The sequence below is a fragment of the Bufo gargarizans genome, unplaced genomic scaffold (assembly GCF_014858855.1).
Source record: "Bufo gargarizans isolate SCDJY-AF-19 unplaced genomic scaffold, ASM1485885v1 fragScaff_scaffold_726_pilon:::fragment_2:::debris, whole genome shotgun sequence".
In the NCBI taxonomy this organism is placed as follows: Eukaryota; Metazoa; Chordata; class Amphibia; order Anura; family Bufonidae; genus Bufo; species Bufo gargarizans.
In genome coordinates, this window is record NW_025334173.1 from 77009 (window position 1) to 149097 (window position 72089).

General features: G+C 42.6%; 1 protein-coding gene across 1 annotated transcript; it reads left to right on the top strand.

Moving 5' to 3' along the window:
* Positions 1-5411: 5411 nt before the first annotated feature.
* LOC122922801 (probable protein S-acyltransferase 23) lies at positions 5412-59052 on the top strand. The gene is made up of 10 exons (XM_044273537.1): positions 5412-5566; positions 17988-18394; positions 28824-28894; positions 49723-49785; positions 49927-50069; positions 51092-51188; positions 54058-54210; positions 57805-57977; positions 58301-58466; positions 58825-59052. Exons 1-10 carry the CDS (start codon positions 5520-5522, stop codon positions 59017-59019), a joined length of 1515 nt encoding a protein of 504 aa, XP_044129472.1. The 5' UTR covers positions 5412-5519; the 3' UTR covers positions 59020-59052.
* The last annotated feature ends 13037 nt before the right edge of the window (positions 59053-72089 follow it).

Consider the following 72089-nt stretch of genomic DNA (forward strand, 5'->3'; position numbering starts at 1 on the left):
GGTCCACAAAATGCGGAACGCACATTGCCGGTGTCCGTGTTTTGCAGATCCGCAAAACACTTACAGACGTGTGAATGGACCCTTACTGTGAGCCAAAACTAGTAGTGAAGCCTACTCAGAGATCAGGTATAATGAAAAGATCTGCACCTCTTCTTTGTTTTCGACCCGCACCTGGTTTTGGCTCACAATAACTGATCGAAATATCTGACCAAATAACTGAAGTGTGAATTCAGCCTTACACCCAGTGCAGTGGCGTACCGCCAATAGAGGCAGGGTACGCCACTGCTATGGGGCCCGCGGCACCGGGGGGCCCGGAGCGCTCGGAAGGCCCCGCCCCCTGCAACTGCGCTCACTGCAGGGCCGGTTTGCACACTTATAATTGTCTCCCAGCGCCGCCGATAATAATACACGCCCCCCCGTCTGACTTCTCATTGACTCACTGTGCGCTCCCTAGGACCCAGCCGCGCTCCCTCGCTCCTGCACTGCTTCACATACTGGGCCAATCAGCATTAGCAGTGTGTTAAGATCCTGCTGCTGATTGGCCCAGCCAGTGCAGGCAGCAGGCGCGCACCCAGCATGGAAGAACTTTAGAGTGAGTTGTGCTGCCCGGCCGCGACAGACGCCAGTGCCACCGAAAAGCCAAAACCATCATCTCACAGCCAGTCCGGACCTGTGCCACTGCCAGCTGTCGTCCACACAGTAGGACTATCTTTACAACCGGGATCATTAATGAAAAAAATGTCTGTAGTGTACTAATAACAGTCTGTACTAATAACAGTCTCCTAGCACTGGCGTAACTAGAAATGACTGGGCAGTGGGCCCCACAGAAAATTTTTGAAGGGCCCCCCCCAGCTGTTTGACACCTCTGACCGGCAGAGACACTTGACTTCTTCCCTAATACAGTCCAAATTCTAATTATCGTCCAAAAGACAAGTCATGGAAATATATGTATACTGTAGTAGGATATTTTGACAGTAAAGGTAAGAATAAAGGTCTTCTGGTTAGTACAGTATACTTTCTATATTTCCATGACTTGTCTATTGGACGATAATTGGACTGTATTAGGGAAGTCAAGTGTCTCTGCTGGTCAGAGGTGCCGGACAGCTGGGAGGGGAGCAATTCAAAAATTTCCTGTGGGGCCCAGTCATTTCTAATTACGCTAGTGCTAATAGAGACTGTATAAAACGTTCCAGTTCCAGAACTTCATGTATAGGACTTTCTGAGGGCAGCAGCAAGCAGAGTTCCTGTGGGGGTGGGCGGTACTGTAGGCTCATAGAGGACTCAGAAATGTGCCCCCCCCCCTCGCCCCCCCATGAACTCTGCTTGCTGTTAAAGGGAACCTGTCACCTCAAAAACACAAATAAAACCGCCAGCATTAGTCGTCCCCAGTCTGTTCATAATTAGAGATGAGCAAATTTCATATTTTAAAATTCGTTCACGCTTCGTTTGGTGGTAAATAGTGAATTGCATTATGGATTCCGTTACCACGGACCATAATGCAATTCCATGACGGAATGCATAACTGAATGCCTTTATAGGCAGCTTTATAGGCATTCCATTATTCATTCTGTCATAATAGAAGTCTAGGGCCTGCATAACGGATCCGTCCGGTTTGCGTTATGCTGGAGTCCTCAGTAGGTCATGTATACATTTCTTTATTGGCAAATGGGGGTGTGGCAGGGGAGGAGCCAGGGCAGGAGGTGGGATGGGCCAAGGTAGTGGGCGGGGTTAAGGGGCCCAATTCAGATTCTTGCTATGGGGCCCAATGATTTCTATGTACGCCCCTGACCCAGTGATGTCTCCTCTGATGTAGATGTTCTTTTTCCTCATCTTCTTTCAGACCAGACCACCATGATGATTCCTTTCAGCCATCTCTTGTGTCTGTAGAGTTTAACAGACATCTTAGCTTTTTACTTTTCCATCCTCCTCCCATCTTCTGAACACCCTATCCTACCACCCCCAATACTGTGCCCACTGTGCTCCCCAATACCATACTACAGAAAGAGTTTCCCAAACTACCCCAGGGCCCTCCCAAGGTGTTATAACGCAAGTCCCAGATTAGGAATGCCAGACGGGTAAAATGGCCGATAATGTCTCTATAGGGTGGTGATAATTGTGTCAACGGTGTCTCCTACCTGGGTACGGCTGGATTTCTGGCTCCTGCTCACTTGCAATAAATTTGAGTGCAGTGATAGTAGGAGTAATGGAGGAATTTTGCAGCAGAAATGATGTCCAGACCTTTAGATGAAGTTCAAACGTTTCTTTACTGAAGATAACTTGTATCCAAGCAGTATACAGCCTTGGTCTCTTGGTCCCAGCAGGTTTTAGCAATCATTGGCAGGAATAAATACTTCTGCTTTAAATGTGAGCTTGCAGGATCAGTCGTCTGCTTGGCAGCTCTGTAATTGTGGCAGGAACTAATCTTCTGCACTTTTCTGTAACTTCTGCTGTATGGGGACAGACTAGCTGAGGAGGAATGGCTTCTCCTAGGTCTCTGGACTTATCTCTCAGATGGTTTCTCGGGGGATGCTTTCTTCCTGGAACTCTGGAGGTTGTCTGTGGTTTCTGCTTCTTCATCCAGCTGAGGCTGAAGGAGCTCAGACTGGGAATATGATCAAGTCTCAGCCGAGACAAGATCCTTGCTGTCTTCCCTATGCAGGGGGATCTCCTGAATTCTATCACACAGCCTTCCCCAAGCGGGGGGAAGGCTACACTAACTCTAACTTCCTTCTCCACCCATGCTGCAGGATGTGCGAACAGCCCACTTCTCTCACAGAGGGGGAGCTAAGCTGAAATAATCCATTCCAGCCTAGATGCACTAAACTGGACTTGCTGCCATCTGCTGGTGAACCTGGAAAATTACAAGAACAATGGAATTTAACATGGTTTTATATGCACATTTGTGAAGATATAATATAAATTACATCAGATGACAATGTAAAGGTTCTTAGGAGATAGTAGCAGGGTAGAGGCGTGTAGTAACACAACTCTGGGGTGTTACATATACATTTACACTGCTCTAATGACGTACAAACATCGTGGTCCGTGTAAGAGTTAAAAAGCCATTGCTTCTACTGATACTGTTATGTGTACATAAACAGCTGGATGGCATCTGTCCCCAAAAAGCGATCATTTTTGGACCTTTTTTTTTTTATTTCAAAAAGCATAAAATAACCAAGACTACAGTGTGTTATTAAACAGGCTATTTGTTACTACCGGCTACCATCCACTTACCCATGGCCATATGTCACTGTCACTTTGATCCCAAAGTGTCATACATCACTTTTCACGGCCACAGGGGCACAGTATCAGAACTGAAATTAATTTTAGGAATTTCCTTCATCTCTACATGGGACATTTTGTATTCACAAATAATGGCATAGGGTAAAAAAATAAAATGGAAATAACGCTTAAAGTAGTTCCCCAGTAGTAAAAATTCTCCTTATAATGTGTGCCAGTTGAAAAATAGCCTTATAATGTGTGCCAGTACAAAGAATACCCCCTAATCCTTCAGATCAGAACCCCATATCACACCTTAGATGAGACCACCATATCAGACCTCAGATCAGACATCAAATCAGACCTCCATATCAGATCCTCAGATAAGACTCCGATATCAGACCTCAGATCAGACCTCCATATCAGATCCTCAGATAAGACTCCGATATCAGATCTCAGATCAGATCCCCATATCAGATCAGACCTCCATATCAGACCACCATATCAAATGTCAGATCAGTCCCCTATGTCAGACCGCAATATCAGATGTCAGATCAGACCTCCATATCAGATCCACAGATTAATAAAATATCCAAAACTGCAGTGTTATTAAACAGGCTATTTGTTACTACCGGCTACCATCCACTTACCCATAGCCTTATGTCACTGTCACTTTGACACCAGAGTGTAATACACCACTTTTCAGGGCAATTGGGGCACACAATCGAACTGAAAGGAGTTTTAGGAATTTTCCTCATCTCTACATAGGACATTTTGTATTCACAAACAATGGCATAGGGTACAAAAATAAAGTGGAAATAACATTCACAGCACCAAATTTAGGCTATGTTCATGCCTGGACATGCTCCTTGCATGTATCCAAAACAAAGACATAGCCATTAATGGGTCAGACTTATGCCAAGAGTAGGTATAAATTGACCCGGGTGGTATCTGTAGGCATACACTTTGTTCCTAACTTAACTGGCATAGTTCACTACTGTCTACTACTTTCACACTTGTGGCAGAGTGCTCCGGCAAGCAGTTCCGTCGCCGGATCAGGCAATCTGCATGCAAAGAGACAGCATTTGTAGATGGATCCGGATGTGGATCCGTCTCACAAATACATTGCAAGAACGGATCCGTCTCTCCATTTGTCATACGGACAAACGGATCCATTTAAAAAAAAAAATCACATTTTTACTGGTCTACACATGCGCATGAAGGACGGATCCGTTTCTTTTTTTTTTCACATTTTTACCGGTCTGCGCATGCGCATGAAGGACTGATCCGGCATTCCGGTATTTTTAATGCACTATCACATTTCAATGTAAAGTAATGCCGGCATTCCGCCTGAACGGAGAGAATACTGCAGCATGCTGCGGTATTTCCTCCGTCCAAAACGCTGTTCAGTGACTGAACTGAAGACATCCTGAACGAATTTCTGTCCATTCAGAATGCATGGGGATAAAACTGATCAGTTCTTTTCCGGTATTGAGCCCCTGTGACGGAAAAGAAAAACGCTAGTGTGAAAGTACCCTAAACTTTCCAGTGTAAGCCCCACAAATACAGAGGGGGTTATTTATCAAACTGGTGTAAAGCAGAACTGGCTTAGTTGTCTATAGCAACCAATCAGATTTCACCTTTTTTTTCACAGCTCCTTTGGAAAATGAAAGGTGGAATCTGATTGGTTGCTATGGACAACTAAGACAGTTCTACTTTACACCAGTTTGATAAATCTCCCCCAGAGAATATATACTTTAGGGTCATTTCAAATGGGAGTCAAGGGCTGCTGTGTTCATCACTATGGTTGTCAACCATTTTCACTGAAAAAAACAAACCCTAAACTTTAGGTTTTCTGCTTTCATTCTATTCAGCAGTCACTACTGAATCAACCAGTTTTCCCAGAACACTGAATGCTCGGCAGTGTAGCCACACCTGTCCCCTCCCCTAGCTGGACTGTATGTATAGCTGTATACAGGAGGAGCGCTGCTCTATACAATGAGTGCCGTGATACATGAACCTGTAATTACAGGCAACGACCTCGCTGTTGTGTCCTCCTCCTATACAACATACATGCTACAGTGCTTGTGGTGACTGTTGAGCCGCACGTTGTTGCTATGTGACCCTCTCTCTGGAGATAACACAGGGACACTGTCCTGACAGGAAACTTCTCTACACAGCTGCCACCGGGACCCCCACCAGAAGTTCCTGCTGGAAGAGGGGGGCTCCTCACCTCACAGCGGAGACCCTGGACTACGCCGACTACGGAGACTTGTGGTGTCCCAGGGGAAGGAGACAGCATGGACGGCAGCTGTGCGCCAGATATATTCAAAGCAGTCAAGGAATGGTAAATTCCCGCAGCTCTGCATACTGTAGGATGGGTGACAGTGCTTTACAGCTGTCTGTGCATGCTGGGAGTAGTAGTCTTTAGGCAGCTGGAGTTGCTTACCACTGCATTATAGAAAAGATATGCCTGTTATTCCATAGATAATTTTAGTAGTGGATGTGGCGGCATATGATACATCCGGACAGATAGACCCTATAGAAGTTATCAGAGTGGTTGGAAAGAAATGTGGGGGTTCACTATGGTCCTTCTGTATATAGACACGCACAGGGGTGCACCTAGCCTTTCTGCTGCCTGAGGTGAAAACTGAAACAGCAGCCCCCCTTCCCTTTAACCCATGGCCCTTCAGCTGCCCCCTCTTGCTCCTACCTGGTGCTGCCTGAGGCAATCGCCTCACCTGGCCTCATTGGTGGTGCACCCCTGGGCACGCAGTGACCCCCTGCACTCCTCCAGAAGGCAGCAGCCTTTGCCACATGATTGATGGCAGACAGGAGCAGATTGGGAACTCAGGGTGGCCCTGGGAAATTATATGCAAATGGCCTCATGTTGTAGGTAGAAGGCGGGGTCAGGCCATGTAGGTCGCTTCAGCAAACTGGCCTAATGCTCGTTGGCGGGTCCAATACAAACAATGATCCTGATGAGTGAAGGGAGCTTTGGATGCTACATCCGAAGTCGCTTCCCTCAAAACTTCGGATTAATACTGTACGGAGAGCCGTCTCTGTAATTGTACGGGCTCCGCTGAGCTGAAGTTAGTTATTCGCGGTTGCGGAAGACTTTGTTGAATAACTTCGGTAGTTCATTTTTAAAGTGGAAAACCACTTTAAAACTTGGAACCGAACTCAAGGTACGAGTTAGAACCGAACGTCTTATTCCGAAGTTTTAAACGAAGCGACTTCGGATGTAGCGTGCGAAGCTCGCTTCGCTCAGCACTAATCCTTTTCATTAGCAGGTATAGTTTACAAGTAAGGTCAGGTTCACATCATGTTTCGTTCTTCTCTTCTGATCTGTCAGAAAAACTGAAAAGAAAAAAGAAAAAAAAATCCTTTATTTTGAGCACCTATTGTGCTTATTTTGCATCCATTTTGGCCATTTCCATTTAAGATCCTTTTTTTTTTTATTGGCAGGTGGAAAAGTCCTGTGCAGAGAACTTTCCCTTCTGTCTTAAAAAAAGGATCTCAGATGAAAATAGCTACAACAGATACAAACTGAGCCCAACAGATGCTCAAAATAAAGGATTGTTTCCTGACAGATCAGAGGAGAACAAAACATGATGTGAACCTAAGTGATGTCAACACAGCAGTAGGGAGTGGGATTTAACTTTATTGTCACTACCCCCCCCCCCCCCCCAAAGTCACATATACACAATATAGATTATGCAGTCACACACACACTGTCATATATACACAACATACACTGTGCAGTCACTGCCCCCCCTACACATAGACTCAATATACACTATGCAGGCACTAACCCCCCACTGTCACATATATACAATATATACTATGCAGTCACTACTCCCCCCACTGTCACATATATACAATATACACTATGCAGTCACTAGCACCCCCCGACTGCCACATGTACCCAATATAGACTACGCAGTCACTATCCTCCCACTGTCACATATACACAATATAGACTACGCAGTCACTAACCTCCCCCCACACACACACTGTCACATATACACAACATACACTGTGCAGTCACTGCCCTCCCTACACATAGACTCAATATACACTATGCAGGCACTAACCCCCCACTGTCACATATATACAATATAGTCACTACCCCCCCCCCCATGTCACATATACACAATATAGACTATGCAGTCACTACTCCCCCACACTGTCACATATACACAATATAGACTATGCAGTCACTACCCCCCCCCCCCCCCCCCCCACTGTCACATATATACAATATACACTATGCAGTCACTAGCACCCCCCCCCCCCCGACTGCCACATGTACCCAATATAGACTACGCAGTCACTATCCTCCCACTGTCACATATACACAATATAGACTACGCAGTCACTAACCTCCCCCCACACACACACTGTCACATATACACAACATACACTGTGCAGACACTGCCCCCCCCCCCCCCCCCACTGTCCCATATACATAATATAGACTATGCAGTTACTAACCTCCCCCCACACACACACACACACTGTCACATATACACAACATACACTGTGCAGTCACTACCCCCTCCCCTCCATACACAGAATATACACTATGCAGTGCACCCCACTCTGCAAAGCTAAGAGCCCAGGCAGAAGCACATGTCTTTACTCTCTGATATAAGACAGGGAGGGTCTTCCATCTGATTGGCTGCCCTGACTTGCCTCCTCTTTTTTATTGGCTGGGCTGCCCATCCTTCATCCCTGCTGCCCTGCATCACAACATTACAGCCAGCAGTGCCTGGGTAACTCTTTCCTTTCTGGTTCAGAGCTGTCCTATTAACTCTTTCAGTGTAACACAGGAGTTTCTAGTAACCTGCTTTGCACAGTATAGTAATAACAGTCCTGGCCTGCTGTGCTATTATTATGATAATGAGGGGTAGCAGCCAGCCATGTGTATTACAGACTGCAGCACACAGGCCATGGCTGTCATTATCATGCATAGTTTAGATTTCCCCACAGATAAAAAATCACATGTGGACAAGTCTGGGGAATGTGGTGGCCATAACCCCTTGCTCACAGTTTGCTCCTCCGTAAACAGACCATGAACCCGTACCAGTGAGTTCTGTGAGGTGCGGCATGTTGCCCCATCTTGTTGGAAAAAGCAGGACATTTTTTCTTCTGCAGCATCATAAGCAGTATCAGCCAACATAATCTGACATGCCCAAAGATGCACAGACAGGCTCAGACTGGCCCACCGGGGAGGCTGGGGATTCCTCGGTAGGCCCCCAGTCTCCTGTGCCCGGAGATAAGATGGAGGAGTAATTATTTCTCTTGTTTCTCAGGAGAGATAATTATTGTAGCCACTAGCTGGCAGTATCGCACAGTGATGCAGCCTCCTACTGGTGTAAATTGTACAGGATGCCCCTCAATATCTTCTAGACTTCTGAGGCTGCTGGCTATAAAGGATGAGAGTACATGTCTGGCCATCCTCCTCCCCTCCCTGCTGTCAGAAAAACTGTGGTTGCTGGAGAGAAAGACTCCTCTGCGGTGCTGGGCTGATTTATCAGGTGGGTGACAGTAGTGAGCTGTCAAGAAGGGGGATCAGTGGGGGCTCCAGCGTTCAGACCCCCTCTGATCACTTAGTTATCCCCGATCCTGTGGATAGAGGATAACTAGAAAAGTGGACACAGGCCCTTTAACAGGCAAGCATTTCTATTTTAGTTTGACACATATTTTGGGCCAGATTTTTTTGCACCCAAAGAAAACCATTAAGGATAGAGAATGTGAAAAGGTGAAACAGCTATGACACAACAGGTGATAAGTGTCTGATTGGTGGGGTCTGACTGCTGGGACCCCCTTGATCAAGGGAACGTGGTCTTAAGACCCTTGTGTACATAGATTAGCGGTAATGTAATTGAATGTCTCAGGACCCCTTTTTTCATGATCAGTGGGTGTTCCAGCAGTCAGACCCCAGCAATCTGATATTTATCACCTATCCTGTACATAGGAAATAGGTCCTTATGGTAGGCCAACCCTTTTAATTATAATGTAGATTATGTCCAATATGAGGAGGTTAAGATTTGGTAAATTTCATGCCAGACATTTATGCTTAAAGGGTTTAAAGGGTTTGTCTCACTTCAGTAAATGGCATTTATCATGCAGTTAATATAAGGCACTTACTAATGTATTGTGATTGTCCATATTGACTCCTTTCCATCACATTATACACAGCACGTATCCGTGGTTATTAACACCGTGTAATCCAGCAGTGGTGGCCGTGTTTACACACTATATGGAAAGGCTGTAAGTGCTTATAGGCCAACACCTTTCCCTATAGTGTGCAAGCACGGCCACCGCTGCTGGATTGCAAAGTGGCCAAAACCATGGATACGAGCAGTGAATAATGTGATGGAAAGGAAGCAATATGGACAATCACAATATATTAGTAAGTGCCTTGTATTAACTTTCTCTACATGATAAATGCCTATTGCTGAAGTGAGAAAACCCCTTTAACCCCTTTAAGTGTACTACATATAGACACGGAATGCATTATTTTTTTTTTTTTTGGCGGCCCCATTGAAGTGAAGGGAACAGTCCGGACATGGAAAAAAATATAAGTTATTGTGGAGGAGACCTAAGGTGGGCCCCCAGAATCAGTTATACTGGTGGGCCCTAAGTACCCCAGTCGGACACAGACATGAACGGGGACCACTTTCAGCATCTTTTGTGACTTGTGAGTAATAAAAAAATATATATATACACTTGATTGTTCATCTTCTCATACTATCGCAGGAGGCGGGCTACTTTTTCATGCCCCCCCCCCCCCCCACGTCCTTTTTATTTTACTTTTTCTAGCGATATAGGCGCTTGTTCATGTGTTTATAGCGCATTGGAATCCGTATGCTCATACATCGCTGACATGTCAGCGCTGTACTGGTGTATGAGTTCCACTGGGACGGCAGTGAGTGATGTTCAGGCAGGAGCACACATCACCATCTCCGCTCACTCTGCCTAGCATATAGCCAATGTGGTATGCCAGGCTTTAGCGGAGCAGGCATAGGGCTAGAGCAGCAATGTGCTATGTGACTGTGCCCGCTCACTCTGCTCTGCTAAAAGCCTGTACCAGTGTGATATGCACGGCGGAGCTAGCAGAGGAAGGAGCTCACACAGCACGTCGCTGCTCCTGCGCAATTAAAGTGTGCCCAAACTTTCACCTAAACTTTATGAAAACCTATTGTAAATGTGATAAAATGTAATATAGTTTAATTATAATTTTTTATTTTTTTTCCCTAGCGAAATAGGCACCTGAGCATCAAGTGCCTGTTTTGCTAGGAAAACTAAAAGAAAAAATAAATGGGCACATTTATTTTAGAAGCCAGTCTTAAAGAATCTCCATAACTGGGGGATGATCCGCCAGACTTATGAAGAGGCGCAGGCCTCTCCATAACTTCGGCGGATCCTCCACCAGGTCTAAATGTAAAACAGCTTCCTAGCAACTAATTTAGGCGTATTTCAGCTTAGTAAATGACCTCCAAAGTATATTACAAATATTCTTTATATCACATTTTAATAGGTTTTAATAAAGTTTAGGTACACTTTAAGAAAAGGTGAACAATCCCTACACGGAAAGTAAAATACGGTGCAAAAGTCTATGGTTTTGACAGGAAAAGGACGGAATTGCTCTCCTTGCATGTGAGCATATTAAGAAAACAACCATATGCCTTAGGATTAGGGCTTGTTCACACAAACGTTTTCTGTGTTCCGCATTCATTTCAATGGGTCCGCAAAAGATGAGGACAGCAGTCCTGTTCTATTCTTGTCCGTTTTGTGGACAAGAATAGGCATTTCTATAATAGGCCTCCTGTTCTGTTCTGACAATTGTGGAAGGCACACGGGCGGCATCCGTGTTTTGCGGATCCGTAATTTGCGGACTGCAAAAAACGGCACGGTCGTGTGAACAAGCCCTCAAGTGGAGATGTGACTGATCAAATCCTCCTCATATATTATAGATACTTTTTATGGCAGCCAGTACTCTGCAAGCTGTTGTGTGGTCTGTATTCAGTTGGTGACACATGTAGGAAAGCAACTTGGAATCTGATACCCATGCAGCCCTGCGGCCGTAATCGGTTGTCTCCCACCACTCTATAGTTCCTGCTACCTCTCGATGCAAACACAAGCCAATCACAGGCTGCAGCAGTGCCCCACCACAGCCCGTGATTGTCTGCAGCAGTGGCCCACCATAGCTCGTGATTGTCTGCAGCAGTGCCCCACCACAGCCCGTGATTGTCTGCAGCAGTGGCCCACCATAGCTCGTGATTGTCTGCAGCAGTGCCCCACCGCAGCCCGTGATTGTCTGCAGCAGTGCCCCACCGCAGACCGTGATTGTCTGCAGCAGTGCCCGACCACAGCCTGTGATTGTCTGCAGCAGTCACAGGTCTGTGGTAGCAGTAAGTAGAGACCGGTGGGAGGTCTGTGAAAGGTCGGAACGAGGGAGACAGGGGATCATAGAGGTGAATATGACTTATTTTGTTATTTTTTAACATTCAAAGGGTCCATTCACACGTCCGTAGCTTGTTTTGGGGATCCACGGATCCACTATACAAGGACACCAACAATGTGCGTTCCGCATTTTGCGGACCGCACATCGCCGGCACTAATAGAATATGCCTATTCATGTCCGCAATTGCACATCGTGCGGCCCCCTTAGAAATGAATGGGTCCGCAATTCCGTTCAGCAAAATGCGAAACAAAATTGCGGACATGTAAATGGGGCCTTAGGCCTCTTGCACATGACCGTATGGCTTTTTTAGTATCCGCAAAAAATATGGATGACGTTCATGTGCAATCCATTTTTGCGAAACGGAACAGCTGGCCCCTGATAGAACAGTACTATCCTTGTCCGTTATGCGGACAATAATAGGACATGTTCTATCTTTGAACTGAATGGAAAAACGGAAATACTGAAGCGGAAGGCATACCGAGTCCCTTCCATTTTTTGTGTGGACCCATTGAAATGAATGGTTCCATATACGGTCCATATACGGAGCGCAAAAAAACTGAAAAAAAAAATGTTTGTGTGCAAGAGGCCTTAGGCTACATGCACACGAACATTGTTTGTTTCCGTGTCCGTTCCGTTTTTTTTCTTTTTTTTGCGGATAGGATGCGGACCAATTCATTTCAATGGTCTGCAAAAAACGCGGACAGCACACCGTCCCTCAGGCTAAGCCGCCACCTTTTCTGTCCAGACAACACATTACTGCTGAAGCCAGTGGTTAGCTGCAGCGGGGCACAAGACTATGTCCGTACCAGGCAGGAAAAAAAACAAGCTGGGGACCAGAAGATGAAGGTACAGGAGCCAGTGCACAGGACCGGAGCAGTGTGGAGCAGGTAATAGTTAAAATGACCCTCTGGTTCCAGAATCGTGCCCCCATTTCAGTGAGTGAGCTGCAGATCTGCTGATTCTCAAGATGGCTGCATGGCATCCCAGACTACTCAGTGTACACTGTCCATCAGTAGTCCAAGTTACTTTCTGCTCCTGTCAGATTGGCCAGCCCTGGTCACATGTGCAGCGCTGGCCGGAAGGGTCTTGGACTACTGATGCAGTGTACATTGAGTAGTCTGGGATGCGTTCCGCCATCTGGGAATCAGCAGATCCGTAGATCAGTCACTGAAATGGAAGGCACAATGTAAGTGTTCAATCCATGAGGAAGTGTCCTCCTACCCATACACAGTGTGCACCAAGTAGTCTGAGAAGTGATGCGGCCACTTTGGGTGGCAGATCCACAGGAATCGGAGGATTGCTTTAAATATTATCAAATATAAATGGTGTATGTATCCTAAGGACAGGTCATCAATATCCAAGCTTCGAAAAACCACTTTAACCCCTTAGTCCCTCAGGCTAAGCCGCCACCTTTTTATGGCGGACTAGTCTAAGCGCTGCACAGGTCTCCACGCAGCAGATAGTGGGGGTTTAGCTGTCACATGAGAGGAGGGCTCCTGCTCAACTAGCCCTGATCTGCAGAAATGCCGATCCAGACCATTTAACCCCTTAGATACCGTGGTCAATAGCATCTAAGTGACATAAAGAAAAGCCAGAATTGCTATTTCTTAGCTTATTCGACAACAAAAACAGGATAAAAAGCAATCAAAAAGTGTTATGTAGCCCAATATGGTAACAATGAAAACTGCAAGAATTTATTTTCTAAAGGTAGGGTCTTTACTGTGCTAAGGTAGTGAAATGTAATAACCTATACGTATTTAGTATCGCTGTAATTGTACCCACCCAGAGAATAAAGTTATCATGTCATTTATGCTCAAAAATGCAACATTTTTTACATAAAAACTCTGTGACCATATTGCTGTTTTTACCTCTCCCCCCAAAAAAAGAGTTAATAAAAATGAATCAGTAAATTATGTGTACCCCAAGATGGTGCCATTAAAAACTGCAACTTGTCCCGCAAAAAACAAGTCCCCATGTGGCCACATGGATAGAAAAATAACTCAAGTTGTAGCTCTGGGAATTTGCCGATGGAAAAAATCACTTGGTCACTAACGCCCAAAACGGGCGGGTCACTAAGGGGTTAAAGTAGCTGTTGGTACATCGTACATATAAACTCTCTAGCTGTGGCTTTATGACTGCATTAATCGCTCTGTGAATAGCTTAATGACCTGTATGCACATATGTACAGTGGATCTGTAGGTGTTGCAGCAGGGACTAATGGATTTTAAAAATAGGCCCTGAGATCAATTCACACCATTCCAATCACAGGATAGGGGTTTTAGCCAATTAGCTGGAATAGAAGCATAAGAAGCTTACTGGGAATAGAAATATGGCTAGTCAAAATCACTCTCTCAGGCGCGCCATCCACTTCCTAAATGTATATTCTCTCATGTCACTGTATGTAGCTTCATAGAAACTAGTCTCTGTAATCCCGTAAAAATGTCCCAACTCCCAGGTCGGGAAAAAAAGACTCATCTGTCATTGGCACTCTGGATCCAGCACCGAGCTGGACTGGAAGTGTGACGTGCCGTCCAGTGATGGTCAGTTTGCAGTGTTCGCCAGCGAACACATGCGGGCTGCCATCTTTAGTAAGGTAGACTCACCCATCCGGCGATGCACAGGTAAGCCCTTACCTGTGCCTGTACCGGGAGCCGGTCTGAAATCAAATAAAGTCACCGGGAGCAGGCAGTTCCGAGAACAGCCTTCATCGGGCTGTTCTCGGAACTGCATGCTCCCGGTGACCGCATTTGATTTCAGACCGGCTCCCGGCACAGGTAAGCGCTTACCTGTGCATCGCCGGAACGGGTGAGTCTACCTTACTAAAGATGGCAGCCCGCATGTGTTCGCTGGCGAACACTGCAAACTTACCATCACTGTTGCCGTGTACATGCATATCACTGCTCCTGGCCAGTCAGCGGGGACGTGTGCAGACAGGGTCAGCAGCAGTGACATGCACGTAGCCATCACGTTGCGGTTCTGGTCCAATGGGGATTAAAAGCAGAGGAGATGGTGCTGGAAAAAGAGCACTGGCAACAGATCAGTCTTTTTTTTTTTTAACTATTTAACCCTGCCTGTATAAATGAAAAAGGGTTCCTAGTCTAAGAGAATAAACGGCTTGAGAACCCCTTTAAAGGGAACCTGTCACCAGTTTTATGGTGTCCTAACTAAGGGCAACATAAATAAGTCATTTTCTTTATTTGTTCCAGTCAATCTGCCAACATCTTGTATTGAAAGGCTCCAGCTGATAATGAGGAGTCCTGAATATTCATGAGCTCCTGATTCTTCCCGCCCACCTGCTGCAGATTGACTGTTATTTTCCATATGAATCAGCAGCAGGTGGGCAGGGGGAGTGGCTATAGCTCTGAATTAAAAAAACACTGGACTCACTGACATCACGCTGGACTCAAATCAGCTCATTGGCATGTGGCATCTCTGTGTGTATATTATGAGGTAACCATCTGTCACACCAGTAAGTGAATACATCTAAGGTTTTAGATGCTTTTTAGCAGTTAATGATTGTATATAATTAGTTAGATTGTAATCAAATATCCACATGACAGGTTCCCTTTAAGGCAATATTTTCGGTGGAAATGCTCTTACGTGTCTTACTGTGACCAGTCCCATTAACCGTTGGCCAGCAGATGATGGGGGGTCACCGCACAGGCACTGGAACGTAGAGGATGTCCATTTATGTAACTATGGGTCAGGGGCGTAGCTATAGGGGGTGCAGAGGTAGCAGTCGCTACCAGGCCCAGGAGCCTGAGGGGGCCCAAAAACCCTTGTGCCACATAAGACACTGGCATTATAGAAAGTGCATGCTGGTCAATTTACACCTCTGGCTGGAGGGAAGGAGTTAGGTCAAGAATTTAGATTGAGGGGGTTCCCTTTCAATGTTTGCTTCTGGCAGCAGGAAGGCTATGTGCTCCCCTGCCCTTTGCCAACAAGGGAAGGGGGGCCCAAGCTGAACTTTTGCACCAGGGCCCATGAGCCTTTAGCTACGCCCCTACTATGGGTTCTTCCATGAATAATGCAAAAAAGGAAAATCATCCATAATCTAGTACATGACAATCTTTCTAACAAAACTAGAACTAGCCCTGTACCTTACATGCATCTAGCAATCTTCCCATTCATTACTCCAATTGTTCTGCTAGACATATGCAGTGACCAGAATGTGGGTATTAAAGTTCTGTATTTGTTGTGACGCCAATTGCAGCGTGCGCAGGGCACTACCCCAGGGCCCTTCCAAGGTGTTATAACACACGTCCCAGGTTAGGAATGCCAGAGTGGTGTGATGGCCTTTAATGTCTCTATAGGTGGTGATAATTGTGTTAACGGTGTCTCCTACCTGGATATGGGTGGACTCCTGGCTCACTTGCAATGAATTTGAGTGTAGTGATAGTAGGAGTAATAGAGGAATTTTGCAGCAGAAATGATGTCCAGACCTTTAGATGAAGTTCAAACGTTTTTTTTTACTGAAGTAACTTGTAGCCAAGCAGTATACAGCTTTGGTCTCTGGTCCCAGCAGGTTTTGGCAATCATTGGCAGAAATTCTGCTTTAAATGTGAGCTTGCAGGATAATTTGTCTGCTTGTTAGCTCTGTAACTGTGGCAGGAACTAATCTTCTGCTTTGAACTGTACCTTCTGCTTTGTTGGGACAGACTAGCTGAGGAGAAATGGCTTCTCCTAGGTCTCTGGACTTGACTCACAGATATATTCTTAGGGGATGCAACTTTCTGCTTTCTTTTCATCCAGTTGAGCTGCAGGGCTCTGACTGGGAATTTTATCAAGTCTCGGACCGAGACTTGGTCCTTGCTGTCTTCCCTATACAGGGGGCAAACTAGATCTGGTTCTAACTGTTTTTTTTCCTCCCTTTCTGCACCTCCACTTCTCCTCAGCAGGGAGGCAGAATAGAACAGGATCGTTCTACTCTGAACGGCCATAACATTAAAACTATCTCTACCAATGATGCTGCCACCTGCTGATGGACTTGTAAAATTACAAGGAAAAAATTACATTTAACATGGTTTTACATGCACATTTGTGGAGACATAATACAAATTATATCAGATGACAATATAAAAGCTGTCAAAGGGCAGTTGCGGAGTAGAGGAGTGTAGTAACACAACTCTGGGGTGTTACACATATTTCAAGCTGGCAGATTAGGGAGCGTGTCCTTTCTCAGAGGGCATGTCCTGTCTGCTGCACTGGTGGCAGGTGAAGGATGGAACTCAGCATGCGCTTCTGTCTCAGTGAGCAGAGAAATTAGAAAAAGAGCAAACAGCAGGTGGCGCTATACAGACAGATATCATTGAATAACTCAGTGGGTATAATACATTTTTAGGGGGGGGAAAATAGAACATGTCCTATTATTGTCTGCATTACGGACAAGGATAGTACTGTTCTATTAGGGGCCAGCTGTTCCATTTCGCAAAATACGGAGAGTAAGCAGCACGGATAAAATTCAGGAGGCTTACAATGTAAGCTATTAAAGTGACATATTGCCTAATAATAGCCATTCCAAAATTAGTTGTTATGTTCATAGAAACATGTATGGACACCTTAAAGGGGTTGTGTCACTTCAGCAAATGGCATTTGTGGTCAAGGCTGCAGGGAATAAGGAACCTGACTGAAGGCCAGGTGCCTATCTGACTTACTAACCGAAGCCTAGCTAAGATGGCTGGTGGAGTGCCCTTAGCCATGAGCGAGGGTATGCCTATAAGGGGGACGTATAGAAAAATGGGGAAGGGTGGGTGGGGCACCTGAAATGCACATGCACAGGTGACTGGTAGGCGGGGAATATAAAGACCTTATGCCCCTCCCACAATTGCAGGCTGAATACTCAGCCTTCTCTATTTATTGTGTAGAGAAAGTTACTACTAAGCACTTACTAATGTATTGTGATTGTCCATATTGCCTCCTTTGCTGGCTTCATTCATTTTTATCACATCATACACTGTTCGTTTCCGTGGTTACGAACACCCTGTAATCCATTCGGGGCGGCCGTGCTTGTCAAAGCTAGCCGAGAGGTAGTGCCCTGTCATTGAGGCGGTAAGGGAGACGCCCTCAGTTTCGGGGACACCCTGTCACAGTTGCAGAAGTCACCTTGATGAGACAAATCAATTTGATTTGATTGGCTGAGCTCGAATTGGCGCGCTGGACCTGGACTGAGGTGATAGCCTCAAACCCCGCAGTAAAATTATATACCTCGTCCTTACTGACAGATTTGGCAAATGTGGCTTTAACTTTTCTTGTCACTGAAATGAAATTCATACATTCTACCCTTTTTTTACAGCGACTTAAAGAAGTGCCAGCAAATAATTGATGAAGAAGGCCCTTTAATTCTGGGAAATTATGATGAAAAGGGACACACGCCGCTTCACTGGGCAGCCCTGGCGGGATCTATAGAGCTGATGGGGCTCCTTGTGGACTGTAAAGGACCTGTGAATCTGCCAAGCCAGTCCGAGGCAGGGCAGCACCCTATTCATTGGGCTGCAGTCAGTGGCTTCATCCCTGTGGTTGACCTGCTTTTGAAAGCAGGAGTCTCCATAGATGTAGAAGATCAGAAAGGATGTACGCCGTTAATCACCGCAGCACAGTATGGGCACACAGCCCTGTGTTGTTATCTCATTGGAAAAGGTGCCAAGGTACATCTGAGTGACTTGGAAGGAGACACAGCATTGCACTGGGCAGCCATCAAAGGTTAGTAGATCAGACACTATTATACTGCATTTACTGTTTGATGGACTTTTATATAGATTTCTATCTAAATATGTACATTCACAACCAAAAGTGTATTTTATTCTACAATCCATTATAATGGAAAGGCATATCAATCTGTATTATGATTTGCTTGAGGAATTATGCGCCAGTCAAAGGGTATTTAAAAAATTACCTTATAGAGTACAATGCATTTATTCAGTGTGAAAATTAAACAAAAAATGTTGAAAATTAATTTTCCTAATATTTGCGTTGCAAAACAAAACAAAAATTATATAAATGACTCATTCTTTTATTTCTATCTCCAAACAGAACCGAACAATAATACAACTTCTCCTGCCTTGCTGAAATGCAGAGAGCTGGTTATTAACCCCTTTGCGGCCGCCATCCTATATGTACGGCGAAAGGCGCATCTTTAAACATGCCATAGCCACAGGGTTTCTGCTGTATGGAACACCAGAGACCCGTGAAGCATGTATGAGATCAGTCATAAGGCTGATCGCATACATTTAAACCCTCAGATGCCATGGTCAAATGTGACCACGGCATCCTAGTGGTCCTGAGGCGGCAGCTGCAGGCTCCCACTCCCATAACAGTGTTTCCTGGCTGAGATTGGGGAATCTGTTGCGCTGTACTAATAGACCGAAGCCTCAAGCAGACTTCGGCAGCTATTATTAAAATATACCAAAACGGGCCACCAGATGGCAGCACTGTATTGGTATATTGAAAAATGAAGTGTTCAATGATGGCTCTATAGCCATGAAAGAATACATGTCACCCAGTGTGACTTAAAAAAAAAAAAAGTTTTAAAATAATTAAATAAAAAATATATAAAAGTTTAAATCACCCTCCTTTCCCCGAAATCAAAATACATATGTGTATTGCTGTGTGCGTGCGCCCGTAATTAAATATAACAATATTTATCCCATACGGCCAATTCGCCATTTTTTGTCACTTAAACTCCCCCCATTTTTTAAAATAAAAGCAGATAACCCCTTTAATGCTTCAGCATACCAAGCCATTTTAGACATTTATATGCTTCCAGGTTTGGGAACTACTACATTGGAACGTAGAATCTCATCCAACATCAGTGTCTGACCTCACAAATGCTCTTCTGGATGAATAGGCAAATATTCCCCCAGACACACTCCTAAACCTTGTAGAAAGCCTTCCTAGAAGAGTGGAAGCTGTTTTAACCTCAAGAGGGGGGAGTCCACCTCCATGCCTATGGACTTAGAATGGGGTGTCCCCGATACTGTACTTTTGTCCATATACTGTAATTTAGGTAGAATGGAGCAGCAGGTCGAGGGTGTGCACTGCCGCCCCTTTCATTCTCAGTGGGACTGCTGGAGATAGCCGAGCAGAGGAGTATAGCTATCTGAGAAAATGAAGTATAGCAGGAAAAGCGTGACTAGTAGCAGAATGTAAATGAATGCTGTCATCCTGCGGCACCACAAGTTTTCATGCTGTAAAATCCACGTACATATGTAATTAAAACTTGTACCTAAGTCTAGGTATGGTTTCTTACTAAACAGGAAGCCATTTGTGAGGATTTACCGTAATTCAGAAAATCAATGCCAGCTTCTTAGTCTCAGTCCGTCACTTCTCTGGCTTCTAGCTATCGATTGTTAATACGACAGTAATTCCCGATGTCTGTATACGGCTCGGTTCATACCGCTGTTTTGCTGTACAGTACGTTATTCTGTACTGTTGTCATTACAGAAAACATTAAAAACTTCATCCGTTAATGGTCCCATTAATAGTTACATAGGTTGACACAAGTTCAACCATTCTCAATGAATTAATTGTTAGATTAATTATAACCCTCTATGCCATTTGCTATTAGTTAAAAGGGTTTTCCAAGATTTTTATACTGATGACCTATTCAACCTGACACCTGGGATTCCGATGATCAGCTGGTTGAGAAGGCACCGGTGCTCCTGTGAGCACCGCGGCCTTCTCGCAGCTTACCAAGCTCAGCGCCATACACTGTACAGCAGCTGTGCTTGGTATTGTGCTTAGCCCCATTCACTTGCTCCTATGCCACTTGACACATGAACGTGTTGTCCGCCTAAGAAAAGCAGAGAGAAGGTCGCGGCACTCACAGGTGGTCCAATACCCAGGACGCCCGCAGATAAAATCTCGGAAAACCCCTTTAAGCGTCTAGTCTTTTTTAATCTGCCATTACTTCCACTTGGGGTAGGGATACCCATTTTCTTCTACTTTAACTGTAAAGAACCCTTTCCTGTATTGATGACAAAATTGCCTTTCCCCCCACACATAAAGCATGTCCCCTGGTCCTTTGTACAGTCCCTGGAATGAATAAATCCTGTCCCAGCTTTTTGTATGGACCACTAATGTATTTACACATGTATAATCAGATGATTTTCCTATTTCATGACGTAAAGTCATGATTTTATTAAAGACACGGAGGCGAGTATTGCTATTCTCCTTCTTTACTTCTGACCAATAGCAGCAAAGAAAATAGAAAAATATTGAAACATGTCATCAGCCCCTCCCCATAGTCTCTCTATAACAGGCCACACCGCCTGCAAAACCTCCTCTTTCTTTGTAAGTCCAAACCGAAAAGTCCAACAGAACCGCCAACCAGGAACCGGAACAGCCTGGGAACAAAAGCGCCATCCATCCGGAAGCGAACAGGAACAACCGGAACAACTCTGAAGCAGCTCCTGAAACTGTCCACATCACACGATCGGCTGGAACCAAACTGACGACCCTCCGAACCAAGATGTAGACCACAGGATATCGCCTATTAGGCCGATCTCAACCTGAAAAAAGGTGAAAACAGAACCATGATAGAAGCAAATTGTGACATGTATTCACAAAATAAATGGTTGCGACAAACCTACTCAGGAAAAAACTCATAGAGTTAAAGCAATATGCAAATGATATACAGTCAAAAACATGTCAAATTTTAAAAACCCCAACAAAATCATGACTTTACGTCATGAAATAGGAAAATCATCTGATTTTATTACAAGACCCGGAGGCTCATATTGCAAGTTCAAAGTTAAGACAAATTCTCAATAATTGCTGAGAAAACGTGAGGACCTGGCCGAAAATAAAATTCCCTGAACGTGGATACTCTGGACCAGTCCGCCAATTTCAAAATGTCTTCCAGTCTGGCACCAGAAACCGCCAAAGAGGTAGCAGATGCCCCCCTAGCGGAATGCGCCGAAAATATAGAAGTGTCCACGCCCGCCAGCTCCATGATCCACTTCATCCACCTAGCCAGCGTGGGAGTGGACACCGGGGCAAACGGACGAATGGTAGAAAGGAAAAGCTGGGGACACTCACGTGACCGATGAAGAGAAGTACGCGCTTCATATTCTTTGAGGCACACTACGGGACAAAGAGAAGGCGATGCCGGGAAAGCAGGATAAGCGACCGAACGTATGTGGGTCTTAGTCCTCCTAGAGATATCAAAGGAGACCCCCTCCGGGGTGTACGAGCGTGCATCATAGTCCAAAGCCCGGACGTCTGAAACCCGCTTGCAGGATATAAGACAAAAAAGAGTGACCAGTTTCGCCGACAGTTGCCGTAGGGAAAGGTCCGCATTCTGAGACCAAGAAGATAAAAAGGAAAGGACACAAGACACATCCCAAGTGGCAGAAAATCTAGGCCTAGGAGGACGAGACATCCGAGAACCGCGCAGGAGGCGACATACTAAAGGATGTTGCCCCGCAGGAGTACCATCACAACCTTGATGGAAGGCAGAAATAGCCGATCTGAACAGGCTGATTGTGCGATAAGCCTTGCCCTGGTCAAACAAAGAAGATAGGAAATGTAAGACCTCCATTACAGGTGCCGATACGGGATCCAAGTCCCTAGCCATGCACCAGCGAGCCCAAGATCCCCAGGCTGATCTGTAAGATCTTCTGGTGCCTGGGGCCCATGCATTTTCCAAAAGGACTCTAGCTGTGCCCGAAACTCCAGGGACCTCCCAGGGTCCCCTGAAATCCGACACGCCAACAGGCGCAGGGATCCGTCCAGGAGAAGAGGGTGTAGTCGGTGATTCGGACCTCGGAGGAGAGTCTGAGATGTCGGGAGCAGGTACGGGATCTCTATCAACATCTCCAGAAGGTGGGGAAACACGACTGGGAGTTCCAAAACGGAACCAGTAGTACCAGATCCGCCGAATATCGTCGTACTTGAATCAGGGTTCTGGGAATCAGCTGGAATGGAGGAAATGCGTAGAGCAGATCTCTGGACCAATCCTGCAGGAACGCGTCCACCGCTTCGGCTTCCGGGTCCAGGCGCCAGCTGGGAAGCAAAGAGGTCGATGCAGAAAGGACCCCAAACTGACATTAAGGAACGGAACACCGTTGGATCTAACTGCCAGTCGCTGGAATCGGAAAGATACCGAGAACTCCAATCCGCATGAATGTTCTGGACGCCAGGGAGATATTCCGCCAAAACAATCAACTCCTTGTCTAGACAGTAGTCCCAGAAATCCTTCGCCAAACGAGACAAGATGGTGGAGCGGGTTCCGCCCATGCCGTTGATATACCTCACCGCTGACACATTGTCCATGCGTAATTGGATGCAGGATCTGGCCGTGTCCCTCGTGAAGCTCTTGATCGCGAACGATCCAGCCAACAGTTCCAGCGCGTTGATATGGAAACCTGCCTCGGCCTCTGACCAACCGCCTCCAGTTGTAATCCCTTCGCAATGAGCACCCCAGCCTGACAGGCTGGCATCCGAATCCACCACGAAATCCGGACGATGGCCGAAGATAGCCTTGCCATTCCAAGCCTGCAGATTGTGGATCCACCAGGAAAACTCCTCCTTGGTCTCCTCGTCCAGAGAGATCCAATCCGCGTAGGAAACCCCCGCCCGTAGGTGGGAAATCTTCAGGCGCTGGAGGGCCCGATAGTGAAGTGGAGCCGGAAAAACCGCCTGGATAGAAGAGGCTAGCAGACCTATGATCCTGGCTAGTTGGCGTAAAGGGATCTGGGCAGATGACCTGGCTTTGCACAATTCCTTCCGAATTGATCGAACCTTGGCCGGAGGTAGGCTGAGTGTTCCCGCCGTGGAATCCACCAGAAAACCCAAGAACTCCATCTCGCGCGACGGGATGAGGCAAGATTTCTCCTGATTGATGAGGAAGCCCAGATCCGCCAGAAGATCCATGGTCCAATGCAGAGGATTCAGCAGTACCGATCGATCCTGGGCCATGACCAGAATGTCGTCCAGATATACGATGAGACGAACTCCTCGACTGCGTAACCATGCCATAGCCGGGCGCATCAGCTTGGTGAAGCACCAGGGAGCTGACGAGAGGCCGAATGGGAGGCACGTGAACCGCCAAATCCTGTCCTGCCAAGAAAAACAGAGAAGATTTCTGGACGCGTCCTCCACCGGGACAGTAAGATAAGCGTCCTTCAAGTCCAACTTGACCATCCAATCGCCCATCTGTAGAAGGTCACGCTGGAGATGGATGCCCTCCATTTTGAAATGTCGGTATCTGACAAACGCGTTGAGGGCGCGTAGATTGATAACAGGCCGAAGTTGGCCTCCCTTCTTTGCCACCAGAAAAATATTACCACGCAAGGGGATACAGGAGCCAGTTCTATGGCTCCTTTGCGGACAAGATCTGACAGTTCTGAGTCGACCAGTATGCGGCTTTCCGCTGACAGCACCACAGGATGTGGATGTGGGATGGACAGCGGGGAGGACGTCAGCTCGATGTGGAAACCCCTGACCGTGGATAGGACCCATTGGTCTGAGGTGATACGGGACCAAGCCGGAGAAAAAAAGGCGTGATCTGCCCCCTACACAAACATTTAAAAAATTTGAATGAGTTGGTAGACTCACCGTAGGGACGTCTGGAATTAGGATTTCCTCTATATCCTCTTGGACGCCAGGAACTTCCTCGTGAAGGGAAGAAGGATGACGAGTCCCGTCTATGCTCCTGGAAGGTAGCTCTCTGAGAAAAGGAGCCTCGGCCCGAACCACGGGACTGAAACTGGGCACGGCCGGACAGGCGGCCCCTAAAGCTGCCGGCCCTGGTAGAGACACTACCGTGAAATACTCTTTTCATAGAGCTTTGGGCCTTGTCTAGGGCCGTGAAAGCCCCCACAAATCTCCCAAGGTCCTTAATAAAAGGTTCTCCAAATAATAGGCCCTGGGCCTCTTTACCGGCCTCCGTAAGAACTAAGTTGGATAGCTTGGGCTCTATTTTGAAAAGTATGGCTTTACGCCTTTCTGTAGCCAGGGACGTATTTACGTTACCTGCTATGCAAATGGCACGTTGTACCCATTCACGCAATTCAACAGGGTCAACCTGTTTATTGCCTGCATTAGCTACCTCCGCTAAGTCCAAATTTTTTGCTAATGGTCCAAAGATGTCCAGGAGTTTATCCTGACAGGACCTTAATGCCGACTCCAGACCCCTACGCGGGTTCCAGCCGGATTTTGCGAGGAACTGCGTCATCTTGGGATCGACAGTAGGAGTCTCGCATACCCTGTTAGGGATGACAGGTCTGGGGCATTCTGCCCTAAGCTTATTGCGAGCCTCTTTGGAAAGAGGACAGCGCACTCTAGCCTCCAAATATTTGGAGACGTGCTCCAACGGTAACCACTCAGCCGAGCGGGGGTGGTGGAGCGAATCTGGGTCGAACAAGGGTTCCCCAGAGGGGTCCGTTAAAGATGCAGGCATACCTTCTGCAGCGGACATAAGGGAGCTACACCCGGGTAGGGGGTTATCATCCATGACCCCTGATGGGTCCTCCTCTGCCTCCTCAAAGGCGTCATCCATAGCCACCTCCTCGGATCCAACTTCAGAGTCGGAATCCAAATCCTGTAGTGCTCTAGCACTTTTCCAATTGCGCGTGCGTTCTGCCTGACGCGTACAGGCTCTCTTGCGCGGACCAAGCGCGCCAACATTGGTGGAAACATCATCACCATTATTAGCTCTTTTTCTGGAGGCAGAAATCCCTGGCCCGGTGGGTGAGGACACCATGACGGGCTGCGGGGTTTGTGAGGTAGCCGGATGGGCAGCAAGGGCCTGGGCAATAGTTTGGGATATGACCGAAGTCATAGATCCCATGGCTGCAGCTATGGCGTTAGATATGGACGCCTGAAAATCCGATCCCTGATCACCAGGGATCGGGGCATGATCAACCTCCCCCGAAGGGGTTAATTCCACAAGAGGAAAATCCTCCTCTGCAGGGCCCTGGCCACTGAGTACTTTATTGGGCATGTTGTGAGTTTTTATTATAACTGGCCGAACTGCTGAAGTGGAAAAACTAAGATATATATATTGTGGGGCTGAGAAGCTGGCAAGGGGATTTGCCCCAGGCCAGAAAAGAGAAAAAAGCGCTGTGGAAAAAACCTGTAGGAGAGATTGAGAGAGAGCCGAGGACGGGCCGATGCTGCCGGAGCTCCGAGATGCGATGACGTCACAGGCGGAAGCGCCCGAGATCTCGCGAGATCTCGGGCGCACTAGCAAGGAAGGCAGGGAGAGCTGCTGCAGCCGCACTGAGGTAAGCGGCGGGAAAAGGAGCCGTCCGATAAGGGAGGGGGAGCAGAAAGGAAGGCACAGGAAGGTGGGCTAAGCGTACATGGGGAATGAGACGGGATACATGAAAAAAGGCGTAAATTGAACCTTCTGAACGCCAAGCAGTAGAGGAGCTATGAAAATAGCCCCAGACTAAGCAAAAACAGTATAAATAAATCAATAAACCCCCCCAACTTGCCCCAAAAAAGGGGGGAAAAAACCAAGGCACAGATAAAGCAAACAAAATCTATATACATATATATATATATATATATATGTGAATCACAATGACAAGAAAAAGCAAATCACACTACTTATCTCTGCGGTCAGCAGCAAAGAAAGAGGAGGTTTTGCAGGCGGTGTGGCCTGTTATAGAGAGACTATGGGGAGGGGCTGATGACATGTTTCAATATTTTTCTATTTTCTTTGCTGCTATTGGTCAGAAGTAAAGAAGGAGAATAGCAATATGAGCCTCCGGGTCTTGTAATAAAATCCATTTGAAAAGTCAAGCACGAAACAGAACTTGTGAAATTCAAGTGATATTTATTAGGAGGCGGCTGCACGAATCACGACGTTTCAGCCGATAGGCCTTTTTAAAACTGGTGCCGCTTAGAGATGTAGATAGTGTGCATATGCACTAGAGCTAACCATTTCTACTCCATGTTACAACCCAGCCATGGCTTTAGTCATGTAATGGTCTTAGGGGCCATGGAACACGTAGTAGTCTTGTGAAACTAGAGTCTTGCAGAACGACCGTTATGGAAAGAGCTGTGTGCACTGTGCACTATAGGCAGAGCCCAGATTATGTGGATGCTGTATCTGGAGTTACGGATGTGGTCCTAGACACCTCTTCTTTCCTTCTTTCTTAAAAACTGTGACCACAAGTGCAGTTATAATTTTAGCTTTTCTGTCTTTTTATTCCATTAGAGCTCCCAAATTAGAAAAACTATGTAAAAGGTCAAGATGCCAGGTCAAAAATTGTATAAAGAGGCAAAAAAATAGACTAGATAGAACCTTAACAAAACTCACATATCCTAGCTATAAGATTCAGTCCTTTATTTCTCCATAATGTTACCTTGTTCAGGCAGAAAGAGCAAGTTTCTCCATTTATTTTGGCTATGGCATTGATAAGGTAACCTTTAGATATCGTAGTTTTTATATGTGTGGAGTGATTATTTTGTAAGTTATTTTTTCTTTTATAGACACCATATTTATTTAATTCTCTTCCCTAGATTCAGGGAATGTGGGACTATTATTGATGTTGGCCTGGAGGAGGTTAGAAGTCTAACTGGCACTTATAGCCTCCGAAGTTCATTATTATTTCCACTATACTAGCAGAACACCATATTTAAAACATGTATTTTTAATGAAAGCACAGAGAACGAATTGAAGGGCAAATACCATACGAAGTTGTCCTTTGTCATCACTGTCCATATAGTATTTTTTTATTCATATATGGAGTAGTATACAGTTACATCAGTAGAAAGTAGAAAGCTTCATGGTTTCCATGTATTTATAGTAGTTATTGCATTCTATGGAAACCAGTCCCTGGAGAGTTAAAAAGTAAATCAAGCAAGTTTTCAGTGGTTTAAAGTTCCTGGAGCAAATGTGTAATACCATGCATCATTCATTTGGCAGAAGACCAAACTGTACAGAAGAATATGGAAAAGCTTAGTGTACCATGATTTTCCATTCTGCAAAGTCCAGCAAAAAAACGCATGCGTTAACATATACTTTTTTTTTTTTTTACAATGGAGCTCTATGGTGACGAATGCCAATGTATGGAATCTGTCTGAGGTACCCATTAACGTACACCTTTATATATTTAATGTATTACAAAAACGTGATGTGAACCCAGCATAACAGTGACTGGTATAAAGACTGAACATGGGGTGCTTAAATATTGAGTAGATCATAGGATTACATAAATAGCCCAAATTCCCCAAATACAGTATGTTATCATTGGAAAAACTTGCTTTTCGGCAGGACTTTTCCAATAAGATCCTTGTGGCTATCCTTTAGGTCTGCTAGCAGGCACGACTGGTTTAATAACACTTGTGTGAAGTCCATTGTCAGTCTACATGGTGTCACAAATGGCACCTGGGCTTTGCCTAATTCTACTTTAAATGTGGGCATTATTGGGATGTATAGCAGTCTCTATTGTAACAGTCAAGTTTGGCCACATATTGCAAGTTGTACGGTAGCAGTATTTGCCCAAACTTGATTAAACATGAATGCCGTTGGATAGCATGTTTAACCACTTAATGACCGTCGTGTTTTTACAACAGACATTAATGGGGTGTATTCTAGGCTGCTAGGAGCCCGGTTCTCACATGGAAGCCAGGCTCCTGCTCTAACTGCCTGGAGTGGCAGAAGTGCCAGTCTGGACGTTTAAACCCCTTACATGCCTCAGTCAATAGCAAACATGACATCTAAGAAGTTTAGAGAAAGGGGGCTCCCCTCTGTCAGGCATCACCACCTCGCGCGATCACGGGATGCTGATGTCTGTACACTGCAGCCAGGCCTAATGAGGCTCCCAGGTCTGCTTTACTGACCTCTTTCTCCGGTGCCGTTCTCTGTGCCATCAGTCCGCTCCTTCTGCCTCTGCTTGTTTACACCGCTGCAGTCTGTGAACTGGAACTCGGGACCATGGCTCCAGTGTGCATCAATGCAGTATGTATCTAGAGATCTTAGCATGAAATATGCTCATATACACTGCACGTTTCTCTGTTCTTTCTGGCTGCATCTACCAGCAATCTGGTGGATTTTTTTTGTTGGTTAACAGGCCACTTAATATTGTAGTCAATACTCCTGTCTAAAAATATTACATCTTTTTACAACTATATAGGTTGTTACGGTAATTCTAATTGTATGTTCCATTTTATACAGGTCACTGTGAATTATCACACCTGCTTATATACTCAGGTTCCAACCCAAGGCATACAGACAATTTTGGTCAGGTAAGCCACAGAGTACTCTAAACATCAATGTTTTTTTTCCATTATAGGAACAGAACAAGAAAAATGATGGCAGTGTCAGATCTGTTGCATGACAGACACTAAGAACGCTGATGGACACCATTGACTATAATTTGGTCTGCCCAGTTTCCATCCTGGTGGCCTGCATTTAACTGGACAAAGCAAACCAGGCCTATTACTAGTATTAAACGCCTTCCCTGACCCCAGCCAAGGGAAGGCAGCCCAGACCAGTAAGCGTGCAGCTTTTGACCACAGTATCTGAGGGGTTAATTGTCTGCGATCGGTACTATTGACATTAGCCCCAGTTCTCTGCTGTTTAAAACAGCAGAATCCCAGCAGCTATGGCGCCCGCTGTGCTTGCGAGTGGGCGCCATCTTTAAAGACTGGACTTCCACTGTACATGTTCGGCAGAGGTCCAGAAATGGTTAAAACACAAGAATATATATAAATGTGGTATCGCTGTTATCGTACTAACCCGGAGAAGGAAGGGCACAGGTCAGTTTTACTGCATAAAGAATGTCGTAAAAATTAAACCCATATATTTTTGCATAATTGTGCTTTTTTTTTTATTCTACCCCATTCGGATTTTTTCCAGCTTCTCACTACATCGTATGCAATATTAAATGGTGACATTAGAAAGTACAACTTGTCCGGCAAAAAAAAAGCCCTTATAATGCTATGTGAATGTAAAAATAAAAAAGTTATGGCTCCGAGAAAGCAGAGAGTGAAAATGGAAACTTAGTAACTGAAAATTGCCATATCCGGAAGGGTGTAATATTGAAGGCCTACCTCTAGGATCGATCATTAACATTGGAACAGTGGTAGATGACTCACCCCACAATCAGCTGATTAAAAGCCCCCTTCAGTGTTTACCACAGCACTGTATATACATTGGTGACTGTGCCTTGCACTGCTGCTCAGTACTAAGATGATAGGGGAGGGTTCCTTGGTCAAATATTGATGACATGACCTAAGGATAGGACATCCGTAATTAAAGTCACAGAAAACCCCTTTAACCCAGTCCATTTTCACTTGCATAGGACTGAGCTGCAGCAACAGGCACAGACACAACCATATGTACTGGTCTGGGTGAACAATAATAATACAGGCCTTATCCCATAATGATTCCCCATTGAAATGACACGTGCAGTTTTCACACCACAGAAAAGGATGGCATAGCTCTAGGACATGTCATCACTTTCTGGTCGTAGGGGTCCAACTGCTGAGAATCATACTTGTCAGCAGTGCTGAATTTGCCAGGACAGTCCCACGAACAGTGCACTGAAAGGGACTTGGCTTATGCAAGCCCTTCCCCATAGTTGCCAGTTTAATGGTGTTCCAGGGCATTTTGGGGACATTCCAGATAGACCAAGGGGTAGGGCGTAAATGTCCTGAGTTTTCCCTTTTCAGTGTTGGTAAGTATGTGAGGATGAAGGTGCTGCAGTGTTAGTTTTTCTGATTTTCAGCGGATGGAGAGGAGTGCCAGTATGTAGGCAAAAATTGTGACGGGGCCATATCACTAAACCAGTGCTGCATTCTCAGATAAGTTGATGGCATATTCTAGCGATAAGTCATCGCTTGATGGGAAAGCCTCTTTAGCACAGAAACCTTAGTGTCCATTGGCTTCTTTGATACACATCCTTTGTATGTACCATATTTGATTCCTCTAATTAGAAAATGAATGGTCTTATTGTTACTTGTACATTGCTTGGTAAAAGGAGAAACATTTTTCTGCAGAAATAGACATACCTTAATGTGATTTATCTCTGAGAGTAATGACCGTGAAACATGCATTTATGGAAAGGGTTCCGCATCAGGAATATGAAAAATGTATTATCATGGGAGTCTGCTGTGCCAAGAAAACAGAAAGAAAAGTTCGCACTAGTTTCCAACCACAGGAATGTCGATTAGTTTTTGGGGTTTATTTTTCGTTCAAAATGCTTAAGAAAACAGCAAAAAGTAAGAACTGCACTAAATTTCTTATCATCAATTTAAAGCTCCAGCATTGAGCCACTTTTGCTGTTCTAGGATTGCATTTTAGCAATTTCCTAAAAGAATAATATTATTGTATTTGATCCCCTTACCAGCTCCTCAGGATACAGATACTGCATTCTGCAGATGTCAGCATTATACCAGGGCGTTCCCTACAGCGTCTATTGGAGCATGCCACAATTTTTTCTTCAGAAGGTCCGTAGCACTCCTTCGATCAGCTGTTTTGGCGGGGTTCCAGGAGTTGAACCCCCAAAGATCTGATATTGATGGCCTATCCTCTATTATCAGTATTAAAGTCCCAGGAACCCCTTTAGTCATTACAGTTCTAAGATGCGGTGTAATTGTAGATAACATTAGTGAACACACACGAAGGATACAAAAATGAATAAGCAATGACCAGACAATTTCTGGTTTACTTCAGACAGAAAAAGAGCGCAAATTACAGAGGAAAATCCAAAATCTTTTCAATATTATTTCCCCCTGGTAAGGGGGATTGAGCCGTGCTCATAGATGTAACACTCCAAGAACACAGCCAGGTTATTGCTTCATTTGCAAGACATATATAGCCAAAGATGGGGGCCTCATTTTCTCATGTAAAATCAGGAATCCCTTCCCTAAAGCCAGGGGTGGACTGGGAACTTAAAATGGCCCTGGAAAGAAAAAACTAAAAGTGGCCCCATTTTGTAGGCAGATCCAAAGTAACAGAAGGTGGGGCAAGACAAGTAGGCAGGATCAACAATTCTATAGTGCAAAATACGATCCCAGCAGAACCATTTACCACAGTGTAGCACAATATACTGCCTCAAAAGCTGGCCCTCAATAGCTCCCATGTTCTGCCCTCCTCCTCCAGTTGTCTATGGAGCAGGGGGCTTAGGAGGTGAGGTGCGGGCCACAGCAGTTGAATTCAGGAGGGCATATGCGGTAGCCGGATACCTGTTTCTCACAGCATTAATTACTGTTGAGAGCTCATTATGTACTAAGTCAGCAGCAGAGAGGAGGACTTGGGTGGCCCCCTGGGGTATTGGCCCACCAGGAAATTTCCCTGTAGGGTCTGTGGCAAATCCGCCCCTGCCTAAAGCAAGCAGGGTTTCCTGATATCACAGGACAGGTCCAGATTGTCTCTCCTGCACAAAGATATCATATGTTCATGTACATGAGCGCGTATCCCTCTCTGCAGGCCTTCCCGAAAGGGGATGTGCAAACAATCCAAATTTTTATCTTTACAAAATGAGTACTTCACAATAAAGGGCTCATGCACACGACCATATTTTGTATCCGCACCAGTCTGTCTGCTGTCTGCATCCATATGTCCGTTCCTATTGTGGACGAGAATAGTCATTTCTAGTGATGGGAGTGAGAAAATGCTAAGTGTACTTGCAAAGTAATATAAAAATAGTAGGGCACACCAGCACCTGGATTTCACACGGAGAGTTTAGATACAATAATATGTATTTATTAAACACAAAAAACAATCTATTCCGACATATTATAATGCATAGATAAAATCTATAAAAGACATAGATACAGTGGGTATGTGAATATAAAAATATAAAATATAATATAAAACAGAAATAAAAATTCCTTATATTGACCTATGGGTCAGAGTCTTTTGAGACAAAAGGACTTCACGTGCTCGGCAATAAATTGTTGCTGCAAAGTCAGTAAAATAAATTCACTATTGGTAATAGAATAGATAGGTCGCAGTTGTTTTACTCACTGTTTCGACACTGACGATTTAATTGTAACACTGGTGGCGTCCCACGAGTGATACTATTCTTAATGCGTTACGGTGTAATAGGAATTTCCACCGAGTCTATGTGAATATCAGGTCCGGGATCTTCAGTGATGTAAGAAGCTGTGCTGTCGTAGAAGCCGCTCAGTGGTATCTTAATGCTGCGCTGTTTGTTTATATCACGCAAGCTGTAGAGTCACCAAATGCGCTTCCCATAAGTTACCGACAGGTATCCAGCTTTCCTTTATGAAAGTATATTCTCACCGATCCCTTGGCTGTTGGTTCCTTTTCTTTAAGCGCTTTAATCTTCTAATTCTGTGTCTTATTTCATGGGATTTACCATACGCGTTTCAGAGTGCTCCGACTCCTTCCTCAGTGGCTAAATTTCCCATAGAAATGACCCATTTTTATATCCACCTACACAGGTGCAGTCTGAATTAATTAGCTTCCATTGTGTGCAGGAAATGACGTGAATGGTTGGATTTCACAATATGCCGCATCTTGGATTTCACAATATAAGAACATATATAGCTAGTTTTAATCTATATTAAAAACTTATTAAATAAACAAGTGAATAGATATATCACTAAAAAATTCAATTAATATATGCAATGTCGGAAATGACCTTATATTATACATTTAGTGGGATAGAGTAGGAGAGCTGAATTGAAACCGCATCGCTTACTAGGCGATAATTCTACATTTTACACACTGCGGTTTTCAATGTCTACTTGCGTTTTTACTATAATTCAGCTATTACAATGTAGCAAGACTAAATCAGATATATAGCGTCTTTCCCAAAGGCTTACTACATATACAAAAATACATACACAAATGTAGTATATGTAATTTTTCTTTTTCTTTTCCAAAATAATACGTAAAGGTATAATAATATGTTCACACAGGTGTTCGGGCAAATCTTCAAAGAAGTATAGTGAGTAGGTGAAGTTTCTCCACCGAGGGGGGGTCCGGGCAGTCATAATAACCCACGGGGCCCCCCTCGGTAGAGGAACTCCACCCCCCAGCGACCTCATAGGAATCCATATATTTCTATCTCAGCATTTAATCCTGCTGGTAGCAGAGTATCGAAGTCAAAGATGTATCTGGACTCAATTCTCGACATTTTTTTAATATGGTTCCCGCCCCTCCAATCTACTTCTACTTTTTCAAGTGCGGAGAAGGTCAGTCCTTCTGGATTTTGATTATGGGAGGTCTTAAAATGGGTAGATAAAGTGTGCTTCTCATAACCCTTCCTTATATTTGAAATATGTTCGGCTATACGAACTTTTAGTTGTCTTTTAGTTCTGCCCACATATTGTCTTTTACAGGGACATTGTATAATGTAGATTACACTATTGGAATTACATGTAAGGAAGTCTTTGATTGTATGTTGATGGGTGTTTGTGGTAGACTTTATTATAGATGTCTTTTTCGGGAAAGTGGTATTCTTACACCCCATACACTTTCCACATCGGAAAAAACCCACGGTATTTGTCCATTTTTGTATGGAAGAATCCACTGTAATTTTATTCTTTTTAGGGATAGTGGGTGCTACCATTAAAGCTAAATTTGGCGCTTTAGTAAAAGTGACCTGCGGAAAATGTGGCACTAGATGACCTATCGTTTTATCCTTATTTATAAAGTGCCAATGCTTGTTTATTATATATTTCACCTTTTTATGATGAGTGTTAAAAGGTAAAATAAGCCTTATATTTTCATCTTTACATTCTCTTTTACTTTTTATATCAAAGAAAGACTTTCGATCCATTTGTCTAACTGTATTTAATGCTATATCAAGGATTTCTTCAGGGTATTGTTTATCAGAGAATTGGTTTTTCATAATTAAGGCCTCTTCTTCAAAATCCTCTATTTTGGAACAGTTCCTCCTAATTCGTCTAAATTGTCCCGTTGGTATATTTAGGAGCCATTGAGGCAGGTGACAGCTATTATATAGAATATAGCTATTTTTTGCAGTAGGTTTTCGATATGTATTACATATTAATTTTGTATCCTCTATTTTAATTTGTAAATCTAAGAACTCCACCATCTTCTGGCTAGTCTTTCCTGTGAACCGTAAATTATAGTCATTTTTGTTAATATCCTCTAGAAATTTATCTAAAGATGCCTGATTCCCTTTCCATATGAAGAGGACATCGTCGATGTACCTCTTCCACAGCACCAGGTCTGTCCCCAGCCTCGGATCAATTTCCCTCTGTTCCCAACTAGCCATAAACAAATTGGCATAGCTGGGGGCAAACCTGGTGCCCATCGCAGTGCCACATATTTGTAAATACATATCTGAGTCAAACCAAAAATAATTATGATCCAGAATGTATTGAGTGACTGTCTGCAAGTATTTTATTTGTTCTGTGGGTAATTGGCTATTTTCTTGCAATTGTTGGCCCATGGCATCTATCCCCTGTTTATGGTTTATTATTGTATATAAGGACTGTACGTCCAGTGTTCCTATCGTCCATTCGGGGTTGTATTTTAATTTCTCTACTATTTGTATTACGGAGGTTGTGTCCTTTATATAGGATTTAGTCTTTTTGACTGCTGGTTGTAGATGTTTATCTATATAGTGTGATAGGTTCGCAGTAAGCGAGTCTATCCCAGAAATTATCGGTCGTCCAGGTGGATTAATAGGGTCTTTGTGTAACTTAGGTATACAGTAGAATACAGGCAATCTACATTGACTATTCGTAATATAATGATGTTCCTGATGTGTCAGAATTCCTAATTTTTGTCCTTCTTCACATAGGCTCATTAACTGTTTTTGGAATTCTGTAGTGGGGTCAGTGCGTAGACGTTTATACGTAGTTGTATCTGACAGTTGCCTAGTGCATTCCTTTTTATAGTTCTCTGCATTCCACACTACAATAGCTCCACCTTTATCCGCTGGTCTTATTATAATTTTATTATCTTTTTGTAATTGTTTTATTGCCTGCATCTCCGTCTTTGATAGATTATTCTCTCTATTACTACCAATTTTTATTTTCCTAATATCGAATTCAACTGCTTGTCTAAAAGCTATCATCTCCTCACTTATCTCTTGACGTGGGTATTTTACTGATTTACTCTTTACATCCGTGTGAACATATTTTCTTCCCTCTATTGGGTTCGCTCCATTCACTATTGGGTTCTTGATGAAATATTTCTTTAGGCATAATTTCCTAATATATTTCTCTATGCCTATTAATGTGTCAAATTTATTTAATTGGTTGGATGGTGCAAATTTCAGACCTTTATTTAATAATGTTATCTGTGCAGAAGTGAGAATAGTAGTACTCAAATTAACAATAGCATCAGAATTAGCTAATTGTAATGATTGTTGTGCTTTCTTTTGTTTGAGTCCTCTACGTAATTTCCTTTTTCGTGTCTTTGTGATTTGTATTGGTGTCTCTGTGTGTTCTGAGGTTCCTCGTGACGTGTTCGTGATTGTGGTACTTTGTGTTGATAATGTGTTCTGTTGTAGTATTGGTCCCGACTGACATCCCTGTGTCTTAGATTGTATCTGTGTGTTGGGGACTCTATCTGTATTGGATGTGAATGGGGTGATCGTCTTGGTGTTTTCTGTCGTGATCTTACTTTGTGATGGGGTGGGGTTTGGTCTAAAAAATGGTTCTCCGTAAATATTTCATATCTATTTGAAGTTGGTATATTAAAATCTCCTTGATCTTGATTATGTACTATATTTGTCTCTATAACCGGTTTTGTGTATTGATTATTGGTCTTTTTTTGTGTTAAATTTTTCGGTTCTTTCTTTGCATTCCGAATTTTTTTACTTTTTTTAGAAATTATATCGTATTCAAATTTATCTATATTTTTGCAAATACGTTCTTGCCATATTTTATATTCCTCACATTTAGGTAAATTTATCATAGTGCCCTTTAATTCTTCTATCTGGATTGTCAATTGCTCCAAAATCTGGGATCTCCTTTTTATAACCATTTCCATTAATAAAATGGACTGTGTTTGTAAAAGGTTATTCCATTCTTTTTCAAAATCACTACTATAGAGATCATACGCTGGGATTTTGGTCAAAAGCAATCCAGTTGGTATTGTACCTTGTATAATATACTGTCTAAGGGCTCTAATTTCCCAACGTTGTTTTAACTGTTTTTGTAGTAGAGTTTCTAGTTCTCTGAAGATTTCTCCTATTGATTTTTCATTAGGGGGGCTCAATGGCCCTTCCTCATCTTTCTCAAACGTAAATGCTTCCACTTTCAATCGTTTACTCTCCATGTGACTCCAAATGTCCATTTTTTGACAAGAGGGAGCTCACTCTCAGTAGGTAAAGGTATAAATTCAAAGAGTATAGGTTAGAGAGGGCTCACCTACTAGTCAAAAATGATATGGGTGCTCCCATATCATTTTTGACTAGTAGGTGAGCCCTCTCTAACCTATACTCTTTGAATTTATACCTTTACCTACTGAGAGTGAGCTCCCTCTTGTCAAAAAATGGACATTTGGAGTCACATGGAGAGTAAACGATTGAAAGTGGAAGCATTTACGTTTGAGAAAGATGAGGAAGGGCCATTGAGCCCCCCTAATGAAAAATCAATAGGAGAAATCTTCAGAGAACTAGAAACTCTACTACAAAAACAGTTAAAACAACGTTGGGAAATTAGAGCCCTTAGACAGTATATTATACAAGGTACAATACCAACTGGATTGCTTTTGACCAAAATCCCAGCGTATGATCTCTGTAGTAGTGATTTTGAAAAAGAATGGAATAACCTTTTACAAACACAGTCCATTTTATTAATGGAAATGGTTATAAAAAGGAGATCCCAGATTTTGGAGCAATTGACAATCCAGATAGAAGAATTAAAGGGCACTATGATAAATTTACCTAAATGTGAGGAATATAAAATATGGCAAGAACGTATTTGCAAAAATATAGATAAATTTGAATACGATATAATTTCTAAAAAAAGTAAAAAAATTCGGAATGCAAAGAAAGAACCGAAAAATTTAACACAAAAAAAGACCAATAATCAATACACAAAACCGGTTATAGAGACAAATATAGTACATAATCAAGATCAAGGAGATTTTAATATACCAACTTCAAATAGATATGAAATATTTACGGAGAACCATTTTTTAGACCAAACCCCACCCCATCACAAAGTAAGATCACGACAGAAAACACCAAGACGATCACCCCATTCACATCCAATACAGATAGAGTCCCCAACACACAGATACAATCTAAGACACAGGGATGTCAGTCGGGACCAATACTACAACAGAACACATTATCAACACAAAGTACCACAATCACGAACACGTCACGAGGAACCTCAGAACACACAGAGACACCAATACAAATCACAAAGACACGAAAAAGGAAATTACGTAGAGGACTCAAACAAAAGAAAGCACAACAATCATTACAATTAGCTAATTCTGATGCTATTGTTAATTTGAGTACTACTATTCTCACTTCTGCACAGATAACATTATTAAATAAAGGTCTGAAATTTGCACCATCCAACCAATTAAATAAATTTGACACATTAATAGGCATAGAGAAATATATTAGGAAATTATGCCTAAAGAAATATTTCATCAAGAACCCAATAGTGAATGGAGCGAACCCAATAGAGGGAAGAAAATATGTTCACACGGATGTAAAGAGTAAATCAGTAAAATACCCACGTCAAGAGATAAGTGAGGAGATGATAGCTTTTAGACAAGCAGTTGAATTCGATATTAGGAAAATAAAAATTGGTAGTAATAGAGAGAATAATCTATCAAAGACGGAGATGCAGGCAATAAAACAATTACAAAAAGATAATAAAATTATAATAAGACCAGCGGATAAAGGTGGAGCTATTGTAGTGTGGAATGCAGAGAACTATAAAAAGGAATGCACTAGACAACTGTCAGATACAACTACGTATAAATGTCTACGCACTGACCCCACTACAGAATTCCAAAAACAGTTAATGAGCCTATGTGAAGAAGGACAAAAATTAGGAATTCTGACACATCAGGAACATCATTATATTACGAATAGTCAATGTAGATTGCCTGTATTCTACTGTATACCTAAGTTACACAAAGACCCTATTAATCCACCTGGACGACCGATAATTTCTGGGATAGACTCGCTTACTGCGAACCTATCACACTATATAGATAAACATCTACCACCAGCAGTCAAAAAGACTAAATCCTATATAAAGGACACAACCTCCGTAATACAAATAGTAGAGAAATTAAAATACAACCCCGAATGGACGATAGGAACACTGGACGTACAGTCCTTATATACAATAATAAACCATAAACAGGGGATAGATGCCATGGGCCAACAATTGCAAGAAAATAGCCAATTACCCACAGAACAAATAAAATACTTGCAGACAGTCACTCAATACATTCTGGATCATAATTATTTTTGGTTTGACTCAGATATGTATTTACAAATATGTGGCACTGCGATGGGCACCAGGTTTGCCCCCAGCTATGCCAATTTGTTTATGGCTAGTTGGGAACAGAGGGAAATTGATCCGAGGCTGGGGACAGACCTGGTGCTGTGGAAGAGGTACATCGACGATGTCCTCTTCATATGGAAAGGGAATCAGGCATCTTTAGATAAATTTCTAGAGGATATTAACAAAAATGACTATAATTTACGGTTCACAGGAAAGACTAGCCAGAAGATGGTGGAGTTCTTAGATTTACAAATTAAAATAGAGGATACAAAATTAATGTAATACATATCGAAAACCTACTGCAAAAAATAGCTATATTCTATATAATAGCTGTCACCTGCCTCAATGGCTCCTAAATATACCAACGGGACAATTTAGACGAATTAGGAGGAACTGTTCCAAAATAGAGGATTTTGAAGAAGAGGCCTTAATTATGAAAAACCAATTCTCTGATAAACAATACCCTGAAGAAATCCTTGATATAGCATTAAATACAGTTAGACAAATGGATCGAAAGTCTTTCTTTGATATAAAAAGTAAAAGAGAATGTAAAGATGAAAATATAAGGCTTATTTTACCTTTTAACACTCATCATAAAAAGGTGAAATATATAATAAACAAGCATTGGCACTTTATAAATAAGGATAAAACGATAGGTCATCTAGTGCCACATTTTCCGCAGGTCACTTTTACTAAAGCGCCAAATTTAGCTTTAATGGTAGCACCCACTATCCCTAAAAAGAATAAAATTACAGTGGATTCTTCCATACAAAAATGGACAAATACCGTGGGTTTTTTCCGATGTGGAAAGTGTATGGGGTGTAAGAATACCACTTTCCCGAAAAAGACATCTATAATAAAGTCTACCACAAACACCCATCAACATACAATCAAAGACTTCCTTACATGTAATTCCAATAGTGTAATCTACATTATACAATGTCCCTGTAAAAGACAATATGTGGGCAGAACTAAAAGACAACTAAAAGTTCGTATAGCCGAACATATTTCAAATATAAGGAAGGGTTATGAGAAGCACACTTTATCTACCCATTTTAAGACCTCCCATAATCAAAATCCAGAAGGACTGACCTTCTCCGCACTTGAAAAAGTAGAAGTAGATTGGAGGGGCGGGAACCATATTAAAAAAATGTCGAGAATTGAGTCCAGATACATCTTTGACTTCGATACTCTGCTACCAGCAGGATTAAATGCTGAGATAGAAATATATGGATTCCTATGAGGTCGCTGGGGGGTGGAGTTCCTCTACCGAGGGGGGCCCCGTGGGTTATTATGACTGCCCGGACCCCCCCTCGGTGGAGAAACTTCACCTACTCACTATACTTCTTTGAAGATTTGCCCGAACACCTGTGTGAACATATTATTATACCTTTACGTATTATTTTGGAAAAGAAAAAGAAAAATTACATATACTACATTTGTGTATGTATTTTTGTATATGTAGTAAGCCTTTGGGAAAGACGCTATATATCTGATTTAGTCTTGCTACATTGTAATAGCTGAATTATAGTAAAAACGCAAGTAGACATTGAAAACCGCAGTGTGTAAAATGTAGAATTATCGCCTAGTAAGCGATGCGGTTTCAATTCAGCTCTCCTACTCTATCCCACTAAATGTATAATATAAGGTCATTTCCGACATTGCATATATTAATTGAATTTTTTAGTGATATATCTATTCACTTGTTTATTTAATAAGTTTTTAATATAGATTAAAACTAGCTATATATGTTCTTATATTGTGAAATCCAAGATGCGGCATATTGTGAAATCCAACCATTCACGTCATTTCCTGCACACAATGGAAGCTAATTAATTCAGACTGCACCTGTGTAGGTGGATATAAAAATGGGTCATTTCTATGGGAAATTTAGCCACTGAGGAAGGAGTCGGAGCACTCTGAAACGCGTATGGTAAATCCCATGAAATAAGACACAGAATTAGAAGATTAAAGCGCTTAAAGAAAAGGAACCAACAGCCAAGGGATCGGTGAGAATATACTTTCATAAAGGAAAGCTGGATACCTGTCGGTAACTTATGGGAAGCGCATTTGGTGACTCTACAGCTTGCGTGATATAAACAAACAGCGCAGCATTAAGATACCACTGAGCGGCTTCTACGACAGCACAGCTTCTTACATCACTGAAGATCCCGGACCTGATATTCACATAGACTCGGTGGAAATTCCTATTACACCGTAACGCATTAAGAATAGTATCACTCGTGGGACGCCACCAGTGTTACAATTAAATCGTCAGTGTCGAAACAGTGAGTAAAACAACTGCGACCTATCTATTCTATTACCAATAGTGAATTTATTTTACTGACTTTGCAGCAACAATTTATTGCCGAGCACGTGAAGTCCTTTTGTCTCAAAAGACTCTGACCCATAGGTCAATATAAGGAATTTTTATTTCTGTTTTATATTATATTTTATATTTTTATATTCACATACCCACTGTATCTATGTCTTTTATAGATTTTATCTATGCATTATAATATGTCGGAATAGATTGTTTTTTGTGTTTAATAAATACATATTATTGTATCTAAACTCTCCGTGTGAAATCCAGGTGCTGGTGTGCCCTACTATTTTTATATTTCTTGTCATAAATTTCAGAGGAGTGGGTGAATCCTCTTGTAGGAGCACCCATATCATTTTTGACTAGTAGGTGAGCCCTCTCTAACCTATACTCTTTGTACTTGCAAAGTATCTGTATTTTGAGGTTTGCGCACTGCAATACGGACACAATCCTAAATGTCCTAAATAATGACTCATATTAACCACTTTATGACTAGGGTATTAAAGCGACTTTCCCACCTTTTTGTGTTATAGCCTGTGCATGATATCTGTACCATTGTTATACATATAGCACTTTCACTTTGAATGTTAGTGGTAAAATTAGAGAAATTGTCAGAAAAAAAGTGTCTAAAAATGTATTCTTATTATTATGACAAGTGAATTGTGAGGTATTGCTAATCTGGGCTTTACTGGATGAATGGTTTGCTGTTTTTAATCTTTTATATATTTCTTGACTGTGTTTTTTTAATATAAGAAATTACAATGAAGGGTTAACACTGTATAACATGTAACTGAAACTGTGGGGTTAAGATTGTGTAATCCATCCATGAAGTGACCAGCAATCTGTAAATGAGCTGTGTGATGTAAGGTGATAGTCGGAAGTAGCGATGCAGACCGATGACATTTCTTCTAACCTTTACTAAATAAAGAACAAATGGAACATGTTGTTGAACCCTTATAACAGAATGTTGGCTGGGCGCCCGCCTGCTTTCCCTTGACAGCATTTAGCATGTATGACGGAGCTGGGAAATGGCTAAGTTCCTTACAGCCTTTAAGTTCCTGTTAAAAAAGGGGGTATTTGCATATCTAGTTCCCAAACTCTCAAAAATGTTACTGACCCAGTGACACTGTGTAAGACAAGACAGTATATAGAAACAGTCAAATTCTATTCTCAACAGTGGTTCTGTCAGTCACATGGGGCAGTTGTAGTGTATGACAGTGTAAGCCATATAGCGGGGTGGGCTCCCCAAGATACAGCTAAGTGACGAACAAGGAAAACAACTCCACTACCAGCTTTTGCCAGAACAGAGTTTTACTTAAATGTGGTAATGAACACAACCACAAATGCTGGAAACCTCCAATAGCTTTACATACACCTAGCCCGAAGGCTGAGACCCTTGTGCTGCACAGCGCGGCACCCTCCGATGGATGCAGGAGGAAAGCGTGGTAATTTACCTACTGGCGGGCATGACTAAACCGCCACACCTTACCTGTTATTACCCTAAAAAAACAAAAATAACTGTATGGATGTGTTGTACGGGCTAGCACGACAACTTACAATCTTATAAAGCTCTACAGGATTCCCCCTCCCATAACTGGTCTTGTAGCACGTGCCTAAGTATTCCTTCTGAGCAAAACCTCAGCCTGGCTTGAGTTTGTGGGAAGTTTATCAGCTCTCCAATGTGAAATGTCTCTTTAAGTTATGGAGTTCTTGCAATGGACAATAGCAACACTTGTGGCCTGACACAAACAGAGACACTAACTAACTACAGGCCTGGTTTCAGTCTCTAGGCGCCAACACTGTAATGAGGTGCGTGCACGATCTTATCGACCCCGGTCTGCTCTGCTTCTGCTGGTGACTCTGGAACGAACAAAAGCCTCTCCAACAAGCATGCGGTCCCACAGTGTATGTAGCTTTGCTCCTCGGCTCTCATCAGCGTTCCTGAAAGCAATCCTCGTTCCTCTGGACAGTATCAGGGTCTTGGACACAATGAGCTTCATCTAGCTGCATCTCTGGTCACTGAAGGATGCTCTTACACCTGAATGCCGTTGGATCCTCTGCTCACACAGTTCCTCAGTCTCAGCTCCCTCTAAGATGGTTGCTCCCTTTCTCTTCCTCTCCAGGCTCTGTGTAACCCCCACCTCTCATGAATATGGAAGCATCTTGTGGCCAAACAGCAGAATGTTAGTCCAGATCATTTAATTTAATCTACACAAACAGTGTTCAGACAAGGAGAGATGTTTCCCCATCTCACAACAGTAGAGAAAAAAAGCTGTGCTGAGAACTGCATACAAAAAAAACCACAAACAAGATAATGCAAAGCATACAATTCAACTGCCTCCTATGTAAAAACCCAACCACAGTTGTGGCAAAGCCACTGAAAAAATTTCTGTTGCTGAGCTTTATTGATGGTGTGGCTTTCTGGAACAACATTACTTTTATATGTACATGTACCCTAAGCAGAATACTTTGGAGGGTGCCGATAGCACTGAGCTCACACTTGATGAAGACCCTCAAGAGGCTGGTCTTCATCAAGTGAGGACTTCATTGGATCCACTGCAGTTTGCCTACCAGCCTGGCATCGGGGTGGATGATGCCATCATCTACCTCCTACATCGAGCTCTAACTCACTTGGAGAGGCTGTGAGGATCATGTTTTTTTATTTCTCCAGTGCTTTTGACACCATCCAACTTGGACTTCTGAGGGATAAGCTGGAGATGGCAGGAGTGGACCACCACATGTCACGTTGGATACTTGACTACTTCACAGAACGCCCACAGTTTGTTAAATCTCAGGGTTGTGTCTCTGACAAGCTGATCTGCAGCACTAGGGCACCACAGGGAACTGTGCTGTCACCGGTTCTCTTCACCCTCTACACTGCAGACTTCTCCCCAGGCTACCACCTACAGAAGTTCTCTGACTCTGCCATAGTCGGCCTTATCACAGGTGAGGAAGACTCAGAGTACAGACAGGGGACACAGGATTTTGTGGACTGGTGTCAGCGGAACCAGCTGCAGATCAACGTGGGCAAAACCAAGGAGCTGGTGGTGGATTTCCGCAGACACAGGCCCTCTGCTTTGGTTACGGTGAACATACAGGGAACGGACATTGAGGTGGTCGACTCTTATAAGTACCTGGGTGTTCACCTGAACAACAAACTGAACTGGAGGTATAACACTGATGCTCTTTTCAAAAAGGGTCAGAGCAGACTCTATCTGTTGAGGAGACTGAGGTCCTTTGGAGTGCTCCTAAAGACCTTCTTTGACTTAGTGGTGGCATCAGCCATATTCTATGGTGTGCTTTGTTGGGGGAGCAGCTTATCTGTGGCTGAGAGACAGGGATTAGATAAGCTCATTAAGAAGGCCAGCTCTGTCCTAGGTTGTCCCCTTGATCCAGTGCAGGAGGTGGGTGACAGAAGAACTCTAGCAAAATTAACATCATTGATAGACAATGTCTCCCACCCCATGCACGAAGCTGTTGTGGAGCTGGAGAGCTCCTTCAGTGACAGACTGCTGCATCCTAGGTGCACGAAGGAACATTATCGGAGATCCTTCCTCCCAGCAGCGGTTAGGATTTATAACCACCACTGTTCCCAGAAACCCAGTAGTAAATTTCTTAAGTAAATTCTGTGTTATTTAATTTACTAATCACTCTCATTTTGCTCCTGTTGTGAATGTGAATGCTGCTGTTATGCCAAAATTTCCCCACTGAGGGACAATAAAGGGATTTTCTTCTTATTAAGGCTGGCTTTTCATACGCCCGTCTTAATAAGAAACCTCATAGGTGTGCGTTGCAGCAAGGGAGCTGGCGTAGATCTCAGGTTTAATGTGCACCATATTTCTAGTGCACATGTTGGTTAATGTATTGGGCTATAAGTGACTTCAGTCCCAGTGCCGTACATGTTAGGCACCCTGATTGGACAGATTCAGGAGCTGTGCCTGCTCGATTAGCAGCAGGGGTCCAGCTGAGCCCCTGCTGTATACACCATTTGGTGAATACACCTCTTCCGGCGGTCAACACTGACTGTGGCATGCACAGAGTTTGCAGAGGGTATGGGCACCCACCCCCTGCAGTGAAGGGGACTCAATGGCTGGAACGGCAGCCCAATGCCTTACACAGGCATCGGAGCTTGCCTCCTACAGAAGTCTATGAGATCCTGCCCCTAGGCTGGGTCTCATAGGCAGGCTGTCAGTGTATTATAAATGACAGATAATGCATTATAATGCACAATGACAAAAATAAAAAGTAAAAAAATAAGTTTCAAAAAAAGAGTTTTTCAAAATAAAAATAAAAGCTCCAAGTAAAAAAACACCCAAAAGACTGAAAAAAAACAACATACATATTAGATATCACTACGTCCATAAAAACCGGCTCTATATACAATATCAGATGATCCACCCCGTCACCCCGTAACAACCTGCTCTATAAAAATATCCTATCGCCTCTCAGTTGAATGACATAAAAAAAAATTATAATAATAAAAACTGTGCCAAAACAGCTATTTCTTTTTGGTCACTTTGCCCGAAAAAATAGTACCAATAAAAACTTAAACTCTTCCCGCCAAAAAACAAGCGCCTACACAAGACGATCAGCAGAAAAATTAAAAAAAATATGGCTTTCAGAAAATGTAGACACAAACACATGATTATTATTTTTTTAAATGCTTTATTATGTTAAACTGAAACAAAAATATATATATATTTGGTATTGTCACGTGCGTAATGACCTGCTCTATAAAAATAACGCATGATCTATTCTGCCAGTTGAATACTGTAAAAAATAAATAAATAAACTGTGCCAAAACAGCTATTTTTTTGTTACCTTGCCTCACAAAAAGCGTACCAATAATAGTACCAATAAAACTGTCAATTTGTCCTGTATTTTTCAAAATGGGGACACTTTTTGGGAGTTTCCACTGTAGGTGTCCATCAGGGGGTCTTCAAATTTGACATGGCAACTTAAAATTATCCTAGTGAAATCTGCCCTCCAAAAACCATATGGTGGTCTTTCCCTTCTGAGCCCTATGTTGTGCCCATACAGCAGTTTACAACTACATATGGGGTGCTTCTGTAAACTGCAGAATCAGGGTAATAAATATTGAGTTTTGTTTAGATGTTAACCATTTCTTTGTTACAGTAAAACGGGGTTAAAATGGAAAATGTGCAAAAGTGAAATTTTGACATTTCACCTGCATTTTCTTTTAATTCTTGTGGAACAGAAGGGTTAACAAAGTTTGCAAAATCAGTTTTAAATAACTTGAGGGGTGTAGTTTCTAAAATGGTTATGGGTCATTTATGGGTGGTTTCTACTAGGTAAGCCCCACAAAGTAACTTCATAACTGAACTGGTCCTTAAAAAATTGGGTTTTAGAAATGTTCTTAAAAATTTTAAGAATTGTTTAAAAAAATTCTAAGCCTTTTAGCGTTCTACAAAAATAAAATGTAATTTACAAAATCATGCAAACATAGAGCAGACATATGGTAAATGTAAATTATTAACTATTTTATGAGGTTTCACTATCTGCCTTAAAAGCAGAGAAATTCAAAATTTTAAAAATTGTGAATTTGTCCAAATTTTCTGTACATTTTGGATATTTTTCTATAACTAAAAGTAAAACATATCGACTCAAACATGAAGTAAAATGTGTCATGAGAAAACAGGTCAGATGCAAAAATTGGCCTGATTTAAGGTGAAAAGTGGCTTCGTACTGAAGGGGTTAATGTGTATATCAAACATCAGTGGTATACCACTGACTGTGGGTGACACCACAGAAAGATGCCTTATTTTGTTGGTGATAACAGATCCCTCACACAATGAATACTGTCTTCAGTATTGAGTTCTACTGAGCGCTGAAGACCCCTATGTGTAACATATAGAGGGATCTGTAATCACAGAGAAAACAGTCTGTGGTATACCACTGATGTGTGAATACACACATTAAAGTCAATGAATACATGGGCAAGTAGAGCACATGTGCATCATTTATGTATGAAAGAGGCATACCTCAAAATGGTCTGGTTTTAATTTGTAAAACATTTATTTAACATTTCCTTTAAGGCTACTTTCACACTAGCATTCGGGGCTCCGGTTGTGAGTTCCGTTTGAAGGCTCTCACAAGCGGCCCCGAACGGATCCGTCCAGCCCTAATGCATTCTGAGTGGATGCGGATCCGCTCAGAATGCATCAGTCTGGCTCCGTTTGGTATCCACTCCGCTCAGCAGGCGGACACCTGAACGCTGCTTGCAGCGTTCGGATGTCCGCCTGGCCGTGCGGAGGCAAACGGATCCGTCCAGGCTTACAATGTAAGTCAATGGGGACGGATCCGTTTGAAGTTGACGGATCCGTCCCCCATTGACTTTCAATGTAAAGTCAAAACGGAAAATTATTATTATTATTTTTTTGTTCATGGTAATGCAAACGGATCTGTTCTGAACGGATCTAAGCGTTTGCATTATAGGAGCGGATCAGTCTGTGCAGATACCAGACGGATCCGCTCCGAACGCAGGTGTGAAAGTAGCCTAATAATGAAGCAGTATGATATAGATATTGCTGTTCTAATGATTGTATACTTTGTGTAGTGAATAAATGTTAACACTTGAGAAGTTATTTCTTTTGATCGATTTACTAGTACAGGGGTCGGCAAACATTTTTGTGCGGAGTGCCGGAAAAAAAAATCAAAGCTGAAGCGCTTGTTGTGCCGAGCCATACCGGAAAGTAATATATCACAAATATGTGACATAAACCAGGTATTTAATAGCTATGTCCCCAAATTCTCAACAACACTGCCTGACCTGCACGGCCCTAAAGAGGTTTACAACTTTCAGAAAAATAGATAGTAAAGTTTGTCACTGCTCCTTGGAATCCTCCAAATGAACCAGTATACCCCCCCACCACCACCTACTGTACACTTACTGACAGTGGGAAAGAGCAGCCCTTACTCATTTTAAGTGAATGAGGGCTGCCCCCCCACCACTGTCTGACATACATTGGTACCCCATATACTGGTGACCCCCACAGAGCTGCACCAATCACACTTAGATCTCACCCCCTCACACACACAGACTAATCACATTACGACTCACCATCCCCACCGCACCCCCTAAAGTAGTCAGTTAGCTTGTTCCCCATGGCCCCCAGAAATTATTTTCAGGCTCGTCACTCCTTCCCTCAATCCCCCAAAGTAGTCAAAAAGCTGGTTTTCCTTCATAACCAACCTATCCCCCTAGCAATCTTGTTCAGGCTCAAAAACCTCCCCCCCCCCCCCCCCCCCTCAATCTGGTCACCGTGCTGATTCCCCTATCTCCCTAAGCTAACAATCCTGCACCCCAATCTGGTCACATGTTTTTTCCCCGATCTCCCGAAGCTCACCTTCCTACCCCCACTGCAAATCTGGCCATATACTCATTCTCCCATCTTCAAAGCTCACCTCTCCCCCCTTCCCCAATCTGCTGACATGCTCATCTCCCCAAGCCCACTTTCCTGCCCCCAGCCCCCAATCTGGTCACAAACTCATTTAAATACCTCTGGTAGAATTTCTGGCAGTCCTGAGGAGGAGGAGGAGATGCGCACCGGTGAGGTACAGTAGCAGCCAGCCTGTAGGACAGCAGAGTGACACTTTCTGTTATCACTCCTCTGTGGAGCCCGGGCAGGAAGCGTAAGGGGCGGGCCTAGCAGATGCATAGTTTTGACGCATCTGAAGATCTTTATGTTCAGAGGTACAGCGCAGTGGCGGGGCATCCAACAAATGGCAACAAGACTGAAAAGTCTTGCTGTCATTTGGTGACAGCTGGCGTGCCAGCAGAAAGCAGTCTGCATGCCGCCTCTGGCACGCGTGCTGCAGTTGGCCAACCACTGTGCTAGTAAGTACAGACAAAAACGGAGGTTGGTACCATATGTTAAATTCAGTTTTATTTCAGCCATGATGATTTAAATACTCGATGTACGTTCAACAAACTTTGCATAAAAAAGGGTACATGTGAATATAAGAAATTTTGTAATATATCATATGAGAGAAAAATGCCTACCCGCCAAACTAACATTCTCTGCTGAATCCATCTTGAGAGAAAAGTCAGACTGCCATCTCACTGTAGGATCAGATTACATGCTGCCCACAGATGTCTATGGAGAGGGAAGGGGTGAGGAAGAGTGAGCTGCTAGAGAGAGAAAAAGACAATTTTCTCAGATTTAATAAAAAGATATCATAGACATAATAGATATTCATCTGTACTTTTGATTTATACATAGATTGTTAAAAGTAGTGATCATTTAAGTCTATGGTCTTTATTACGAGTACTGTATGTCTTGTTTCTTTGCAGACCCCACTACATCTAGCAGTATTAAGTGGAAATCTCCCTACTGTTCAGCTCTTATGTGAACAAGTAAGTAAAGTCCTATTTTCACACTTTGCATCTATACGTGCAACTTGTGCTATGTATAGTGTCCTTATATTTGTATAATCTTTATAAGTTGTATCAGAACTATTCACTTTTAATAACAGAGGGATTTGTTTTCATTGTTAGGATGGAGTTGACCTGGAAAGTGAAGATAGCAATAGAAACACCCCATTACGCCTAGCCAAGGGACGGAAATCAAAGGAAATAGTTTCTTTTCTACATGGCTCTATTATGAAGTCAAAAAATCTACATACAAAGTTTAACTGGAGGTGGCTGATATTTTCTGTTACATGCTTTAATGTGTTCTTGTCCTGCTGTCAATGAGGCAGGCGTTTTAGGATGGGCTTACATACTTCAGTATTATAAGTAATCCAATTAAGGTCTCATGCACACGGCCGTTGTTCGGCCGTGCCCGTATTGCGGCCCGGCAAACAGTGGGTCCGCAATATGCGGGCACCGGCCGTGTGCACCCCGCATCACGCATGTGGACCCATTCACTTGAATGGGTCCGCAATCCGCAAGGTCGGTGCAAAACGGAGGCACGGAACCCCACAGAAGCACTATGGAGTGGTGCATCCTTGGGGTTTCTGTCCGTGCTATGTACTTTTTTTTTTTTTTGCGGTGCGGACGGATCACAGACCCATTCAAGTTGAATGGGTCTGGATCCGTTGCGGCAGCCGCACAGATAGAGACCGCAAATTGCGGTCCCCAATGCATGGTATGGCCGAACAACACTGTGTGAATGAGCCCTAATTCCAACAGCAATCAACTACAGCAATATAATGTTGGATTTTAAACATGCTAAAAACTATCCATAAAAGAAAAATAGTACGATTGATTATACGACTAATTGTTCTCTAATTTATCCGGTTAACTCATCGCTAGTGCATTAGTGTTTACCTTCAGAATCGGTCCTCGTACATTGATCTCTGTTCAATGGTCATCAGCTTCTCAGACTACTCTGTGCACACTGTGCTTTGGTAGACTGAGACAGTGCCTTTGCTCTTGGCCTGTTCAAGTGCAGAGAGAATGTTTTACGCTACTAAAGTACCGTATATGTGCATAGAGTTGTCTTGGAAGCTGGTGGCCATTTTACAGAAATTAAGAGACTAAGAATCAGAGAAAACAGAAAGATTAAAAAGTATGGCACCAGGTATTTGAACTATGTGTTATGCATTAGTTTCTGTTTGGTTGTAAAATGTATTTATTTATATGTTTTGTGCTTTCTCACATATTTTATGTAATTTAATGGGTTTATTTTGATGAGGGTTTATTTGACTTTTATTTGTAGTTTGTGGCTTCTTGGTCATCCAGGCAAAACGAAAATCCCTATACTATTTTTTTATGGCAATCTATTCATTTGGGGCTACCCGACATACTTTCTTAAGGTAATGTTATTTGTCCTGATTTAATAACCTCTGCAGATTATTTGAAAACAATTTGGTAATTCATAGCGAAACAGAAAATCCTGAAAAATGCACCCATGTGCTATTTGTCCAATGTGTATTAAAGTGACAATGAGCAGTTTATACCTCATATTATAACCATTTTACACCAACAAATAGCCTTGTAGCAATAGTCTACAAAAACAAAAATGTAAAACGTATATCCAAAAACGAGAGGGTCTGTGCAATTTAGATGCATACTTTGGCCATACATATTTCATCATAGATAAATTTGAGATATAAGTCCTATGGGCCGTTAATAACTGTGTCGAATGTTCGCACACATAGCCCAAAAAAGTTGACCACATCCAACTTCACATTTCAACATTTATTAAGAAACACTGCACTAATTTAGAATTTACTTACTTAAAGTGTAACTGTTGCTTAAGTTTTTTTTTTATATCATTTTAGGACAGGGTATTAAGAGTCTGTCTTCAATATTCAGTCCTACTGAGTGCTGAAGACCCCTGTGTGTAACATACAGAGGCTTCCAGCCTGCCTCTTGTCACTGGCTCAGTCCATGACTATGTAAGCCTACTATCACTGCCCATCACCCTGCCTATCTGACTTGTTACATACAGGCATATTCAGCACTCAGTAGAATACTGAAAGGGAACCTGTCATCAACTTTATGCTGCCCATACTAATGGCAGAATAAAGTAGACACGGGTGAGTTGATTTCAGCGGTCTGTCGTTTATAAGATAAAAGTAAGTGGTTGCCGAGAACCAACATCACAATCATTGCAGACTGGGCCTGGAAAAGAGTCACGGCCACCTGAGAAGAGTCATGGTTATTCATGAATTACTGCTCTCCCTGCCCACCTGCTGGCTTGACAGGCTTCTACCTAGTTTTCTCCCTTTTTCTCTGGGAGAGAACTGCCAATCATCAGCAGATGGGTGAGAGTGCAGGACATTATGAGTAACCATGACTCTTTCCAAGTAGATTTGACTCTTTTCCAGCCCTATGCTGCAATGATTATGATGCTGGTTCTCGGCAACCACTGTCACGCCAGACTGGATCTCAGACATACAGATAAACCAACAAACCAGGCTCTAGGCGAGAAGCAGGGGAAGGGTCACCTCCTAGCAAATCCCTGACTTCTCTCCCTGCTCTGCTCAGCCCACATTTAAACCTTGATGGTAGGAATGATGTGTCCTCGTGCCTGGGCTAAAACACCCTAGACTCCCTGAGATGGTGAAAAGGGGAATAGGAGCAGCCTGCTCGCATAGAACCTGGATGGGAGAGATGACACCAACACAACCAAGATAGCAAACAACAAAAACTGAAACCACACTTATCTTTTCTGAGCTGGAATAGACAACCTTACTTTCTTGCTTCCAAGGTCAGAAGGATTTCTATAACCCGCTCAGAGCACTGGGATAGAGTGCTATTTAAACTAATGACCCCACCCAGTGCACCTGAGGGAGGCGGATCCAGCACGGCTCCAAAACAAAACACTAAACACGTGCTGCTATTCTGTCCGACCTCCGCACATAGTCAGAGCAGGGCATGACAACCACTTACTTTTTGCTCATGAGTGACACACCGCTGAAATCAGCATTTCTGTCACTATTTTATGCTGCCCTCAGTGAGTTCAGCATAAAGCTGATGACAGGTTCCCTTGAAGACAGACAATCCTTAGCACCCCTCAGAGCTCTGCTAAGAAAAGGATTTACACCCTGTTTTCTAGTACTATGAAACATCTTTACCTAATAAAGCATGTTACAAAAATATTTAACATCCCTTTTTCTACACAATATCAAAAATAAACCGAAAAGACAGTTTCTCTTTAACTGTTTCTATCCTGGCATGATGCCTCGGTGTCGATTCAATCAGATGCAAACAGCAGAATGTAATTGCTTGCTGATGTCATAGATCGGAACTCCGTAAGATCGCTTCTATTCTTGTGAGATGAGCTGTTACCTTTTCTTTCGTATAATACAGACTCTTAGGGTCCATTCACACGTCCACAATTTCGTTCCACATTTTGCGGAACGGAATTGCGGACCCATTCATTTCTATGGGGCAGCACGATGTGCTGCCCGGATCCGGAATTGCGGATCCGCACTTCCGGGTCCGCAATTCCTATCCCGAAAAAAATAGAACATGTCCTATTCTTGTCCGCAACTGCGGACAAGAAAAGGCATTTTCTATGAGAATGCCGGCGATGTGCGGTCCGCAAAATGCGGAACGCACATCGCCGATGTCCTTATTTTGCAGATCTACAGATGCGTGTATCCACAAAACACACACAGACATGTGAATGGACCCTTAATCGCGGTTTGAAAATTGCAATGAAGCTTCGATCTTTTAATCATTAGAATCGGAGATTCCTTTCGCAGATTACTAATAGTAGCCAGTAAAATCGACCACCAGTTGGTTTTCTTTTGTTTTTTCAGAGAGTAGTTTCATAGATAGCTTTCAATGTTGCATGGCCATGCTTAAAAAAAATCGGACTCTTTATGAATATCCAATCGATCCCAGACGCGTTTCGAAATAGATCCCTATTTCTTCCTCAGTGGGTTTACCACCTCATCTATCCCACTAATACGTGTATGCATGTTTTTATGTGTTTATATTGGTCCTCTGCGTGAACCCTTATGTTTGAGTGCCGGTCCAATCAAAATCAACTTATACTGCTTTTGAAAAAGTGATTCATTTTGGACATTGGCACCTATCCGTGTCTATAGAGAGTGAGCCGTCCCATTACTATTGATTCCTAATAATGTAACATAGGCCATGTGTTTTTGGCGTGTGATCTCTGAGAGTAGCGCTGACAAAATGCTATTTCTTTTGTATCCTTGTGTGTAGATTCTGCCCATCTTACACAGTGCTTTCTGGCAATGGCATATGATGTTCTTGCTCAGCAATGTATTGATGTGGATCTGTTTCTTAAAAGCATCCTTGATGGATCCTGGCTTCCTTCCTCAGAACACTGAAGAGTATCACTATGCTGTCAGGCAGGTACTGTATTATTGGTCTATACCAACAATAAAGATATTAAATTAACCTGACAGTGCGTTGCATGTAAATAATGTATTGATTGGTATTTTATGCTCAGTATACTTTTACAAACTGGGACCTATGGGATTAATTCAAGGTTTACTTGATGTGTTCAATAGATACCTTGCATCCCATGAATTTTCCCCATGTAAAAGTTTTCAGCGTGGGGACATATTAATATACTGATCACTTTGTTATTGTCATGATAAGGCATTTAGTGAATACATAAAAGAACAGTTCTCCATAATTTAAAGGGAATATGTCAAGTCTTAACATATTTTAGGCCCTCGGGGCCAGTGCCAAAACTGCAGGATTTTAGGATTTGTTTTTTGACTGTCAAATGGAAAATCTAAAAAAAAAAAATCACAAAAATTCCCAGCAACTGCTGAAGTGTGTAGCTCTACTTCCATCTAAGGAGTAATTCACAATACAACACATGGTAATTCAATACAAGGCATGGTAAATTAAATGGTACCATTAAAAAATAAAACTTACAAAAAATATATATATATATATATATATATATATATATGCCCTCATATGGCTATATGAATGGAAAATTTAAAAAGTTACAGCTATTGGAGCGTAGGGGGGAAAAAACTAAAATGGGCCCATTACTTAGAGGGAACCCGTGACTGGGATTTTGTGTATAGAGTTGAGGACATGGGCTGCTAGATGGCCGCTAGCACATCCGCAATATCCAGTCCCCATAGCTCTCTGTGCTTTTATTGTGCTAAAAAAACCGATTTGATAGACATGCAAATTAACCTGAGATGAGTCATGTCCCTGCGATGAGTCCAGCGTGAAGGAGCCCAGCACCGCCGCGCATCCTCAGAATCTCCTCCTTGCTCCCCGACGTCAGAAAGCTAGAGCGCCATAATCTTGTGATGCGCGACCTAGTGCATGCGCAGTGTCCTCATAGTGTTCCTTCCCTGTGCTGGCATCAGCCTCAGGGAGCGAACTGCGCATGCGCTAGCTCGCGCATCACAAGATTACGGCGCTCTAGCTTTCTGACGTTGGGGAGTAAGGAGGAGATTCTGAGGATGCGGGGCGGTGCTAGGCTCCTTCACGCTGGACTCATCTCAGGGACAGGACTCATCTCGGGGTAATTTGTATATGTATCAAATCGTTTTTTTTTTACACAATAAAAGCACACAGAGCTATGGGGACTGGGTATTGCGGATGTGCTAGCGGCCATCTAGCAACCCATGTCCTCAGCTCTATACACAAAATCCCGGTGACAGGTTCCCTTTAAAGGGGTTGTCTCACTTCAGCAAATAGCATTTAACATGTAGAGGAAGTTAATACAAGGCACTTACTGATGTATTGTGATTGTCCATATTGCTTCCTTTGCTAGCTAGATTAATTTTTCCATCACATTATACACTGCTCGTTTCCATGGTTATGACCACCCTGCAATCCATTACTGGTGGTCGTGCTTGCATACTATAGGAAAAAACACTAGCCTATGTGTGCATCCACGGTCCCAGCCACCAAATATGCCGGTGCTGTATCCTATAATGTGCAAGCATGACCACCATTGCTGGATTGCAGGATGGTCATAACCATGGAAACGACCAGTATATAATGTGATGGACAAATTAATCCAGCCAGCAAAGAAAGCAATATGGACAATAACATTATATTAGTAAGTGCCTTGTATTAACTTTGTCAACGGGATAAATGCCATTTGCTGAAGTGAGACAACCCCTTTAACCACTTCACATCTGGGCCATTTGCCCCCTTCCTGACCAGGCCTAATTTTGCAAATCTGACATATCTCACTTTATGTGGTAATAACTTTGGAACGCTTTAACTTATCAAAGCCATTCAGAGACTGTTTTCTCATGACACATTGTACTTCATGCTAGCCATAAATTTGAGTCAATATATTAATCCCAAATTTACCAAAAATTTAGAAAAATTAGCAATTTTCAAAATTTTAATTTTTCTGCTTTTAAAACAGAAAGTGATACCTCATAAAATATTTATTACTTAACATTCCCCATATGTCTACTTTATGTTGGCATCATTTTGGAAATGTAATTTTATTTTTTTAGGACGTTAGAAGGCTTAGAAGTTTAGAAGCAATTCTTAAAATGTTTAAGAAAATTGCCAAAACCCACTTTTTAGGGACAAGTTCAGGTCTGAAGTCACTTTGTGGGGCCTACATAGTAGATACCCCTATAAATGACCCCATTGTAGAAACTACACCCCTCTAGTTACTTAAAACCGATTTTACAAACTTTGTTAAGCCTTTAGGCGTTTCACAAGCATTAAAGGAAAATGGAGATCACATGTGGTCGTAAACTGTTGTATGGGCACACGGCAGGGCGCAGAAGAAAAGGAGCGCCACATGGTTTTTAGATGACATGTTCCATTTGAAGCACCCCTGATGCACCCTTACAGTAGAAACTCCCAAGAAGTGACCCCATTTTGGAAACTAGGGGATAAGGTGCCAGTTTTATTGGTACTATTTTTGGGTACATATGATTTTTTGATCATTCATTATAACACTTTATGGGGCAAGGTGACCAAAAAATTGATTGCTTTAGCACAGTTTTTATTTATTTATTTTGACAGCGTTCACCTGAGGGGTTTGGTCAAGTGACATTTTTATAGAGCAGATCGTTATGGACGTGGCGATACCTAATATGTATACTTTTTCTTATTTATTTAAGTTTTACACAATAATAGCATTTTTTAAACAAAAAAATTATGTTTTAATGTGTCCATGTTCTGAGAGCTATATTTTTTTTTATTTTTTGAGCGATTTTCTTATGTAGGGACTCATTTTTTCTGGGATGAGGTGACGGTTTTATTGGTACTATTTTGTGGGACATACGCCTTTTTGATCACTTGGTGTTGCACTTTTTGTGATGTAAAGTGACAAAAATGGCATTTTTTGACACCGTTTTTCTTTTTATTTTATGGTGTTTATCGGACTGGGTTGATCATGTGATATATTTATAGAGCCGACCGTCACGGACGAGGCAATACCAAATATGTATTTTTCCTTTTTTTTTTATGTGATTTTTTTTTTTTTTTTAAACACTTTCTTTTTTTTCTTTTTTATTTACACTTTTCGTCCCCCATAAGGTCATACCGGACCTCTGGGGGACATTTAACTTCACTTTATTTATTTTTCTTTCACTACTATGCCAGCCCCAGTTACAGGAGAAATACGCCCCCCACAGAGGTTGTACAGCACAATACAGCGCTGTGCAGCCTCAGTGCAGGGCTGATCAAGGTCTGTGAAAGACCTCACAGCTCTTGCACTCTCCCGACCCTGGCGATCACATGACCGCCGGGCTGGGACAGGAAGCGCATAGCTGTCACTGACAGCGGGCAACCCGATCTGCAGCTGTACGATTAGCGTGCAGCTGCAGTTTCTGAATGGACATTCAGAGATATAGAACCACCTCCTGGACGTTTTTAGTCTATGGGCGGACGGGAGGTGTTTAAGGGGTTAATTGTAAGTAACAATGTTAGAAATACTGTACATTTCAAACAATTCTTGATTTTTTTTATATGGTTTTAACCGTTTTCTTTTAGGCTATCAATTTTAATGACTGGAAGAATGGTAAAAACCCTCTTAATAGACTTTGCCATACCTGTCATCTCATCAAGCCTCTGCGTTCAAAGCACTGTCGCATGACAAACCGCTGCGTGGCTTATTTCGATCACTACTGTCCTTACGTCTACAATGATGTCGGTCAGCGCAATAGGTTTGGAAGCTCTTTTATTCACCTTATATTGTAAGGCTTGTAGCTGATGAAGTGAAAGCATGAAACTCAGTAAATGTTTAACATCCTACATTGATTTCTCCTCCAGAGTAACGCAGGAAGCACTTATCTTCCATAGCTTAGCTAATGTGTTTTCTTTACATTTTATGTAAGACACCAGCACCCGGGGGAAGACATGTTTGTCCTCTGTTCATCAGAAAAGGATCTGTGGTTTTTAAAGTATATTCAAATAAATTCCAAATGTCAGAAGAAATGGTAATATTTGCTATTAATCTGCCTCTCTATATTTTATATTCCATTCACAGAGCGTACTTTGTCGGATTCCTATTGACCATGTGCATCAGCTGCCTCATTGGCGTCTACATGTGTTGGAGTTGGTTTCAGGTTGAAGGTCGGAGTCTGTTAATTGGATTCGGTTGCCTTTTCCTTACAGTCATTGCTTTTATTTCGGCTATGATGACTGGAATGTGTGTAAGTAGTTGTCTGTTGCCAGATATTATGGCTGATAAGTTAATATCGTCATAAAAATAATTCAAATGAGGACACGTAGCCCTGTTAACTCCTTAGGAAAGTTAGAAACGTAAGTTGATTTGGTGCAGGATTGCTGCTCTTCACAGAGCTAAAGTCAGGAACCCTCTCAGCTGGGGGTGACCTAATATGCAGCACTAGACACTTTCCATAGCTTCCAATTATTTCAGTAGAGCATGACCATGAGCCCTCATGGAAACTCAGGATCAGATATCCTTAGGAGCAGTGGGAGTCCCAGCAGGTCACAGATTGCATCAGGCTGAAAAATAGCCATTTATTAATGTGCATTTCATATTTACAGCTATACATGGCAGCCGTTAACATAACAACAAACGAGAGAATGAATGCAAAGAAGTACGGCTATCTGATGGAGGAGAAAGGAGTGTTTTACAACCCATTTGACAGAGGACTGTTTCGGAACCTCCTTGAGTTTGTCCATTTAATTCCACCTCTTTCTGAAGATAAAATTAGTAAAAAGCAAATTAATGAAATTTAACCATACTTCTGCTAAGGTCTTCTAATATGCACATGATCTTATTTATACCACTATTTATACAGATCTATTTTTATTGTCTTTTTAAAATAAAGTGGATATACACAATGGTATTTATTGTACTGGTTATTGTTTCGTAGTCACAAAGTTCTGGTCCTTTTCACTTTCAGACCCCATTTTCCACACCACAGTTTTTTGGACAACTTGCCAAAATAGTTTTTTAATATAGCAAGACAAAACACAATTTAACCCTTTCTACCCCGGGCCAGTTTTCACCTTCCTGCCCAGGCCATTTTTTGCAAATCCCACATGTGTCACTTTATGTGGTAATAACTTTGGAACACTTTTATTTATCCAAGCCATTCTGAGATTGTTTTCTCGTGTCACATTGTACTTAATGATAGTCATAATTTGAGTCAATATATTTCACCTTTATTTATTAAAAAATCCCAAATTTACAAAAAAAAAATGCGCAATTTAAAAAAAATTCAATTTCTCTGCTTTTAAAACAGAAAGTGATACCTCATAAAATATTTATTACTTAACATTTCCCATATGTCTACTTTATGTCGGCATCATTTTGTAAATGTCATTTAATTTTTTTAGGACGTAAGAAGGCTTAGAATTTTAGAAGATATTCTCTAAATTTTTAAGAACATTTCCAAACCCCACTTTTTAAGGACCATTTCAGGTCTGAAGTCACTTTGTCGGGCTTACATAGTGAAAACCACCCATAAATTACCCCATTGTAGAAACTACACCTCTCAAGCTACTCAAAGCTGATTTTACAAACTTTGTTAACCATTTAGGTGTTCCACAAGAATTAAAGGAAAATGGAGATTAAATTTCAAAATTTCACTTTTTTGGCACATTTTCCATTTTAATCAATTTTTTTCTTTAACACATCGAGATTTAACAGCCAAACAAAACTCAATATTTATTACCCTGATTCTGCGGATTACAGACACACCCCACATGTGGTCATAAACTGATGTAAGGGCACATGGCAGGGCGCAGAAGGAAAGGAACGCAATATGGTTTTTGGAAGGCAAATTTTGCTGGACTGGTTTTTAGATGCCATGTCCCATTTTAAGCCCCCCAAAAAAGTGACCCCATTTTGGAAACTAGGGGATAAGGTGCCAGTTTTATTGGTACTATTTTGGGGTACATATGATTTTTATTTGCTCTATATGACGTTTTTGGTGAGGCCAGGTAACCAAAAAATGGCTGTTTTGGCATCATTTTTATTTTTTGCAACATTCATATGACAGGGTAGGTCATATGCTATTTTTATGGAGCAGGTTGTTACGGACGCAATGATATCAAATATGTCTACTTTCTTTGTTTGTTTCAGTTTTACATAATAAAGCATTTAAAAAAAACATTGGTACCATTTTTTTGATCATTTCATTATTACACTTTATGGGCAAGGTGACCAAAAAATTGGTAATTTTGGCACAGTTTTTATTTATTTATTTATTTTTCCAGCGTTCACCTGAGGGGTTAGGTCATGTGATATTTTTATAGAGCAGATTGTTACGGATGTGGCAATACCTAATATGTATACTTTTTCTTATTTATTTAAGTATTACACAATAATAGCATTTTTGAAACCGAAAAAATGTTTTAGTGTCTCCATAGTGTGAGAGCCATAGCTTTTTTTATTTTTTTAGCAATTGTCTTAGGTAGGGTCTCCTTTTTTGCGGGACGAGGTGACGGTTTGAGGGCTTAGTTTGGGGGCATACACCTTTTTAATCGCTTGGTGTCTCAATTTTTGTGATGTAAGGTGACAAAAATTGCTTTTTTTATACAGTTTTTCTTTTTTCTTTTTTACGGTGTTCATCTGAGGGGTTAGGTCATGTGATATTTTTATAGAGATAGTTGTTATGGACACGGCGATAACTAATATGTCTACTTTTTTTATTATTATTTGACTTTAACAATAATAGCATATTTGAAACAAAAAAATAATATGTTTTAGTGTCTCATGTTCTGAGAGCTATCGTTTTTTTATCGATTTTCCTATGTAGGGGGTAATTTTATGCAGGATGAGGTGACTGTTTTATTGGTATCATTTTGTGGTACATACGCCTTTTTGATCGCTTGGTGTTGCACTTTTTGTGATGTGAGGTGACAAAAATCGTTTTCTTTTATACCATTCCAATTTTTTTTTTTATGGTGTTTATCGAACAGGAGTTAATCATGATATATATTCGTAGAGCTGGTCTTTACCTTTTTTAAAATTTTTATTATAAAATCAGGGGGAAAGGGGCGTTTTTTTCTTTTTTACTTGAAACTTAATTTTTTTATATTAAAACAGTTTTTTACTTTTTTTTACTTAATTTTTTACTTCAACTTTTGGGAAATTCTCAAAAATGTGCCCTGCTGGAGCCTAGAAATTTTTTTATTTTAGGCCACGGGAGTACGGGCCCTAAAAATTAGGCATTCACCGTACAGAAAAGATCCAGTGATTATATGGCTGGAGGTATATTAGACGGTCAAATAAATGTCCAGCTAAATCAATATCAATTTTTATGAGAAAGGATCATAGAGTCGAAAAGTGTCCAGCAGTATTGACCCCTTTAAAACATAACTTTTACTAATTCATGTTATATAAAATAATAGCACTGTGGTGGTTCACCAGTGAAAAATTGTGAAACAGACAAAAAATTAAAAAAAGATAAATTAGACGGTCATTGGATATCAATTTTACTGCAGGCCAGTAAGAATACATGTCAAATACATGTTTAAAAGAACTAAAAATATAAAATTGGATTAAAAACATGGCTAACGAAATCCTCCCTCTTGAATAAACCCCCAATTGATGATAGGTGAAATTCGATAACACGTGGTCGTCACAGGTGTTGAATTCCTCCAAGGCCCCAACAATTCACCGGACAGAAAAGATCAAGTGATTATGTTGCTGGAGGTATATTAGATGGTCATATGCTAACAATTTTACTGCAGGCCAGTGAAGTACAGAGCCCAAACATTAGGCATTCACCGTACAGAAAATAACAAGTGATTATGTGGCTGGCGGTACATTAGGCGGTCACCGTATAACAATTTTACTGTTGGCCAGTTAGATTACATGCCCCCAAAATTATGCATTCATCATACAGAAAAGATCAAGTGATTATGTGGCTGGAGGTATATTAGAATGTTATTGGATATCAATTTTACTGCAGGCCAGTGGAGTACAGGCCCCAAACATTAGGCATTCACTGGACAGAAAAGATCAAGTGATTATGTGGCTGGAGGCATATTAAACGGTCATTGGATAACAATGAGGCTTATCGGTCAAGATCCCCCCTGCTGCGCTGAACTCTACGAGTGACAAGCCAAGAGTTGCATTGCAAATTGTGCCAGCTCTGGTCACAGGTCAAGCCTGCACACCAAGTAGTCCAGAGGTTCCTCGCTTCTCAGAGCGTCCACATCGGCCGTTAACCCGATGTAGTCAGACACCCACTGGAGCATGAAGGCCCCATTTGCATTACATTGGAAGCGGTGGAGCTCCCTGGCTTCTGCTCATCGCCCAGGAGAATGTCATCCTCGGTCTCCTCCCCCCATCCACGGACAACAACAGGGATCCCCGAAAAGTTTAAAGCCTGATCTTCTTGCTCCTCCTCACACCAGGCACCATCCTCCTTTGACTCCTCTTCAGACTCCTGCTGAGTTGTCTCAGATGGAGTAGCCCCCCCCCCCCCTGGGAATTTAGTCAGCATTGCGACTTCCTCATCTGCCAGCTCCTGCTCCTCGACGGCTTGATCAATGACACAACGCAATGCATGCTCAAATCCATATGTAATTGTGCATATATAAACAGGGGAGCAAATCCTGCACTTGTGGCCCATTGCTAATGGCGATCCCCAGCAAAAATGCATACAGTGGAGGATGCCTGAGGCTGACCACAAGTACCACAATTGACAACCTACACAAGATAGCAATTATGTGGATGTGATAATCAATATAACAATACAGGGAGTGCAGAATTATTAGGCAAGTTGTATTTTTGAGGATTAATTTTATTATTGAACAACAACCATGTTCTCAATGAACCCAAAAAACTCATTAATATCAAAGCTGAATATTTTTGGAAGTAGTTTTTAGTTTGTTTTTAGTTTTAGCTATTTTAGGGGGATATCTGTGTGTGCAGGTGACTATTACTGTACATAATTATTAGGCAACTTAACAAAAAACAAATATATACCCATTTCAATTATTTATTTTTACCAGTGAAACCAATATAACATCTCAACATTCACAAATATACATTTCTGACATTCAAAAACAAAACAAATCAGTGACCAATATAGCCACCTTTCTTTGCAAGGACACTCAAAAGCCTGCCATCCATGGATTCTGTCAGTGTTTTGATCTGTTCACCATCAACATTGCATGCAGCAGCAACCACAGCCTCCCAGACACTGTTCAGAGAGGTGTACTGTTCCCTCCTAAATCTCACATTTGATGATGGACCACAGGTTCTCAATGGGGTTCAGATCAGGTGAACAAGGAGGCCATGTCATTAGATTTTCTTCTTTTATACCCTTTTTTTTGCCAGCCACGTTGTGGAGTACTTGGACGCGTGTGATGGAGCATTGTCCTGCATGAAAATCATGTTTTTCTTACCTTGCAGACTTCTTCCTGTACCACTGCTTGAAGAAGGTGTCTTCCAGAAACTGGCAGTAGGACTGGGAGTTGAGCTTGACTCCATCCTCAACCCAAAAAGGCCCCACAAGCTCATCTTTGATGATACCAGCCCAAACCAGTACTCCACCTCCACCTTGCTGGCGTCTGAGTCGGACTGGAGCTCTCTGCCCTTTACCAATCCAGCCATCTGGCCCATCAAGACTCACTCTCATTTCATCAGTCCATAAAACCTTAGAAAAGTCAGTCTTGAGATATTTCTTGGCCCAGTCTTGACGTTTCAGCTTCTGTGTCTTGTTCAGTGGTGGTCGTCTTTCAGCCTTTCTTACCTTGGCCATGTCTCTGAGTATTGCACACCTTGTGCTTTTGGGCACTCCAGTGATGTTGCAGCTCTGAAATATGGCCAAACTGGTGGCAAGTGGCATCTTGGCAGCTGCACGCTTGACTTTTCTCAGTTCATGGGCAGTTATTTTGCGCCTTGGTTTTTCCACACGCTTCTTGCGACCCTGTTGACTATTTTGAATGAAACGCTTGATTGTTCGATGATCACGCTTCAGAAGCTTTGCAATTTTAAGAGTGCTGCATCCCTCTGCAAGATATCTCACTATTTTTGACTTTTCTGAGCCTGTCAAGTCCTTCTTTTGACCCATTTTGCCAAAGGAAAGGAAGTTGCTTAATAATTATGCACACCTGATATAGGGTGTTGATGTCATTAGACCACACCCCTTCTCATTACAGAGATGCACATCACCTAATATGCTTAATTGGTAGTAGGCTTTCGAGCCTATACAGCTTGGAGTAAGACAACATGCATAAAGAGGATGATGTGGTCAAAATACTCATTTGCCTAATAATTCTGCACGTAGTGTATAATAATAGCAAAGACAGGTGCACTCTGCAGACTTACTAAGCCCTCAAACTAATGATAAAATTTAGAGATTAGCCAACATGTCCTACTAGGAGGACATGTCTGAGCCCGAGCACCGTGCCAAGGTTTCTCAAGTAGCTCGGGTCCTAACACTCACCTACCTGAGCCGTATAAGAAATACCAGGAGTCATGGGGCAAATTACAGGAGCGTAAAGGTCCGACTGACAGACAACTCACCAGTTACCTCCAGCATGAAACCATGCTAGCAATGGGAGGAGGGAGGAGTCTGCAAGTCCTACTCAAGACTGGCTGATATGGCCCAGGCCTCGCAGGTGCACCTAAATGTAGCCTGTGGATGGAAAACAGGCTCATTTAAATTGGATTTTATACACCTCTAGGTATCTCTATATGCAAACAAATAAATGAAAAATGGTGTGGTGTTAAACAGGCAGGAAGTGCTCAATCCTATATGCAATTGTGCATATATAAACAGGGAAGCAAATCCTGCACTTGTGGCACGTTGCTAATGGCGATCCCCAGCAAAAATGCATACAGTGGAGAATGGCTGCGGCAGACCACAAGTACCACAATAGACATCCTACACAAGATAGCAATTATGTGGATGTGATAATCAATATAACAATATAATAATAGCAAAGACAGGTGCACTCTGCAGACTTACTAAGCCCTCAAACTGATGATACAATTGACCACGTGTCTGTAGTCAGATGTATCTTGGCACCGACACTGTGTGCCAGAGATACATTCACTTGCTGCTGAACATGGCCATATAGCTCTGGGATGCCCTTCTGGGAGAAATATTTCCTTCCGGGGACCTTCCAATGGCCACAAATTTTCTAAAGGCCTAGTTGGCGGGCCATTGCCATTGGGCAAGAGGGTTATCCGGCATCATCAACTGTTTATGTTCGAACATTTAGGCCAAGGAAGCCTGCCTTTTGCCAGATGAACGCGACCGCGGCACGGTGGAAGGTGGAGTGGAGGACAAATGGGAGAAGAAGAAGAAGAGGCGGAATGTGGAGTGCCGGGAGTGTGTCTTTGTGGGTTCTGACGGTGTTGCTCCCACTGGGCTCGGTGATTGGAGGCCAGGTGCCTTCTTAAGGCGGTCGTCACTAGGTGAGTGTTGGTCTTAACTCAACTTATGCGTTGACAGCAGAGGCTGCAGATGGCAACACTGGTGTCAGCAGCTGACACATTAAAAAAAAGCCTACACTGTGGAGCTATGTGCCGGCATCCTGGGAGCGCCAGATGTGACCATGCATGGTGAATGGCTCGCTCCAGATACATTTTCAGTTTGCTTTTTGCCTCCTGTGCATGCTTCTCCTCCTTTTATCCCCTATCTGCTGCTCTGTCTCTCCCTCTGAACTCCCCTCCTCTTCATCTCTTGTGGGCACCCATGTGACATCAATCGATACATCATCATCATCACCTTCACCACAACTGACATTAGAAATCTCGGAGTAGGCAGCAACAGTGGGGACCTCCATCCTTGGGCTGATCTGGGTGCTGTTGTCAGACCGCTGGGTGGCGGCCGTTGCTACCTCTTACTGATCCGATGCCAAAAATGGCTGCGCATCGGTAAGGTCTGGGAATAGATGGGAAAATAATTCCTCTGACTCAAGTGGAGGGGCTATGGTGGTGGTGGTTTCTTTGGGGGTGCACACAGCAGAGAGTGAGGAGGATGCAGAGTCCGAAGGCTGAGTGAGCAACTCAACCAACTCTGGTGCGTCCTTTGACATAATCGCATGCACCTTCTCCAACTTCCCACTTAGGCTCCGGCCTGGGGCACCTGCCTGACCCCTACCACCCCTGCGGAATGGCCAGCCTATCATTTTCAAAATGACCTTGTGACAAAGTCCCTATAGAAGAGCAGTATTTGTGGAAGCAGGTATATTGCAGGCCTTAATGAATATTTGGTGGAAGGCGGTATATCAATGGAGTCAATGGCAGTCAATGGAGAACATTCAAAACAAGGTCATGTTACCAGTGGGATTCCACAGGGATCTGTACTGGGACCAATTTTGTTTAATATCTTCATAAGTGATATTGCAAAAGGCCTCGATGGTAAGGTTTGTCTTTTTGCTGATGACACAAAGATATGTAACAGGGTTGATGTTCCTGGAGGGAAACGCCAAATGGAAAAGGATTTAGGAAAACTAGAAGAATGGTCAGAACTCTGGCAACTGAAATTTAATGTGGATAAGTGCAAGATAATGCACCTGGGGCGTAAAAACCCAAGGGCAGAATATAGAATATTTGACACAGTCCTGACCTCAGTATCTGAGGAAAGGGATTTAGGAGTAATTATTTCAGAAGACTTAAAGGTGGGAAGACAATGTAATAAAGCAGCACGAAATGCCAGCAGAATGCTTGGCTGTATAGGGAGAGGTATAAGCAGTAGAAAGAGTGAAGTGCTTATGCCGCTGTACAGAACACTGGTGAGACCTCACTTGGAGTATTGTGCGCAGTACTGGAGGCCATATCTCCAGAAGGATATAGATACTCTAGAGAGAGTTCAGAGAAGAGCTACTAAACTGGTCCATGGATTGCAGGATAAAACTTACCAGGAAAGGTTAAAAGACCTTAATATGTATAGCTTGGAAGAAAGAAGAGACCGAGGGGATATGATAGAAACTTTTAAATACATAAAGGGAATCAACTCGGTAAAGGAGGAGAGCATATTTAAAAGAAGAAAAACTACCACAAGAGGACACAGTTTTAAATTAGAGGGGCAAAGGTTTAAAAGTAATATAAGGAAGTATTACTTTACTGAGAGAGTAGTGGATGCATGGAATAGCCTTCCTGCAGAAGTGGTAGCGGCAAATACAGTGGAGGAGTTTAAGCATGCATGGGATAGGCATAAGGCTATCCTTCATATAAGATAGGGCCAGGGACTATTCATAGGATTCAGATATATTGGGCAGACTAGATGGGCCAAATGGTTCTTATCTGCCGACACATTCTATGTTTCTATGTTTCTATGTATATCAATCTCCTCTATCAGTATTTTGTGGAAACAGGTATATAGAACCCCTTAATGAGTATTTTCTGGAAGCTGGTATATCAAACCCCTTAATCAATATTTGGTGGAAGCCGGTGTATCGCAGGCCTCAATCAATATTTGGTTGAAGCTGGGATATCAATCCCCTTTATCAGTATTTTGTGGAAACAGGTATATAGAACCCCTTATTGAGTATTTGCTGGAAGCTGGTATATCAAACGTACTTGCAGTGCAAATGAATATGCGGCGACGGACGTTTCGCGCGTTCAGCGCTTCGTTGGCCCGACGAAGAGCTGAACGTGCGAAACAGCCGTCGCCACAAATTCATTTGCCCTGCAAGTACGTTTGCCCACCAACTGCCGAACAGCCTTTTTTAGATTTTATCCAAGCTATGGAATCAATAAAGAAGGACTGCAATTAATTGTGAGTGCCACTGATTTTTTTGCTTTGTCTCAAGCTACACAGACTAGTGTGCCCTGTATATCCCAACAGAGCACAAGTCCTGAGCATCGTCCATTCCACTAAACACCAGGACCTTTCTGTGAGAACTATGCCTTATGTACGTTGTGCAGCATTTACGTCTGTTAATACTGCCATTGGTAGTTATTTTTACAGCAGCACAACTAATCCATGATAAGTGATAGTGCTAAATAGGGTGATCAAAAATAAAACTATTATAATTACTCAGATATGAGCAAATCACAATTATAATTGGCAAGTGCAAATGGGACTTTAAAGGGGTTTTGCCATCTCAGACAATAAGGACATATCGCTAGGATATGCCCCCATTGTCTGATAAGGTGTGGGTCCCACCTCTGGAACTCGCACCTACAAGGAGGTAGCCCTCCATTAATTTCTATGGGGCCACCGGAAATAGCCGAGCCAGCACTCGGCTATTTTCGTCTGCCCCATAGAAATGAATGGGAGAATGGCCGCGCTTGGTGGTGGACGGACTCCGGGAAATCCGGAGTCCTCCAGCCACAGCTCTCCCCGCTCCGTTCTCATTGTAGTTGCAGGTCCCAGAAGTGGGACCCGCACCTATCAGATAATGGGGGCATATCCTAGCGATATGCCCCCATTGTATGTGATGGGAATACCCCTTTAATGGGGATGTATTCAGGTCTAGGGTAGGGTTAGCTGTTAATTACGGCCCTGCTTAAAGCAACCTAAAAAATAAAAGGATGTTTAAGACAATATGTTAACATAAAGTAGACATAGTAAATGTTAAATTCTTAACTAATTTTTGTAGTATGATATATGGTTTCACAAGCAAACTAATAAAAATTTTTGAAAATTGCTAACTTTTTAAATTTTTCTGTACATTTTGAATTTACTTTGTAAGCAAACACAAACCTTATTGACCACAGACTTACCACTAACATAAAGTTAAATGTGTCACGGAAAAACTGTCTCAAAATCACTGAAAAATGGGACTGCATCTTGAAGGCCCAAACTCAGTTGCATCCTTGCAGGGCTTTTCTACGAGTAAAATATTGATGACCTATCCTTAGGATAGGTAACCAATATATGATCGATAAGGGGTCTGCTTCTAGCAACACCGCTGATCAGCTGCTCTTCCCAGGCCAATGACCTCACGTTTATCAGTCACATGGCTTATGTGCAACTCAGTCCTATTGAACTTAATGGGCTAGGACTGCAATACCAAGCACAGCCACGTACAGCACAGTACTTGGTATGCTGTGAGGAGGCCGCAGATCTCATCAAAGTGCCATGGCCTCTTCAAACAGCTTATTAGCGGGGGTGCCGACAGTCAAACCACCACTATAAGATATTATCCTGAGAATAGGTAATCAATATCGTACTTTTGGAAAACCCCTTTCATGGGTAAAAATACAATTTGTACACTAAAATGTGTTATAGGTGAATAAAACAGAAGGAAAAATAAGCAAAAGTTACACGTGTACAGTAAGTGTTCAGTTTTATTTCTACTGCTGTACTTAAAGTTATCAACCGACTATGCTGTATGGGGCAAGTATCAAATTCATAGCAAATCTCTATTACGAAATGCATCTTAAACTAAATAAAACAAAATAAAACAGCTAGGACTTAGGCTACTTTCACACTCCCGGCAGAGTGATCCGGCAAGCAGATCCGGCAAAACGTATGCCAACTGATGGCATTAGTAAGACTGATCAGGATCCTGATCAGTCTTAAAAATGCCTGATCAGTCAAAAAAATGCAATGAAATGCCGGATCCGTCTTTCCGGTGTCATACAGCAAAATGGATCCGGCATTTATTTTATTCACCTTTTTTTTCGGTCTGCACATTCCGGTATTTTGAATGCCGGATCCGGCACTAATACATTCCTATGGAAAAAAATGGCATTCAGGCAAGTCTTCAGTACTTTTCGCCGGAGATAAAACCGTAGCATGTTACGGTTTTCTCTTTTGCCTGATCAGTCAAAATGACTGAACTGAAGACATCCTGATGCATCCTGAACGGATTACTCTCCATTCAGAATGCATGGGGATATGCCTGATCAGTTCTTTTCCTGCATTGAGCCCCTAGGACGGAACTCAGTGCCGGAAAAGAAAAACGCTAGTGGGAAAGTACCCTTACAGATCATGCAACTACTGTATTTGAAAAACCACATAAGAATTAACCCAAAGGCGATTGTCCAAGTAGTTTGCAGCATTGTCCATAGGTGGCGATCTTACTCTTTTTAATGACTGAAATGTACAATTATCATCTAATGCTTTCTAAATATACAACTATGATATATTACGCATTATCGTTAGAAAATCATTTTAGTGTTGCTCTCCGGTGTTACAAAGAATAGTAAAGGCAATATTTGATATGCAATAGAATTGAAACATTGCAATTTATCGAAAACAGAAGTGAACAGAAATTACTTTAAAGATGTCCCATTGATTGTGAGTCAAAACCAGGTGCAGGTCAGAAACGCAAAACAGGTGCAAATCTTTCCATTATACCTTTTCTCTTGTGTTGGCTCCACTCCTGGTCACAATAAGGTTGTCCACGATCTGGTCTGTGGTCTTATATTAATATAAGGGGTCTAAAAATATTTGCACACAGACTTTTATATAAGCCACACTGCTCACATACTGTATGTTTATACCAGGGGCGGACATACCGCCGGTTCGGCTGCACAGGGGCCCAGCGTCGGAAAGGGATCCTTTCTAAGCGGCAGGACCAAGGTAAATGGACGCTTCAATTGTGCAAACGTTCATCCCCATATTTATCTGTATCGCCGTCCTCAGGGCGGCGATATAGATGAATGCTGCGGCTGAGAAAGGGAGAGGCGTCTCCCTTCCCTGTTGCTCTGATAAGCTACAGGCACTAGGCCAGAAGCCTATCAGAGGCCGATGCAGGCGGCACGATGATGTCATCGTGCCACCTGAGCCTGGCAGCATGCAGCATGGGACCAGTGGCGTCTCTAGCTTTCAAAATTTGGGGGGGCACACTGGGGGCCAGGACAAAAGAAGGGGGGGCAGCTATAACAACGATACATTTACACAAGTACGCTTCGAAATGCTGCGATACCTAAAACCGCAACAGGGAAGAAAAGTCCAGCTGTCTGTGGATGACACTTTTATAGAGAGGGGGATCTGTGGATGACACTGCTATGGGGGGGATCTGTGGATGACACTGCTATGGGGGGGATCTGTGGATGACACTGCTATGGGGGGGATCTGTGGATGCCACATACCGGGTATAGCATCTTATGCTATATGTGTCATCCACAGATCCACCCCATGACAGTGTCATCCCCATTTCCCCCTCCATAACAGTGTCATCCACAGATCCCCCTCCCCGCCTCTTACAGGAGTGTACATTTGACATTTCTAAACCGTAATCCATATCCTGCAGTAACTTTAACTTTAAATCAGGATTCAGCAGCCGCTCATCTCTACTAGTACCTTAACCTTACACCACTCGGCTAGCTTCGGTAACAGGGCCAGGCTACAGCCTACAGGTACTGCCTGTTAGTTGTTATCGAGCGAGCGCTCATTTCTGCAGGTCAGAGGATACGGATTACAGTTTAGAAGAAATGTACACTCCTGTGAGCGGTCCAGACCAGTGGCGGATCCAGAGCCTGGTCTCGGGAGAGGCACTTCCAGATTATTTTCTGTCTGCCGCCACAGAACAAGGGTGCTTATAGAACAGACTCCACAGTGTAGCGGTATACTGTATATTGTGTGGCACAGTGTAGAGTATACTGTATATTGTGTGGGGCACAGTGTAGAGCTATACTGTATATCGTGGGGCACAGTGTAGAGGTATACTGTATATCGTGGGGCACAGTGTAGAGGTATACTGTATATTGTGTAGCACAGTGTAGAGGTATACTGTATATTGTGTGGCACAGTGTAGAGGTATACTGTATATTGTGTGGCACAGTGTAGCGGTATACTGTATATTGTGTGGCACAGTGTAGAGGTATACTGTATATTGTGTGGCACAGTATAGCGGTATACTGTACATTGTGTGGCACAGTGTAGCGGTATACTGTATATTGTGGGGCACAGTGTAGAGGTATACTGTATATTGTG

Excerpts from the sequence above, each read along its gene's own strand:
- LOC122922801 (XM_044273537.1), top strand. The coding sequence starts at position 5,520 with ATGGACGGCAGCTGTGCGCCAGATATATTCAAAGCAGTCAAGGAATG. Across the intron at positions 5,567-17,987 it reads TTCAAAGCAGTCAAGGAATG|CGACTTAAAGAAGTGCCAGC; the intron begins GTAAATTCCCGC and ends CTTTTTTTACAG. Across the intron at positions 49,786-49,926 it reads TTCAGCTCTTATGTGAACAA|GATGGAGTTGACCTGGAAAG; the intron begins GTAAGTAAAGTC and ends TTTCATTGTTAG.